At 37.3% G+C, this 72089-nt stretch overlaps 2 protein-coding genes and 2 pseudogenes across 8 annotated transcripts in view; 2 read left to right on the plus strand and 2 right to left on the minus strand.

The window, feature by feature from the left end:
• Window positions 1-995: 995 nt before the first annotated feature.
• Window positions 996-37424, minus strand: CDKL2 (cyclin dependent kinase like 2). 4 transcript variants are annotated; one of them, XM_036336613.1, is made up of 15 exons: window positions 33751-37424; window positions 31252-31452; window positions 27522-27716; window positions 24654-24832; window positions 23433-23545; window positions 22104-22243; window positions 19204-19292; window positions 17238-17373; window positions 15956-16254; window positions 15278-15371; window positions 11451-11574; window positions 11041-11147; window positions 6984-7115; window positions 3282-3370; window positions 996-3127 (listed from the first exon to the last, which is right to left on the minus strand). In XM_036336613.1, exons 2-14 carry the CDS (start codon window positions 31417-31419, stop codon window positions 3305-3307), a joined length of 1842 nt encoding a protein of 613 aa, XP_036192506.1. In that variant the 5' UTR covers window positions 31420-31452; window positions 33751-37424; the 3' UTR covers window positions 996-3127; window positions 3282-3304. The 4 variants fall into 4 exon arrangements, with proteins under 4 accessions (XP_036192506.1, XP_036192518.1, XP_036192526.1 ...); XM_036336625.1 differs by lacking the exon at window positions 6984-7115 and having other exon boundaries at window positions 33751-37422; XM_036336633.1 differs by lacking the exons at window positions 6984-7115; window positions 11041-11147; window positions 11451-11574 and having other exon boundaries at window positions 33751-37422.
• Window positions 21674-21791, plus strand: LOC118660989 (annotated as a pseudogene).
• A 1091-nt stretch (window positions 37425-38515) lies between the features above and the next one.
• Window positions 38516-41504, plus strand: LOC118669975 (annotated as a pseudogene).
• A 6257-nt stretch (window positions 41505-47761) lies between these two features.
• G3BP2 (G3BP stress granule assembly factor 2) overlaps window positions 47762-72089 on the minus strand; it is a 35930-nt gene continuing 11602 nt past the window's right edge. The window contains exons 2-12 of one of the 4 annotated variants that reach the window (XM_036336667.1): window positions 67934-68052; window positions 65637-65718; window positions 64643-64816; window positions 64036-64126; window positions 62809-62911; window positions 59127-59307; window positions 58055-58153; window positions 53842-53944; window positions 52405-52533; window positions 51153-51271; window positions 47762-50667 (exon numbers count right to left, since the gene is read on the minus strand). In XM_036336667.1, coding sequence (XP_036192560.1) covers window positions 50395-50667; window positions 51153-51271; window positions 52405-52533; window positions 53842-53944; window positions 58055-58153; window positions 59127-59307; window positions 62809-62911; window positions 64036-64126; window positions 64643-64816; window positions 65637-65718; window positions 67934-68028 — 1449 coding nt within the window. In that variant the 5' untranslated portion in view covers window positions 68029-68052 and the 3' untranslated portion in view covers window positions 47762-50394. The remainder of the gene's footprint in view (window positions 50668-51152; window positions 51272-52404; window positions 52534-53841; window positions 53945-58054; window positions 58154-59126; window positions 59308-62808; window positions 62912-64035; window positions 64127-64642; window positions 64817-65636; window positions 65719-67933; window positions 68053-72089) is intronic. The other 3 variants (XM_036336673.1, XM_036336679.1, XM_036336688.1) reach the window with 3 other exon arrangements.

Raw genomic sequence — 72089 nt, forward strand, 5'->3', positions numbered from 1 at the left:
CATACAAGTGATAACGAGTGATGTCAAGATTTGGGCCAAGTACTTAGCAGAAGGACATGTTAAAAAACAGTCCAGCTGGTGTGGCTCAATGGTTGAGTGTCGACCTATGAACCAGGAGGTCACAGTTCCATTCCCAGTCAGGGCACATGCCCAGGTTGCAGGCTCAATTCCAGTGGGAGGCCTGCAGGAGGCAGCCAATCAATGATACTCTCTCATCATTGATGTTTCTATCTCTTTCACCTTATCCCTTCCTCTCTGAAATCAATAAAAATATTTTTTAAAGAAACAGATAAACTGTAGGTTCATTACGTTTTTAAATTAGTTCATGTCTAAAGCTATCAAAAGAAAAAATAAAACCATTTAAAAAGCAATGTGAGAACATAATTTTTCACTCACATAGTGTTAGGGGCCCATTTCTAATGTAGAAACACAATACAAAGCAATAGAGAAAAACCCACTTGGCCCAATACACTAGGACCGGCCTTAAAGCTCTAGGAGCAGTGACCCCGAAATTTCGGCTCCTCTGCCAGTGGCTCGGTTACATGGAGGAGGGCTCAGGAAATAAGTCAGTCACATTTTTCAATCTAATCTGATTTACAGTTGCCTATAGATCCAGCCTTTTATTTTAGCACAATTCAGATAAAGAAACCAATAATGAGAGAGTCACACAAGACAACATATCTTCTAGGCTTCCATTTCAATAGGAAGTTAGCTAATCTAACCCAGCAAGGGATTTTCAATCAGGAGAATCGGGTTCTAAGCCTGGGTCTGTCACCACCTTTACCAGGTAGTCTTTACAAGACATGTTACTTTATGACCCGATGGCTTGTATCACTGGCTGTACAAGAAAATTAACTTGTCATCCTTATATCCTAACTTTTCCCAAAAAGAATTAACTGATTATTTCCAACATATTTGTTAAATACCATACAGTGTCCTATACATTGTTTATAGTTTATTAATTAAATAATGCAAATAAAAACTATGGAGCTCAATAACATATAATATTTATTAATTGTAAAATATACATACACACAGCAAGCCCATTTTCCCACTAGTACATATACATATTTCCTATTAGTATGTGACTTAATCATATCCTTTGTAAGGAAAGAAAAAGTAACCTTAAATTGAAAAAAAAAAGGGGGGGATTATTTTAGTTCAGGGTCTATAGCCCCAGTTTGCAAAATCTTTTTCAAGTAGTACTTCCAAGATTCTAACCAGATATGAGCTTCAAGTCTCAACTTAGACTTATAGTAATAGTTTTTAGTTCTTTAGTTCTAAAGTGCACAAAATGTTTTAATCGATAAAAGATACCAAGAGCAAATATAGAATGAAAAAGGTCTAATCCTAGACCTTCAGACATAGAGGTGATATTTTCATACCAATCTTTTAATAAAATTAACATTGAAATAAACTGGACAGCTACTTGGCTTTTAAGTAGTGTCTGCTTTTTATGCTGTGGTGGCTGTTGACAACATAATTCAAAGTAAAAATAATAATATTTTAATTTGAGGCCTATTAATGCCTATACACTAACTTTGTTCAGCATGTTAGCCATACCTCATCTAGTCAAACACCTGGTCAGAGATTAGACATAGAGCTTCAAAATCAAGATCAAAGTTTAATTGAGCCACCTACATAGACTTTTACATTGCAGCCCCTTATTTTGCCTCCTGAATATACTACTCTTTTGAGGCTCAAGTAACTATGATTAGAATTTTAATATTAAGCTCCACAGGGTAGGTAATAGAGAAAAGTGCTAGTAAAATTCCTGGGCTAAGTTCTAGTCAATGTCTTTTGGAAAAAACAACAACATACTATTAATTGGTTAAGGCAAAAAAACCCCACACAAATTCTGGTCCCCTTAACAATCATTCTCTAAAACAGTAAATGCAGAGCATGACTAGAAACCCAGAAACGAAAAAACGAGAGCCAAATTGGTTTAACTCTCCCACCTAAACGTTGAGGACCAGTGCATTTGGAAAGATGTGTGTCCTGTGGGTTAACAATTTTGCACCTTGGTTAAAAGCTTTTGGGAAGGCCTAGGTATTTGAGGAAATAAGAAGACAGGAATATCTCTGGGATTTTAGAAAGATATTCTATTTAATATCACCTTCAAACTATCAGCGGATAGGAGTAAAGTCCAGAACAAAGTTCGTCCCCTGCCCAAAGCCTCTTCGGCTGGGGAGTTCAGCAGGATTCAGCCCAGAGAAGAGTGACCATAGTCAATTGGTAACCCTGCTTCCCATTTCCTGGTTTTGTAGATATCCCTCTTTTGTCAATGAGAAGTATTCAACTCCAAGGTAGACCTACAGAATTCTCCTTTCTCACTCGTGTCCCGATCACATTCCTGCTCACAGGAACGTTAGCCCCAGAATCATACAGTGCAAAGAACTATCCAAATCGTTAGAAATAAAAAGGTTTCTTTGTGAAACTTGCATTTAGGGTGGTTCTTAGAAGATGAACAGAGAGGCAGATTCCCATGATACACTGATCAAACATCAACTATACGCACAGGAACCAAAGAAATACATCTACCCATAAAGAGCAGTCACATATCTTGTTAAAGCCTAGAAAGAAGCAAGATTCTTAAATGTGTTTTCATAGTTAGGTTAGGGTAAAGGAAACATTTTTTTTTTTTTACTGATCCTAGTTTTTTCATTTTCTTCAACTGATCCTAGTTTTTAGCTCCCACATTCACAAAGACATTCCTAAATAAATGTACACATCAATGCAGGTAACACACAAAGCTTGATGCATAAGTAACATAAACTTTTATAATCTTTCTCCCCTTTTTTACTTACTGTTAATCTTGGGTACCTTTAAATACACAACCCACTAATAGTAAATATACACTCATGTAACGAGAACCATATCACTATTCTTTCATTGGATTATCTTGAAGTAGCATCAGTGGACTTCAAAGATGATGGCTGACAGTTGGGGAGGACACTTGCCCAATCTTCCTTTGAAACACCTGGAAGTCATTGTCTTTCCTTCTGCAAAACATTTCTCAGAAAATGCAGGCAGTTCAGAAGTAAATGATCAAAACCATGTCTATCTCCTCCTAGGATATCAGCACTTTTGTTCCAGGAGGATGTCATCTCAAGCGCTAGAGCAGCATCTAAAAGCACAGGAGGAATACATGCCACCAAATATTTTACATAAAATCTTTCTAGATGTCTATCCCACTTGTTTTCTCACATCGTATTTAAAACTATACAAAAATATTTCCCAGAAAAGGTTACACAGCTTTAAATATGGGAAAGCAGACCTACCCCATTCAGAACCAAACTGACATTCAGTGCTGGTGTTCCATCCAAGGTAAGTCAGCCTCCGAGTCCTCTGGCAGGGGAGATCCTGGTACCTGTAAATTCATAATCCTGCATTACAGATTCCCAGTCATTGTAAGTCCTACTCCATGAAAACCCCAATTTTTGTTGTTCAATTGCCAGATGTTTAAAATTAACTATTCATGCCGTAACCAGTTTGGCTCAATGGATAGAGCATCAGCCTGAGGATTCAAGGGTCCCAGGTTCGATTCCGGTCAAGGGCATGTACCTTGGTTGCGGGCACATCCCTAGGAGAGAGTGTGCAGGAGGCAGTTGATCGATGTTTCTCTCTCATCGATGTTTCTAACTCTCTATCCCTCTCCCTTCCTCTCTGTAAAAAATCAATAAAATATATTTAAAAAAAATAAAATTAAATTAACTATTCATAGCTCAAATTACTTGCACCGAAGATGAAGTAAGGGGATGTTATTTTTTTGACCTCTTTGTTGACACATATATTAAAGTATATTTTGGATGTGCCAAGGCAGTGCAAACCCACTACAAACCCCCTCTCCTACTTATTATAAAACAATCAGAACGAACAAAGAACATTTGGGGAAAATACAAAAAACAAAACAAAACCAAAAAGAAACACTAAGGATTAAGGAGAGCAGTCAAAATTTGAAGATGTGGCCTTTCATATGGGGGTAGATTTCCAATTTTGTTTTTTCCTCCTGTGGCTTTGCCTAGTCTCAGAGTAGTAAGGAAATGCAGTATGCTCAATGTCTAGAAGAAACTCCATCTTTATAGAGAAACCAGGAAAAGGAATCCCTGCAGGCCAAAAAGGATGGGGGTAATTCTGAAGGGACGAGAACTAGAAAAAGGGATCCTCTAATTCTGTATATAAGCCACAGAAGTCTCAGTGCAACTCCTGAGATACGCACATGGGAGAGCTTTAGACCAGCACAGCAAAGGCTGAGAGAACTACACTGAGATTTGAATCACCTGCACAAGTCTCCGGAACTACACAAGTACAGGTCAGGTGCAAACCAGGATCAGAAAGACCTAGAGAACTGATATTTGAACCACCCCTCACAGAAGCTAAGGCAGAATTTACAATGTGAACCACACTTGGGTGACTTCCTGCTAAAACAAAAAATTCAACATTTTCCAGAGTATTATAACAGAACCATGAGACTACACAACATAATAACTACTATGTCCTAGATATAATCCAAAAATACTGGGGGGGGGGGGGGGGGAATCCAGGAAAGTGTGATCAAGTCAATCAACAAATATCAATCCTGAGGTGGTCCAGGTGTTGGAATATGAATATATAAATATATATATATATATATATATATATATATATATATATATAGTGTGTGTGTGTGTGTGTGTGTGTGCGTGTGTGTGTGCATAGTTATTTTTAAGTAGCCATTATAACTATGGTATATGAGATGAAAAAAAAATAATGAAATTAAGGAACAGGAATTCTTGGTAGAAGAGTAGAACTCTCAAACAGAACTAAATAGATATTTAGAATTAAAAAACAGTACTGAAATTTTTAAACTTCACTGGATGGGCTTAATAGCAGAATGCAAATGACAAAGTAGAGAGTTAAAAAACTTTATGACAGATCAATAGAAATGACCTAGTCCTAAGAATAAAGAGAGAAAAGATTGATGAGCATGAACAGATTCTCAGGAACCTGTGAGAAAATACCAAAAGGTCTAACATATATGTCACTGGAATCTCAGAAGGAGAAAAGAGATTGTGGCGGGAAAATTTTTTTTGAAAAAATAAGGACTAAAAACTTCCCCAATTAGGTATAAGTTTACAGATTTAAGACGCTCAGAAAACCCCAAACAGGATACATTAAAACAAACAAACAAACAAAAAAAACTATGCCTACACATATTATACTCAACCTAATGAACACAAAAGATTAAATCTTGAAAGCAGCCAGAGAAAAATGAAACATTACATACAGAAGAATAATTATTCAAGTACCTGAGAGTTTTCCCCAAGAAATCACAGAAGTCAGAAAAGAGGAATAACATCCTTATTGTCTTGAGAGAGAAAAAAAAATTTAAAACAACCTACCAACTCAAATTTTATATCCAATAAAAATATACTTTAGGAACAAAAGCAAAATAAAGTCATTCTCAAATGAAGGAAAACTAAGAGTTTATCAACATCTGACCTACTCTGCAAGAATTGCAAGAAGGAAGATTTTCGCTGAAAGGAAAATACCAGAAAATGAAACTGTAATCTTTAAGAAAAAAGAAAAAACAGAAATGATAAGTAGCTAGGAAAATATAGAAGACTACTTTTTTCTCATAAATTGTTTAAAATATTTATGACTGCTTAAAGCAAAATGTATGACAGTGTAGTGGAGTTTTCAATGTATGTAAATAAAATATATGTGATTAACTCTAACATAAATTTCAAGTTGGTGGACCAGCCATAGTGGCTCAGTTGATTGAGTGTCGTCCTGTGCACCAAAAGGTTACTGGTTCAATTCCCGGTCAAGGCACTTACCTACCTAGATTGTGGGTTTAGTTCCCGGTTGGAGCGCGCATGGAAGGCAACCAAGTGATGTTTCTCTCTCTCTCCCTTCCTCCCTCCAAGTACGTCCTTGGGTAAGAATAAATAAATAAAATTCTTTCAAAAAAAGTTCAGGTTGGTGGGAAGGGAAATATATTTGCAAGGTTTTTACATTTATAAGTGGCTTAATATTTGCTATAAGTAGACTGTGAAAAATTATATATATATGTATGTGTGTGTGTATATATATATATACACAGTATTTACACATACACATACATATATGTGTGTGTGCGTGTATATATATGTGTGGTTGACAGAATTAGACCAACGGCTAAAAAAATTATACAAAGAGATGTCCCCCAAAAGTCAACACTAACAATACTCAAATATGAAAGAAGACTGGAAAAGGAAAACAGAGGAACAAATAAGAAACAAATAATAAAAGAATAAAACAGAGCTAGACCCAAACGTATCAATAATCACATTAAACGTTAATAGCCTAAATATTCAGTGCTAGTCACAATTCTAAAGATATCCCCCTAAGATGCCTATCCCTGGTTAGTCAATCAAACTAATTTAAGTTCTGTGTGAAGGGACTTTGCACATGAAATCGATGTTACTAATCAGCTGACCCTAAGGTAGAGAGATTACCCTGGTGGGCCCAATGTAATCACATCATCCTTAAAAGCAAAAGAGTCACGCCCTGACCGGTTTGGATCAGTGGCTAGAGCGTCGGCCTGCGGACTGAAGGGTCCCGGGTTCGATTCCGGTCAAGGGGCATGTACCTTGTTTGCGGGCACATCCTCAGTGGGGGGGTGTGCAGGAGGCAGCTGATCGATGTTTCTAACTCTCTATCCCTCTCCCTTCCTCGCTGTAAAAAAATCAATAAAATAAATATTTTTTTAAAAAAGCAGAAGAGTCAGAGAGATGAGGCAGAAGAGGAGGTAAGAGAGATTCAAAGAATAATAATAATTATTATTATTAATAATAATAATAATTTAAAAATCCAGCTAATGTTGCTGTCTTTGAAGATGGTTCCCAGGAATGTGGGTAGGCTCTAGACGAGAACCATCCCCAGGGATCAGCCAGCAAAAAAGCAGGGACAACAAGGAAACTTAGGTCCCACACGACATGGAACTGGATTCTGCCGACAACCTGAACAAGCCTGGAAACGGATTCTCCCCTAGAGCCTCCAGAGAGAAACGCGGCCCTGATGACACCTTGATTTCGGCCTGTGAGACTCTGAAGGAGAGAAGCAGCTTGGCCCGGGCTCCTGGCCCATGGGAACTGTGGAATAATAAACGGATATTGTTTTAAGTTGAAGTAATTGTTATCGGCAACAGAAAACTAACACACATTCCAATTAAAAGAATTGGAATTGACAGAATGGATACAAAGGAAAGATCCTATTTATATGCTCTTGGCAAAAGGAACACTTTATAAAAACCAGGTAGGTTGAAAGTAAATGAAAAGAAAAAAGATATACCATGGAAACATAAGTATAAGTAGGCTGGAGTGACTATTTTGATCTCAGACAAAATAGACTTCAAGGCCCTGAGTACTATGAGAGTTAGAGAGAGACATCTCATAATAATAAAAGGGACATGTATCAGGAAGACAATACAATTTAAGTGTGCATGTAACTAAAAAGAGATTAAAATACATGAAGCAAAAATAAACAGATATGAGAAAAATAGACAATTCCACAATCATCGTAAAAGATTTTGAGAGCACTCTTTCAGTAACTGATAGAAGTGAACAACAACAAAATCATAAGGACACAGGAGATCTGAACAACACTATCAACCACCTTAGTTTAATTCCACATTTATAGAACATTATATCCAACAACTAAGAAATACACACATTTTCAAGGGGACAAGTTTAATTTACCAATATAGACCATATGCTGGGCTATAAAACACATCTCAATGACTCTAAAAGGATCAAATTCATACAAAGTATATTCTCTAACCACATGGAATTAAATTAGAAATTGATAATAACAAAATATCTAGGGAAAACCCAAATATCTAACCATTAAACAATCATTTCTAAGTAATTCATGGGTTAAAAAAGAAATTACGTGGGAAATAAAAAAAATGTTTGGCCGAAACCGGTTTGGCTCAGTGGATAGAGCGTCAGCCTGCGGACTGAAGGGTCCCAGGTTCGATTCCGGTCAAGGGCATGTACCTGGGTTGCGGGCACATCCCCCATGGGGGGCGTGCAGGAGGCAGCTGATCGATGTTTCTCTCTCATCGATGTTTCTAACTCTCTATCTCTCTCCCTTCCTCTCTATAAAAAATCAATAAAATATATTTTTTTTAAAAAATGTTTGGACTGAATGATAATGTAACTACAACATACCAAAATTTGTGGGATAAAGCTAAAACCATGCTTACAGGGGAAAAAAAACATGTAGTTGTGTGCATAAGTACATAATATGTATAAGTGTGTGTGTGGGCAGGGAAGGGGGGATTATGCAACACTTTACTTACAAAAATCTATCTTACAGATTTTTCCAAAAAGTACAAATAGACTTTTATAAAGGTGAAAATGTTGTGTTATGTACAAAAATGAAACATAGTTCAATGTAGTCTTAATAATAAAGTAAGTGCAGGGCAAGTCACAGCGCCTACCAGAAAGTCTTGCTTTCAGTCTTCTGGTGTTTCTCTTTCCTTCAGATTTCTTTTTTTAATATATTTTATTGATTTTTTACAGAGAGGAAGGGAGAGGGATAGAGAGTTAGAAACATCGATGAGAGAGAAACATCAATCAGCTGCCTCCTGCACACCTCCTACTGGGGATGTGCCCGCAACCAAGGTACATGCCCTTGACGGGAATCAAACCTGGGACCTTTCCGTCCGCAGGCCGACACTCTATCCACTGAGCCAAACCGGTTAGGGCCCTTCAGATTTCTATACATAAGCTCATGTTATTTTGTTGTTAACTTGTGATTTTTGTTACACCTACTTTCCCCTTTATTGTAGTTTAAATACAACTGGAAACTAAGCAAGTAAATTGAGACTAAAAATGCAGAACCAATTTAAATGTATAAAACAATTAGTTCAGCCCGGCCAGCATGGCTCAGTGGATGAGCATCAACCCCTGAACCAAGAGATAAACAGTGCAATTTCTAGTCAAGGCACATGCCCTGGTTGAAGGCTCCAAACCAAGTAGGGGGCGTGCAGGAAGCAACCGATAGGTGTTTCTCTCTCCCATCAATGTTTTTATCTCTCTACCCCTCTCCCTTCCTCTCTCTCTCTAAAATCAGTAAAAACATATTAAAAAAAAAAAAAGATTAGTTCAAAACAAAAATAAAAACCTTTCTTACATTGGCTGAAACTAGATTTGGTTATGTCAACCCTGAAAAGTGCTTTTGAACCATAGTGCACTCTCGGAGAGCAAATGAAAAATTCTGCACCTTTAAAATGCACATTAAATTTAACTTTAGAAGTATAAAAGGAATTTATTGAGACTCTATAGTTACCAGATGTTAAATCTGTGACAGTGATTCATCTTCATACAACAGGAATTTGTTTAGTTTTAATAATGTTGCTACAGAAATTGTCAGCAAGAGATAAGGCAAAGCAACAGCAATCAATAAACCTTTTTCTCAGTATCACTGGGTAACTGCCTCTGTAATTTATCCTCAACAATATTATTCCCCTTGTTTAGAGAGCTCTACAAAATTATTTAAGGAGTAACATAGTTAAGGAGAAAAGAGTATTCACATTGATAAAGAAGCAACATACAGTTTCTCTATTAAATTAAATGGAAATGCTTAAACAATGAGGCTGGAGAATTTCATTCTAAAACAAAAGTTTCCAAGCATCAAGTAAAGGTGAGAAATCTGAAAAAGTAAAAGTGAAGTACAATAATACATATCCAAAGTTTGTAGCGAGTTATGGTTGGCTCAGGATTTAAAAATTTGACGGTTTTCTCAATGTGAAAATGAGCGATGTGACTCATATGTTTTCATATAAAAGTAGCAGAAACATAGTCTTAAGCGCTAAGAGAAATTACAGGAAAAGATGACTGTCGTAATAACAAATCTTTAACAAGGCTAAAGTGGATCATCTTGGGGAAAAGTGTCAGACAATACATTTTAAAAGAATAAAAACAGTTTCAGAGTTTTACACTTTGGAAGATAGATTATAATTTTGGTGCTAATGCAGTGAAATACTATAAGCTACAACAAAACTTGTAGTTATATAAAAACCATAACTAGGCTACACACACACACACACACACACACACGTTTAATCATAAAACATTGATTACTGTAAGCTGCGAAATGTTAATATAAACATACTAGAGGCCTGGTGCATGAAATTAGTGTGGGGGCAGGGGGCAGGGGGCGGGCCTGTGCTCTCTCACAATCTGACACCCCTCGGGGGTTGCCAGGCTTACACCAGCAGTCGGACATTCCTCTCACAATCTGGGACGCTGCATGCACCAGTGACCATACTTTTCATACAGGTGAAAAGCATCTTGCTGTTATTTGGATGGCTACATTTTTTGCCCTGATTATAAAAAGTAGTACATAACATGATCCTTCTGAGGCAGTAGTACCATTTTCCCCATCTTATGGGTGGAAAAACTGAAGCAGAGAGAAGTTAAGTCATTGGCTTTGTCACACAGTTTTAAGTGTCAGAATCAGGGCTGACCACAAAATGTGCCAGCCAGAGTCCATGCATGTCATCGCTGCATCATCCTGTTTTTTCATTGTTAGAGTAGCCTTGCCAGGTTTTAATTTTTAAATCTAAGAGACTGTTCCCAACATATAGGGTAGGGTCCCTAGGCCTGACCGGTGATCAGGGCCATCTGTGGGGCAACTGGCAAGCAGGGGGATCGGGGGGTGGGGGTGGGGGGGTGGAGAGGCCCCCACTGGCACCCTCCGGCCGGCCCCGCCCCCCGATCACCACTGCCAGTCACTTCCTTCTGCAGTGGGGGGGGGGGGGGGGCAGTGTGCATCATAGCCACTGGTGTTCCGCTGTTCTGTTGATTTGCATATTAGGGTTTTATTATATAGGATATGTCATAGAAGTACTAAGTTCAATGAACCAAAATATACAATTTAACAAGCAAAATTTTATAGATCTCACCAATAAACCTTCCCAATCCTTAAGAGCAAACTCTCCCTAAGAAACTTGAACAGGAAATATGAGAGAAACCGGAGCTCCACACAACCTACAGAGTATTTCTGTACCTGATGCAGTGTAACACTGGAGGCATGCAAGTCAATAGCGGCCAGAGAAGGAATTTGAGATTCTGAAAGGTTTTTGTTCTCTTTCCTCATTAGCCTGGAATTTCGAGCTGCACAAAAATAACCACAAGCACAGTGAAAAAAATAGACATCTTTATTAGTTTTTCACATTCTGTATCTGTCCCTTTGTATGTATTACTTATTGTACATAAGTCTGAACATATTTTCATATATAAAAATGTAAAATTACTATGAGTTTTTTTATATTCTGTTCATTTAACATACATTTACGAGTTTTTGATATTCTGTTCATTTAACATACATGTATGAGTTTTTGATATTGTGTTCGCCTAACATACATTTTAAACAATGCAAACAAAAGGGCTGACAAGGTAAAAGCATTGTAAACATACCTACGCCTTCCAAGGCTCTCAGTTCAGGGAGATGATTATAGTTTAATTCAGGCAAATGCACATCTGTCTTTGCGTATTCTCTTCTTTTCTTATTTGCCTGAAGGAGGCTCTTTTCACTAGTGATCTAATATCATCAGAATGATTAACACAAATGAATTAGCTTCCAGGTAAACTGGGCTTGCCCCTTGTCTAACTACTATAGTCATAGCCTAAAATGTATGGATTTGAAGATCTGGAATAATACAATATTTGAAAAACATAAGTAACACACAAAAAACCATTTCACCTAGTTATCTCAAACCTCTACCTCAGTAAATGTATTAAAATTGCTAACAGGTGGATTACTGGTTGATATGAGTTTCTCCTTCTCCCTCTCTCAGCCTTCAGGTAAGTCCTGGCAATCAGTAAAAGGTTAGCAGATGGGCATCAGGCCAGCAAGGTCAGGCCTTAGGACACTTGCTGAGCTTTTCAGCATATAGTTGCTTAATTCTGAGCAGTTTATCTGGCCAGGTATATCACATGTCCTAGGTTGTTTTTTGCTTTCCCAACATAATCTTGGTGCTCATTTTAAAAACATTTGTCCTTGTCCTGCTCCTCAGAGTTAGCATATGATACTATCTGCTAGTTACACAGTTTATTAAGTAAAGAATTACAACTTCAATTATTTTCCAAATCTTAGTATTATTACTTCATAGTTGATAAAGTCTGAGAAAATAATAAAGTGAAGAATAGTAGGAGCACTTCAACTCTGTACCTTTATGGATTTGACATTTTTCCGTTTCATTTGAGAATGACAGAAAGTCTGTATTCTTTTTTACATTTTCAGAACAGGTAATATATAGAGTGTGTGATTTTCTTTAAAAAAAACCCACACCTATATATAATGAAATCATACATGTGTTTTTACATATGTTTGTATGTATAATGAAATATATACACAAACACATATAATGACAGTGTCAAGCTGTCATTGAGGTTCCTTGATGTCTCAAATTTAATATTCTCTGAATTATGCCACTCTGCCTCCCACAAAGTCTTCTCAAGTCCTGGAGTGAGACTTTGAGTTTCTTTCTTTTGGATGTTTCTGTTTGTTCTTTTAATAGAATAAGTGCTAAGGCTCTTGGCTCAAGTCAGCTACAAAATAAAATAATTAGTTCAAAAAAATTATCTGCAAATGCAAACATAAATAAACAAATCCAAACTACCAGATTTACATATTCAAACAGTGGCAAGTAAAATACGTAAGAGATATTTATAATAATATATTTATTATTGATCTTCAACCTAGAAGTTGAAGAAAGTTTAGGTTTAGCTCTGCTTCCATTAATTTGCCAGTGGATCTGCCCCCAACTAATCTTGACCTCCTTTTTTAATTGCCTGTCCCAAAGAAATATAAACAGAAATAAGATCTAAAATTACTAGCCAGTGATGGTTATGCAATGCCTGAAAGAAGGCTGATATCAATTCCAGAAAAATGGTATTGAGCCAGCTATTTGGAAAAGCCTAGCTGAGCAAAAGAATCTTCAAAGCAGACTTGGAATGTAAAACACAAAATATCCACAGAGAAATCAAAAGGTAGGCTATGTCAAAAGGAAAGCACGATGGGTACAGATATTGCAGTCTAAGAAAAACTTAAAAACAAGCAAATATAATGTCTAGATCATGAGAGATGAACAAGAAAGGCTATAATTTTCAGCACTGAGGATAATGAAAGAAAATAGAGAAGGAAAATTTGCGAGAAAAATACTTTTTTGGGAATATGTCCATACCTCCCTTTCCCTGGCAGAATTCATTTGCATTTCTTAAGCAGTTTCAATTTGCTAGACACTGTTCTAGGTGTGAGTGAGAGCAGGGAGGAAACAAAGCACAAATCCCTGCCTTGGAAGCTTACATCTTACTGAGGGAGACAGACGATATATAAAAGAATGGAGAGGACGTCAAATATATATAATGGAAAAAAACTAAGCAAGGTGAGAGGATAGAAAGTAATGGGAGGCAAAATGAGTTATCATATTAGGGAAGACCTCATAATAAGGCAGTGATGGCGAACCTATGACACGCGTGTCAGAGGTGACAGGCGAACTCATTTTTTTGTTGAGTTTTCTTTGTTAAATGGTATTTAAATATATAAAATAAATATCAAAAATATAAATCTTTGTTTTACTATGGTTGCAAATATCAAAAAATTTCTATATGTGACACGGCACCAGAGTTAAGTTAGGGTTTTTCAAAATGCTGACACGCCGAGCTCAAAAGGTTCGCCATCACTGTAATAAGGTTTCATTTAAGCCAAGGAAGAGAAAAAGCAAGTTTTTTGGATTATCTGGAGACTGTTCCAAAGTAGAGGAAGAAGCAAGTGCAAAAGCCTAAGTGTTGCAGCATGTCTGACTATGTTGCAGGAATAACAAGGAAATCAGTGTGGTTGGAATAGACTGATCAAGAATGAGAGGAGCTGTGAATGGGACAGAGGGATGGGGACTTAAAGACTCAGCAAGGACTCGGGTCTTTACTCAGAAATGAAAAGCCAAGGGAGGGTTTTGAGTGTAAGAGTGATGATGATTTAACTTTAAAAAGAAGCTATCTTGAGCATTAAAATGTTCCTCTGAAGCTTCAGAAGACATGTGAACCTTCTACATGCTTCTATTACAATCTATGCTTTAACTTGCTGATCCTCTACTAAACCAAGGGTTCCTTGAAGAGAAAGATTGACTCATTCATCTCTAGTGTTTTATACATAACTAGAAGCCTAGTGCATGAATTAGTGCACAGGTGGGGTCCCGCTGGCACGGCCCCAATTGGGGTGGATCGGGGCCGGGCCTGTTGGGAGGAGGAGATGGCAGGAGGTTGGCTGGATGGCCTGCCCCGATTGGGGCCTGATCAGGGCTAAGCCAGCTTGGGGGAGGGGCTGTGGGCGATTGGCCAGTGGCCCCACCTCTGATTGGGGGGGGGCCTACTGGGGGCAAGGCCAGCCATGGGAAGAGGCTGTGGGTGGTAGCCTGGCTGACCCGCCCCCAAATGCAGTGGGGGGCTGATCAGGGGTCAGCGGTCAGCGGCCAGGGGAGGGGTTGTGAGAGATTGGTCAGCCAGCCCCACCCCTGATTGGGGGGGCGATTGGGAGGCAGATCTGGCTGGGGAGAGGGGCTACAGGTGGTTGGCCAGCTGGCCCTGCCCCTGATCGGGGTGGAGGGGGCTGATCTGGGGTGGGGCCACACTGGGGGAGGGGCTGCAGGAGGTTGGCAGCCGGCCCCACCCTCTAATGGGGTAGGGGGGGTGATCATGGATGGAGCCGGCTGGGGGGAAGGGGCTGCAGGAGGTTGGCCAGCCAGCCCCACTGCCCCCATCAGGCCGGATCACTGGCCGCAGTGGGCATCATAGTTCCAGTTGTTACGGCATTCCGGTCACTGGCTTTTTATATATAGAGACAGGTAATCAATAAATATTGGTTAAATGAAGAAACAGAATACTTTTCCCAAAAACCTAGTGTGGGTGAGATAAGACCATTTATCTTCTCTACTCTAAAAAAAAACTGATCACCAAGCATTAGGTTAAGAAAATTTACTGTTGCCTAAAGAATTAAAACAGATGTCATTTTAATAAAATCTTACATTTTAAGTTCCAGATTGATATTACTTTCTAAAACTTACTTAAACTTTAAGTCTTTCACATTTATGATTATGACAGGCTGGGAAGATATATGCATAATTAAGCTTCCATTTTATGATTTGTCCCCAAATAAAAATCTCAGTTCTTCACCATTATATTTAATATTAACAAAAGTCTAGAAATTACTTAGCTTGTTCTTCTACCACTGAGAACAGATCACTTACTGGTTTGGTCATGTTAATATTATAAATGCCTGGTGGAGTCTGTTGGTTTGGTTTAACAAATGGAATACAATACTTCTTGGTCTTCTCATCCACTCTGTAACAACAAGGACAAAAATATTAAGTTAGAACCAACAGTAATTATTTTTCAAGCACAAAACCAAATTGCATAGCACCAAGTGACATGCAGTTTAATCAGCATTTAATGCCTATTCTTAAAAACACTATGTGCACAGATCCGGTAAAATATTCTGTCCTACACTCATGCCTCCTACCCAGTCCCCAACTCCAACCAAATTACCTTCCTTTAAACAAAATTCCCAAAAGGAGCTTCTTTGTATCACTAAATGCCTGTAGCCATACAATGCAGAAACAGACCTTGAAAATCAATTATCTCTTTTGTTATGACAACCTCCTTTCATGTTATTAGAATAAATAGCTGTAGATTCTCTTCACCTTAAACAGTGCAACCCTACTTTCTTAGGACTCAGGTTAATTTTTTGACCAAATGCTAATAATCTTCATTATATAGACCAAAAAGTCTTTTAAAACAGCAACCTGACAAGAATGAACAATATCCAAAAGCCTGAGAGTAAAACAATGGGGCTGAATTGACAATGACTTACAAATTTGCAAATATATCCTTAAACAACCTTTTGTTCTTATTTTCTTAATTCATACCTGTAACTCTGAACTCCTGGGATAGTCCCCATTCCAGAATTAATACCAGGAGCTAGTGCAGAAAGATTGTGTGTAAGTGGAGGAATAGCCATGCCTGGATTCCTTGTGTGGTCCACACTGCCATTGCTGCAATCTCTGAGGCTTGTTGAAGGCACTGCTTTGATGTGGCTAGACCCGTTGTCATGGAGACAGCTGACATTTGAAGCGCGACTGGTTTTTTCAACTTTTTCTCCATCAATTTTTGACCCTTTTATCTTTAATATTCTAGAATCCTTAATTTTGGGATCAGCATTGGAATCCTGAGGAATAATAAAAATGTTAATAACATTAATGATATGAGGATAATGAAAAATCACCTCTACCTATAAAGTACTTGTCAACTAAACCAGAATTCCACAGACATCACCTTTTTGTGGCCCTGTATTTTTTTATCTACCTATGGAATTAAAATTAAACCCAAGATTCTTGGTCAGACATTTATTTTGAATAGAAATGCAATTTACACTAGCTCTGATGTATACAGGGTGGGGCAAAAGTAGGTTTATAGTTGTTCATATGGAAAATAATACAGTAATTAATAAATAATCATACAAGAATAAACTGATTAGCATACTCACACCTGTAAACCTATGTTTGCCATGCCCTGCACACCTCAGATTTACATGAGACATATATCTAATTTATAAATATTTCAGTGGGAAGAAATGTGGAAGAGAAATCAAGCATGCCCACCTTTGTTCTTATATATGTAGAGTCAGGAAACACAAAATTGAAAGTCTTTTCTTTTGATTCATGTGAGAAAACAGGAGTGGTTGGTGGTGGATTTGAATTACCTTACCAAGAACCAATTCTAGATAACATACCAGGAAAAGTAAACTTCAAATAAATTGAATACCTAGATTTCAATTTTAAAATGCTCTACTTTATATAAAATTCTAACAATGATATTTTCTCTTCTATCATTTAAGGGGAAAAAATGGTGTGCATGTGTGTTTGTGTCCATGTATTGGTATGTGGATATTCACCTGTGTCTATATGTTCTTGAATGAGAATGATTTCCTGCACAGTCTGGTACACAGTAGGCACTCACTATATGATATGTTAAGATTTTTTAAACAGATAATATCTATAGAAAAGATACATTTTTATAAAGAAGCTAAAAGTTAACTTATTCCCCATCAGAAAATAATTTAACCTTCTTTTTTTACCCTCCAACATAATAAATTTAATATTAAATTTATTATACATTAAATTTAATAAACATCAAAACATGGACACTTACCTGTACCACAAGTGTGCTTCTCTCCTCACCTAAAACGTCATCTTTTTCCTTCTCCTTCCTTCTGTTTTGGGATTTTTTAGATAAAGAAATATTTCTGGCATCTTTCTGTATTTTTAACTGTAGTTCCTGAGAGAACCTACATAAAAATACATTTGTCAACAAAATAAAATTGTGTGAGACAGATATCAAGGGGAAAAAATGGTTTTCAAGATATCTATTTTTAAAAATTGAGTATTAAACTAGATTGTGTTATTGAAAATGAGAAAAATTATGGCCTACATTAGCAGTTCTCAAAAGGTAGTTTGTATACCCCTGGGAATCACTAAGAACCTTTCAGGAGGTTCAAAAGGCCAAAGCTATTCTTAAGACAAAGATGACTTCCTTTTCATCCTGTTAACATTTGCGCTGATGAAAGCAACAGTGGCGCCGAACTGCACTAACAGTCACTGTATTCTTCATAGCCAACATTCTCAGTTAAACGAGAGAGAGAGAGAGAGAGAGAGAGAGAGAGAGAGAGAGAGAGAGAGAGAGAGAGAGAGAGAGAGAGAGTTGTATTTAAGGGTGTCCCTGATAAAACAATAAAAAAGTATTAATTTTATTAAATCTAAATCCTTGAACATATGCCTTTTTCATATTCTGTGTGACAATATGGGAATATGCAAAAAGCACTTCTGCTACAAACTGAAGCACAATGGTTATCTTAAGGAGAGCACTGAGTGATTGTTTGCGATACAAACTAAACTAGCCACCTGTTTCTTGGAACAGTTTTACTTGAAAGAAAGACTGACAGAAGAGCTGTTGTTATTCATACATTCTCTTTTAAAAAGTGAATGAAGGAGCTTGTCACTTCAAGGAAAACAACTGGTATTTGTGTCAATAAAATTCAAAATTTTATGCAAAATTAGAATTCTGTTAAATTTATATCCACTACTGTGAGCTGAGCAAATTCCCAATATTTAAAGACTTTTCTGATGAGACAGAATGTGGCTTTTTGAATGTGGCATAATGAAATAGGTCAACATTTTAAAGATCTGTATAACAGCAAAACAATATTTTCCAAATGGCTAACGTATGTTATTACAAAAGTATACATGGGTAAAGGACCTATTCAAAGTGTGAAATTTTAATGTAACCGGGTAAAAAAAAGCTCATTGATGTGGTTTCAGATTCCACAACCAATATATAAGAACTACCACTGTCAGTGTTAATATAGCATCAAAGTTTTTGGTATGGGATCAAAGAAGAATGTGCACAATTATTTTAAAAAGCTAGTAAAATATTCTTCCATTTCCCAACAACATATTTGTATGAGGTCAGGGTTTCTTCATATATTTCAAACAACACAACATATCAAAATTACTGAAATTAGAAGCAAATATGAGAACCCAGGTATCTTTTAGTAAACTAGATATTAACTAGACTTGTAAAAATATAAAGCAATGTCATTACCACTCATCTCACTATATTTTTGCTTTCTCAGCTATACTAATTCCAGTAGCTCAAACAGCACAAGAGGACATGCCAACAGCTCTGGCACCCACACATTTGGCACACCAAAGTCTCCATCACATCAGCAGTGTCAGCAGGGTCACAGGACTGGGTGTGGTATGAGTTTGGCAACAACAGGAAATGGCACCTTTGCAAATGCATCAGCACCCAAGACGATGGCATCATACAACTGGTAGCAACATAGAAACCAGTGACCTGAGCGGTGCATGTTACCACAGGAAGACAGGAATAAAAGCAGGAAGTGACTGCTTTGTGAAAACCAAGAGCCCTAAGTTAGTGAGTACAGGGGACCACTCCTACAAATTCCTTGGCTGCTAAGGATGAAGGGAGGTAGGGCGGTAAATATATGCAATCCTATCAAAGTAGCTGGCTAGAGAAATACTGTCTGTTACTATTATGAAGACCTTATTTCAACTCTAGGCTGGGGTGACCTGGAAAACATGAGCCAGTACCATACCATTCAGCAAATCCATCCATACGAAAGAAATCGTGGTGCAGGAGCTCAGCACAGAAGGGCCTTTTGTCTGGATCAATATGTAAGCATTTCTGGGGGGGAAAAAACAACCCATGTAGCTCATATATTTTTTTAATCTAACCACATTGAAATGTCTAAACATAGAAAATACATCTTTATAGTCATGAATTTAAATATCTATGATAAATGATAAAGAATAAATCACAAATCTAGACAATGACCAACGGTTGCTAATATCACAAAAAGAAAGACCACCAGACATTCTGATCAAGCTCTAGCTCTATGAATTTATAAAAAATACAAGACACAGAGGAACATATTAAACTATTCTATATGGGAAATTCTAAGGGACAAACAACCTAGCTTCTTCAACAAATAATTAGCAAGGTTTAAGCAGACAAAACAAAAAGAGATGAAGATGAGTTTGTAAATTAAGAATCTTAAAAAAAAAAAAAAAAAAAAAAAAAGATAACTAGCCCAGTAATGTGGCTCGGTGGTTGAGCATTGAACCAGGAGGTCACGGTTCCCTTCCGGGTTATAGCACATGCTCACGTTTCGAGCTCAATACCCAGTAGAGGGCATGCAGGAGGCAGTCAATTGATGATTCTCTCTCATTACTGAGGTTTCTATTTCTCTCTCCATCTCCCTTCCTCTCTGAAATTCATAAAACATTTTTCAAAAAAAATAAGTTAACTGATTGATATGTAGACTCTATGTGAATCCTAATTTAAACTATAAAAAGAAATTATGAGCTGCCGAAACCGGTTTGGCTCAGTGGATAGAGCGTCGGCCTGCGGACTGAAAGGTCCCAGGTTCGATTCCGGTCAAGAGCATGTACCTGGGTTGCGGGCACATCTCCAGGAGATGTGCAGGAGGCGGCTGATCGATGTTTCTCTCTCATCGATGTTTCTAACTATCTCTCTCCATTCCTCTCTGTAAAAAATCAATAAAAATATATATATATATAAAAAAAAAGAGATTATGAGAAAGTCAATGAAAGTTTGAGCATTGATTCAATGTTTTATGATATTAAGGAATTACGGTGAAATTTTAAAAGTTAAAGCCCTTGCAGAATGGGAGGGAAAGGACCTGCTCTGTGCTTATTATTGTGCTAGATACTTTACACAGAAGATTCTATTGTAATGCAGAGCTTGTTCTGATTAATTGAAACCATTCGATGTTAGTAAAAATACAAGGGACTCAATAAGTAGCTTTAAATGAACAAGAAAAGTTCTACATATAATTAAGGTATTTTAAGTGAAAAAATATATCTTCAATTTGTTTCAAAATGCTCCAAAAAAAGGTGCTGAGGGTGTAGATAGATGATAAAGATTGTCTAGAGGTTGTTAATTGTTGAAGCTAGATGACAAGTATGCAAGGTTACATTCTATTGCTATTCTTTCTTTTCTGTTGAAAATTTCTGTAATAAAATGTTTTAAAAGTTATATGATTCTACTATAAGGGCCATAAGTTAGACAATAATTTTATTTTTATTCCCTTTAAATCTCTTTATAGATTGATCATAAAGCAGGTTTCAATGAAAAATATTTGCATGTGTTAGAAGATTATATAGAAAACTAGAGGTCCAGTCCATGAAACTCGTGCATTGGGGGAGGAGGGGCCTTAGCCCAGCCTGCACCCTCTCACAGTTCGGTAGACCTTGGGGGATGTCCGCCTGCCAGCTTAGGCCCGCTCCCACCACCGCTGCTGCACTAGCCAGCCATGAGCCCAGTTTCTGGCTGAGCAGCACTCCCTCTGTGGGAGTGCACTGACCACCAGGAGTGTCTGCCCCCTGGTGGTCAGTGCACGTCATAGCAACCAGTCGTTCCACTGTTCAGTCAATTTGCATATTAATCTTTTATTATATAGGATTAGAAACGTGTTATTCTAAGAACTTATTATAATTAGTTATAAACTCACTAAACTTTTAAAAATATATTTTTATTGATTTCAGAGAGGAAAGGAGAGGGAGAGAGAGATAGAAACATCAGTGATGAGAGAGAATCATTGATCAGCTGCCTCCTGCACACTCCCTACTGGGGATCGAGCCCACAATCAGGGCATGTGCCCTTGACCGGAATGGAACCTGGGACCCTTCAGTCTGCAGGCCAACACTCCATCCACTGAGCCAAGCTGGCCAGGGCTCACTAAACGTTTTTAATGAGTTATATAGAAACCTAAAAAAAATAAAAATAAATAACTTAGATAAATGTTATGTGATCCTGATGTTTTAGAGGTACTTATTTAATCAATACTTTAGGACAATCCTAACTAAAAAGAATTGTTTTGAGCTAATAATTCCAAAATGTCCATGTTTAAAGACAATTTGATACATTGAGACTCTCCCTAATATCTACCTCAATCAAACACAAGGCAAAGGTGATGATGATTTGCAAATTAGCCTCAGCAAATCCAGTGGCTAAGCGAAAGCCCCTTTAACAATAAACAACAGATCACCTCTCGGCCTTTTGGCTCGGATCAAGTGCAGTATCTATTCTTATTGGTTTAACAATACGCCGCAAATCATGATCCTATGCCCTATAATTTAATTAATTTTCCTGCTACTCTGCCTTTCTTTTTATTTTCTTATCCTATTTTTCTTTTCCACTTAAACAAGGTTTACACTTTAAATGTTAAACATTAAAAACATCTCTATGAGGATGTTTTCACACTTAAAACAAGCTAGATAACACTAAATGATTTCTTAGGTGAAATTTTCAGGTCTTTATCTCTGAAGTCTTCCCCCCAAAACCCCCACACACACTCCATATACACAAAATTGTTGACCTAAATGATCAACTAAACAAGAAAAAACATAAGAGAAAGCCAAGTCTCTGAAATATAAATTCCCTGTCAGAAAGTGAAAGAAAAAGTATGGTTACCTTTGCTAAATCGATCACAACTTCAGGGAGTTTGGGATAGCGTCTTTCAAGAGGTTCCATTTCCTTGATTTCAGGCAACCTTACTCCGGCAAATGCAGGGTTTTTATAAAACAGCTCCTGGTGCCTTGGAATGAGGTTACCTGGAGGTGAGGACAGCACACATCTCTGTCATTATACATCATGAGAGTAATAGCAGAGACAGGTGATGTGGAGTAGAGAAAAGAGTGGGACATGCTTATGGAGTTGGGGCTCTCGCTGCAAAATCAACCGAAAACAGTGCTCTTAATGAAAGTTCATATGCCAGTAAACATAGAACTGAAGACATGAAGGAGCATAGGAAAAGGAGGGGCAAAGCATTTTATAATTTTTTAAAATATATTTTTATTGATTTCGAAGAGGAAGGGAGAGGGAGAGAGAGACTGAAACATCAAATATGAGAATCATTGATCTGCTCCCTCCTGCACGCTCCACACTGGTAGGGAGCCCACAACCCGGGCATGTGCCCTGACCAGGGATCGAACCATGACCTCCTGGTTCATAGGCTGATGTTCAACCACTGAATCACTCCGGCTGGGCTATAATGTTTAAATATAACTACCAGCACTTCATTTGTCACACCAAAAATCATAAAAGTGACAACTAAAATAATGAAAATATGGTCAGAATCTAATCTAGATAAATCAGTCTTACCATTTAAGAATTTAACTTTTGGTCAACTGATTTTATAATTATGTTCAGGTCTGATTTTAATACTTTTATCTTTTTTATCAACTTCAGTACCTATCTGAGCATGAAATATATATGAAACCATTATATTGTTTGTTGAATTTCTAACCTAAAAAACTTAAAATCCAATAGTTAAATAGCCCCCAAGTATTTTACCATTTGACTTTCCAAGCTCTGTCTCCCAACAATGAAGTTAATATTTCAATAAATGTAAGAATACTGTGATGATCTAGCGTTGACATTCCATCCAAAGCACTAACAACAAAAGTCACATCTGCAACAAGATTAAACTACCTTGGAAGTCTCTGTATCTCTCAATTTGAAGGTGGGGATGAGGGTATAGTTATATTACACCAAATGCTTGTTGATCCATAGGTAATAAGCAATCATTTGCATCCTTTCTATGTGTGACTGAATGCAAAAGTGCAGAGAAATATATATAATATTATATATATATATATATATATATATACACACACATACACACAAACACACATTTATATATGAACATTTCCTATTTGCTTCCTACCTTGTACAATCAATGCAAACAAACAAGCATAGGAGGAAGCCTCTAGAATTGAAAATGCAGATGTGTAATCTTACCTAAACACGTCATAATATGATATAGCTGATCAATATCAGAATCTCCAGGAAAAAGGGGCTCCCCCATGAGCATTTCGGTTACCAGACAACCAATGGCCCATATGTCAACAGCTCTGAAAGAAAAGCAGTGTGGTGTAAAATTGGGCCTCCTTACATGTTTACTGTGACTGCATATTACTCCTTACATGTTTACTGTGACTGCATATTACTGCTCTGCATATTACTACTAAATATTCTAGGCATTGAGAATAGTAGTGGCAAGCTTTAAATCACCTATAAACTTGAAGTACTAATTCCCAATTTTATGTAAGTCAGATTTCCAAAAGCTTTGATCATGTGACATAGAGGGAAAGGGCTTCTAAAAAGTAATAGTTATGTGTCCTTTATTCTGAAGATAAGCCTTCTGGGTTTTCATTTAGAACCTATTCATTCTTTGTTTGCACATAATTCTAGCAAGTTAATTAGTCTATCCCACCATACACTGAAAACTACCAGAAGGAGGTGGTCGTTAGGGACACATACAGTAACAAGAAGGAGAAGTGAAAGCTAATAGAGAAAAAAAAATAGAAAAACTGTCTTTAAAATCAGTTGTAAGAACTTAAAGAATATTCTGGCATTATTAGCATAAGAACAACTAACTTGAAATTTCTCAAGGTCATAGCTATATTATAAAATTACATAAAGGTTACAGTATGACAGTAAAAGGAGAACTTAACATAATCAAGAAAATATTAAATGATATATACTCTGAAAACAGAAATTGTAGAAAATATTTTTTAAAGATTTCTATAAAAACAGTAAAAGTTACAATCCCATCTTCTTTGAAGAATTCATTTATGGAAATAATTATATTTTTAAAACATTTCACCAAATTATTTCTACTCTCAGCCTTGTCCACTCACCTCCTTCCAATAGTTTCAATCTTATCCAATCCGTGTTACCTCTCTTTACAAGTGAAATATAGTATACCTATTTCTGAACCACAATAAAAAAAAAAAAAAAAAAACAGACTACTTGCTCACCTTCATTTCCCTATCTTTAAAATATTAGTATAGTAACCCCAAATTGTTTCACAAGAATACTTAAAGGGGAAGCACCAAAAATTACAAATCACTTTGTAAAGTCCCCTAAATTCAAAACTTCCTTCCAGTGTTAGAGGAACTTTTTTTATATTAGAAACACATTAGTGCCCCCCCACACCACCACCACATGACGTCTTACTTGCCATACTTCACATCACCAACCAATAGTTCTGGAGCTCTGTACCATCGGGTTGCCACATAATCAGTGTAAACCTCCCCAGGAGCTGCCAATGTCCGCGCAAATCCAAAATCACATAACTTGACAACGCCAGACTGGGAGACTAATATATTCTCTGGCTTGATATCTCTGTGTATGATCTAAGACAAAAAAAAAACAACAACAACACACACACAACAGAGAATGACATATATTGGCACATCAAGGTAAACAAATTAATTATGTTTTTAGTGCCTGCCATGTGCAGGGCACTGTTTTTGTCCCTATAATGAATAGAAATAAAAAGCATACGAAATTCTTCCTGGCTTTAAAGAACCTGAAATCTAGTTGGGAAAAAAATAACATTTATGCTAAAAATTTTATATAAATAATCAAAGATACTAGATTATATATATATATATATATATATATATATATATATATATATATAATCAATTGTTCTATTAGTCACTGCTCTCAAGATTAAGAGAATAAAGCTGTAATTGAAGATTGGGTAATCAAGGAAAAATGTTATGAAAGGGGTGGGCTCTAAGGTAGGAATTTAATGTAAGTATGACCTGGATAAATGTAAGGGCAATCCAAGTGAAGGTAACAAAGAGAACAAAAGAATGAAGAGAAATCGATCAGGAGACTAGAGAAATGATACTTCTATAGTACAGGTTATATACTAGGGAGGAAGGATGTCTCAACTGCCAGTCTGAGGTCTGAGCTTCTGTCAAGGCCATGGGAACCCATGGAAGTGGTATGACCAATATGATGTTTAAAGATGTTGGCCATAGCCCTAACCGGTTTGGCTCAGTGGATAGAGTGTCAGCCTGCGGACTCAAGGGTCCCAGGTTTGATTCCGGTCAAGGGCATGTACCTTGGTTGTGGGCATATCCCCAGTAGGGAGTGTGCTGGAGGCAGCTAATCGATGTTTCTCTCTCATCGATGTTTCTAACTCTATCCCTCTCCCTTCCTCTCTGTAAAAAAATCAATAAAATATATTTTATTTTAAAAAAAGATGTTGGCCATAAATAAGCTAAATCAGAGAGGGACTAGGGACAGGGAAAAGAGCAGTGGGACAACTATGAGGCAATAAGGGCCTAAACTAGACTGGTGCTTGGAGGAATGGAAAGGAGGAGACATAGTTTATAAATATTTTAAATCAAGCATCAATAGAGCTTAGGAAATAGTCTCAGATATTTTATTTAAACCTGGGAATCTAAAAGAATTAAAAAGCTTAGAAAAAGTTAGTTTTGATGGAATAATTGGTAGTTCACTTTTAGCCATAGGGGCCTTTATGAGGATTGCTGAGCACCCAAGTGGAGGCATTCTTCAGGCAATTAGAAATGTAAAGAGGGTCACCAGGACAGTGTGGCTCAGTAGCTGAGCATCAACTCAGGAGGTCAGGGTTCGATTCCTAGTCAGGGCACATGCCCAGGTTGTGAGCTTGATCCCCAATAGGGAGCATGCAGAAGGCAGCCGATCAATGATTCTCTCTCATCATTGATGTTTCTCTCTCTCCCTCTCCCTTTCTCTCTCTGAAATAAATAAAAATATGTTTTAAAAAAAGAAATATAAAGAGGGTCAACAAGGTCAGTGGTTAAGATTTGTAAAGGAGAAAATATGAACACTGGGAGACAATACTAAAAATTCTACAGCTAGGCAAAACAAAATATTAGACCTAATTCTCTAATACAGTATTTTGAAAAAATGCCATATATATATATATATATATATATATATATATATATATATATATATACTCTTTCAGGGGACCAGCATCTTAAATGGCAATATGCCATTACTGAGCATTTTGCAGAGGCTACCAACTGCTATTACATCCATGCAAGCTCACAGGGTCAACCCCACATCTACCGTTAGCATCTATTACTTTTATAATCACACAAAAAATGTCATTTAAAATATTTTGTAAAACTGGAAGAATAATGTGTTGAGTTATTCATTTGGTACTTTGTGCCATTTTACCTAGAGGTGCTCTTATTGATACTCAAAGGATATAAAATTACTGTGATAGACTACAGGCTAAGAGCAGGGATCTTTTTTAAAAAAAAAAATCTTTATTGTTGAAAATGTTACATATGTCCCCTTTTTTCCCCATTGACATCTTCTAGCCCACCCTTACCCCTTGCCCCAGGCCTTCACCACACTAATATGTGTTTGCATGGGTTATGCATATATGCATACAAGTTCTTTGGTTGATCTCTTCCCACCCACCCACTCAACCCGCCTTCTCTCTGAGATTCGACAATCTGTTCCATGAAGAGCAGGGATTTTTTTACTTCACAACTCGGCAACAGAATCTGAACTAACATATACATGGATCCTTGGGTGAATGCATTTGTCAAAACTCATCAGTTAGAATTTGTGCATTTCAATCAGTAAGTGTCACCTCAAACAAAAGCAAAAAAATATTAGACTTTAGTTAATATACATAGCCAAAATATTTAGAGTTGAAGTGTACTGATATCTGTAATTTACTTACAAATACATAAATAAGACATTAATAAATAGATAAGTATATTAATAAAGAAAATATAGACAAATATTAACAAGTCTAGAATCTAGGTGGTAGATTATATGGGTATTCATGGCACACTCTTTTTATTTTTCAGTATGGTATGGCCTAAACTTTTCATAATAAGATGGTGGGGGAAAGAATACATGTATTATGACACATGAAAATTGGCAATATCAAAGTAACAGTTCATTTCTATGATTTTAACTGGTCTAAACTTTAAACAAGTATCTCATTAAATTACGGTAAATGACTGGTGCCTGGAGAGTCAATAATTGGCAAAATAATTATTTAAACTAAATACTTACATTGTGACTATGACAAAATCCAATTCCATTAATAATCTGAAACAAATACTTTTGAACAAGCTGGTAGTCTAGTCCATTTGGAAAGAGTTCCAAGTCATCAAGAATGGTATGGTCAACAAACTCAAAGACTAGGTACCATCGTTTTTTTTTCTTGCACACCTCCAACAGATTCACCAGATTTTCATGCCTCAGTTGCTGTTATAAAAAAATGCGAAATAGTTTTTACAACATCAAATGATTAGCAATTAGTGACCATCCAAAATAGATCTTAGCATAAAAAAGACATATAAATAAAATGCATGAACAGTATAAATTGTAAATGTATATTCTGGTTTTTAAATTCTAGTTAAAAGACCACATTGCTCTGTTGTCCTCTCAGGGAACACAATAAAACCAATAAGGAAAAGAAATGTAACTTTATCTCTGATGGATCTAAGTAGGATCTATGACCCCTTCCCACCACAAATGAGGTAAAACTGCCAAATGTAATCAAGGTCAAACAGGAGTGTAGGAAGATACCAAAAGATTATCTGTGGCCACAAAGCTGGCACAGCAGAGTTCTCCTAAGTCGGTGACATACCCTGAAAAGGGAAAACAACAACTACAACAACAACAACAACAAAAACCAACCCAAACCTTCTTAAATATAATGGAAACAAGGTTGCAGAAAACAAAACTAACTTATGCTGATTGTAATCAAGACAGTTGTGACCTGAGTGGAAAAGGAAGACATGGTGACTGGAGAAGGTATAAGGGCGGGGGGGGGGGGGGGGGGGGAGTCGGGGGTTTCTTCTGGGGTTATTTTCGTGTTCTCTTACTTGATTTAGATGGTGGTTACATAGGTTGTTCAGTTATTTAAATCCATAGAGATATATTTTTATGATATGTATACTTTCCTATATGTATATGTCAATAAAAAGTTGAAAGAAAAAAAAGATCCAGACATAAAAGAACAAACTTAAAAAAGAGCAGCAATTGGACTGACAGCTGACTTATCAAGAGCCATAATTGAAGCTAGAGGACAAAACAATGTTATTTTCATTTTGTTGAAAGAAAATAATCACCAACCTAAAATTCTATACATAGCAAAAATATCCTTCATGAATAATAACAAAATAAAGACATTTTCATGCAAACTAAAATTGAAATGTTTTATCTACAATATTTCCTCACAAAAGGAAATCCTAAACAAGAAGAAGGGAAGAGATCACAGATAAATAATAAATGCAGAAAGGAAGGAAGAACAAAGAAAGTGGTAAAAATAAATCTAAATAAACATTTAAAAATAATTACATCCTATGATGTTTAAATAGCATAAAAGATAAAAGGGAATAACTAGAGATGATTATTGCAAGCTTTGGAAGAAGGATAAAATTATTGGATACTGTTAGACTTTAACAAATGTCTAGGATAACCACAAAATGAAACAATATATAATTTTCTAATTATTTGAGGAAAATAAAGGAATGATAAATGTAATCAATCCAAAGACAGAAAGAAAAAAGAAATACAGAACCAGTGAGACAAATAGCATATATTAAGGTGGTATATTTATACCTAAATATATCAGAAACTGTATTACATGTAGATGGACTAATTGTTCCAATTAAAATACAAAGATTGTCAAACAGGATGAAAGAAAAATGTAACTACATGTTCACAAGAGACACATCTAAACAAGTACTGAGATGGGGAGCCAGGCAGAAGAGGGTAAAGGAAGGAGAAATGGGAGACTTCTGTAATACTCTCAACAATAAAACAAAAATGGAAAAAGATATACTATGCAAACATTAACCTAAATTAAACTAGTGTAGCCTTATTAGTTTCAGCCAAAACAGACTTTAAGAAAAAACATTACTATAATAAAAAGTTATTTCAGCCCTTGCCGGCGTGACTCAGTGATTAGAGTGTTGGCCTATGCACAGCCTGCACATGGGAGGGTCTTGGGTTCTATTCCCCGTCAAGGGCATGTGCCTGGGTTACAGATTCTATCTCCCTCAGGGCACATGTGGGAGGCAATAAATCTATGTGTCTCTCTCACTTCAATGTTTCTCTCTCACATTGATGTTTCTCTCCTTTCTCTCCCTCCCTTCCACTCTCTCTAAAAAAAAAAAAAAAAAAAAAAAAAAAAATCAATGGAAAAAATATCCTCATTCCTTAGGTGAGGATTTTAAAAAAGTTATTTCATGATGATAAGAGATTTGATTCAGCATGCAGATATAATAATTCTAAATATAAAATATTAATAATATGGCTTTTCTACTTGTAAAGTTAAACTTTAACTGAACTAAAATAAAAAAGGACAAATCAATAATCACAGATTTTAACATATTTCTTCTCAGTACTGGATAGAACAAGCACACACACAAACAGAATTACTGAGAATTCAGAAGATTTAATCAATGCAAGTAACAAAAGCTAATTTAATGGAATACTTTTCAAGTACATGAGAAATTTTTTGTTGTTGGTTAGTATATTCTGAATCAAAAAGCATGTATCAAGAAATTTCAAAGGAATAACATCTTACATAGTATATACTCATATCACAGGGCAATTAGATCAAAAGTAAAAAACCAGGGAAGGAAAATCTAAAAAATTTCCAAATATTTGGAAATCAAGGGAAATAAGAAAATAGTTTGAACTGCTAATCAAAATTTCTGCAGTACATACCAAACTGTTCTGAGAGGGAAATTTATAACTTTAAATGCGTAAAGGAGGCAGGGGGAGAGGCTGGAAATAAAAGACATAAGTATGCATTCAACAGGTTAGAAAAAAAGAACTACAAAGTAAACCCTCCCAAAATAAGTAGAAGGAATGAAATACTAAAAAACTAAAATGAAATAGAAGAGAAATAAATAATATAGAAGATGAACAAAGCTAAAAGTTGGTTCTTTCTAAAGAAAAATAAAATTAATAAACTTCTCGTGAGAATGATTAAAGAAAGAGGGACATAACACAGCAGGCCTGAGAGTGCTATCCTTAGATAGGTATGCTGCACCTTGGCTGGTACCTGGAAATCCCTGGCTGGTACCTGGGAACTTGGATTTCAGGAGGGTTCCCTTCATTTCCAGAATTGATAAAAATGGCAAGCTGCGCAAACAATATTGTTTATGCTGAATACCTGCATTCCTTCTGGGAGTCTGAAATTTTGGAACAAGCCAGGCAGATATGCCTACATGACAAGTCACCAATAAAAACCTTGCACACTGAGAATCTAATGAATTTCCTTGGTAGACAATATTTCACATGTGTTATCACAACTAATTGCTGGAGGATATAAGAGTGTCCAGCTGAGTGACTCCACTGGAAGGGGTTTCTTAGAAGCCTGTAACAGGTTTCCCTTTGCTGATTTTGCTACCTATCCTTTCAGTGTAATAAATCATGGCCATGAATACAATTGCAGAGTGCTGAGTCCTCTAGTGAATCACTGAACATTGGGGTGGTCTTTGGGACCCTCAATACAAATGATAGCTGGCTAGCTCTATCTAGCTAGGTAGGTAGACAGATAGGTGTGTGTGTGTGAAAGAAGCGACAAGTACTTTTAAAATCATTTTATGTGCATGATATAAATGAATATACATATGTAATCATTTTATTTGTTTATTGCCAAAAACATATACTTTAAACCTTGTAATATATGAAACAAATACAAAAACAGTAATTTCCCCCAAAATCTAATCTTGATCAAGAAATAACTTATTTTTTTAACAAAATACATATATTTACTCACCTTTAGTAACTTGATTTCTCGCATAGCAATTTTTTTAACCATTTTGTCATCATCACTTTCTAAGAACTTCTTAATGGCTACAATTCTTCCAGTATCTTTATTCCTACACTTCATCACCATTCCATAGCTCCCTTCTCCAACCAATCCTAGGTTCTCATATTTTTCCATTTTAATTCAAAACCAGAAGTATTTTTTTTCTTGCTGTAAAAACCAAAATATAGTTAATAATGTTGAGTATATTAATTTTCTCCACCCTCCCAGCAAAGTAATTCTTCCCAACTTTTTTGCCATGTTAGAGCAGTCACTGTGTTGATGGTTCTCCCTTGCTGACTCACAATTTCTTATTGTTTCCAATTTTGTTATGTTTTCAAAATATTCATATTCATTTCATAATAGACAACACAAATATAACTGAAGCCATTAACTTTAAATTTAAGTTACTAAATGTCATGTTGATGAAATTCAACATATTTTTAATTCAGATAAAGTAACACTAGAACCACCATACAAAACAATTACAGCTCACTTTAGAAAAACATGATTCCTTTTCACACAAAGGTGAAAAAATCGCAAGTGAGTTTAGTTTTAGTGAAGATCATGTTTATTTTTTACATCAGGATTAAAAGGTGAAAATTTTTATACACTCTCAACTCATTGAGGAAGAATATTTGGTCACAAAATGGTCACTTACCAAATGAATACTAAGAATCTTTGTTAAACTATTTTTCTTTATTTTTCTTACTATAGTAATTAAATTCCTATATTGAACATACAAAATAACAGCAATAACATCACAGTATATAGGCAGATTTTAGAAATTAAATATTAGTAGCACCAAATAGAGTATTTCAAAAATCCTTTTAATGATTATTCACTATGAGAATAATCATTTTAATTTTGTGCTTGTAATTCTTTTCTTTTTAAATATATTTTTTATTGATTTTAGAGAGGGCGAGGGAGAGAGAGAGAGAGAAACATCAATGATGAAAGAGAATCATTGATTGGCTGCCTCCTGTACACCCCCCACTGGGGATGGAGCCTGCAACCCAGGCATTTGTCCTGACCGGGAATCAAACTGTGACCTCCTAGTTCATTGGTCAATGCTCAATCACTGAGCCACACCAGCCAGGCTGTGTTTATAATTCTTTTCTACTCCCAATTACATGTCATTTTCTGGATAAAGGCAACCCTAATAAAATCTTTCTTACTTTACTAATGATTGATGAAGGTCCAGCAATCAGTCCACTACATATTTTGGTACAGAAAAAACAAACAAAAACTTTTCAGTTCAAATACAGATAGATTTTAATTCATAAGTTTTATTGCAGATTTCCAACTTTATTTTTAAATCTGGTGTTGAAATTAAATTCTAGAACAACAACAAAAAATCATCTTAATCCCATTATGCTTCTAAAAGTTTAAGGAGGAAAAAATACCTTTAAGTAAGTTTATATTCAAATGATAACTCATGGTTAAATTTTTTAACCTGACAATATAAAAATACTCGATAAAAGTTAGGGGGAAATATTATCACCTATTACATTGTGTATTTATGGCAATCTAAAGCTAATTTACTCGATTGTGAGTTGTGGTGCTTTTCCTTGCTTCCTTATTGGTACATTGATAATAAAGACACTACAAATATCCTCTGTTCTAACAAACTATGATAATCCAATGAGTACATCTTTAGCATTTTACATATGGTAATTTATATAGTTTCTATTATATAGATATACATGGAACACCAGAAGATTGACCTGGGGATGAAGGGTGAATGAAAATAAATCCAAGTCAACTGCAACTCAAATTATTTCATTATTTTACAACCAGCTTTGATAATACTATAAACTGTTTACACAGCAGTGTCCCAACACTAACTTTCCATACATTTGACATTTTTAGCTTCCATTTAATGTCTATCAACTACTTTCAAATAAAAAAGTCTGTGTTTGAAAAAAAATCTCAACGTTATTTTCTCTCTCGTTTTTAAATAATTTTTCCTTCCACTAAGACAGCATGTTTTTATCAAGGACTAGACTGTAGGTTTATCATGTCAAGGACAAAAATAGATGGAATCTATACCTTGCATCACTTAAAAATATGTCATCTAGTAAGCTAACATTGTGTAAGTTGACTACTCCGAGTTTATTCTTGCAGCCAACTGCACGTTTGGTCACAGCACATAGAACACACCCATTTCTCAAGTGGCACTGCCTGCAAATACCTTAAAGGTCTCACAGCTTATTAAGCCTCTTGTTTCCTGAAACAGTTACTCATAAACGATAACTTTTCATGCCTTCTACCCCCAAACGTAAGGGTAATACAAACGAAGCCCGCCCGGCTGGCAATGTGGTATTTCTGGACATGTGCCATGTAAGAGCATAGTTCTAATACGGACAAGTTAGATAAAAATAATGCTAATTTATCTTCTTCAAGAGATTGAAATCTATTGTACATGAAGAGTGAGATCATAGAAGCCTTTAAAAGTATTATACTTACTGCTTCTTTAATATCCTTTCACGTGGAAAGACCCAAAGGTTTTCAACTCGGAAACAAATTTGAGGTGAAATTCATCTCTCCCGCGGGTCTAAAAAATGCTGACTAGCAAACTAGCAGTTTCAGTGCGGTTACGATTCCTTGTGAGGACACAGTCACGGGCGCCAGGTGAAGCAGAGAGAGGCAGATTGGCCTCGGCCCGCCCCAAGCTCACGCTCAGGAGGACCACTGCCTGCATGCTGCCGTCGTCAAGGCAACGACCTCACTCTGTCCCCAACCATAGGCACAAAGTCTCCAGGGAGAGATACGGCTCAGGTCAGAATGCGTCCACGGCCGGACCGACACCTGCTAAGGCCGAGGCCGGCAGAGAAATCAGCTGGGGTGGGAGGGCGCGGTCTCCCAGCTCGGAAGGTGCCCAGTCCCTGGACTCGGAAACCAGCTCAGCTCCAGCCAGCCCTGGCGAAGGCGTTGGCCACCCAGCTGCAAGGGGGCGGGCCCTTACCCTGCGCCAAGCACCCCGTGTTCTGATTGGCTGATCCCTGTTGTCATGAGCCGTGATTGGCTTAGCGCCAACCACCCTTCCCCTTCACCTGGGGCTCCGCCCGGGTTCCGCTCCCTGACGGCGCGGGTGCCAGCATCTGGACACACCTACATTAAGTAAGGGGACACCTTTCTGCCTTCGCTGGAGACCTCTCCCCGCAGACGCGGGCAGGAGACGATCCCGGTGTTCATGGGGAGGGTAAATGTGGTGGTGGTTTGTAGGACTGGGAGAAAATGGGAGAGGGAGGTCATGCAAAGAGCTGGAGAAAGTGTTCCCCCCGCAGCTTCCTCGCTGGACGGGGAGCGGCCCACGGCGCCCTCACCCGGGAAGGTTCGGTGTGAGAGGTGGAGCCAGTCTGGGCCAGATGGGGGATGAGGGTGTTGGTCGGAGGTGATGACTAATAGGTGAGGCAAGGTAAAAGTAGGTAGGTGACGACAGAACTTACGTTAGGAGGGACCTTGAGGGTAGCCTGGGCACTGGAAGTGAGGGGAATGGAGATACACGAATGAAATAAAAGGACAAAAGTGAGGAAGGTTGGGGAACGCAGTATTGGCGTATGGCAGCCAAATTGGGTGCATTTGGGGGGTGGGATCTTTAAGGCACAGACCAACTCAATTCATACATAACCAGGCAACACTGGTAGATCAGAATCTTGCACACGCTTAAGTCACACAAGAAACAGGGTTTAGGGTGCACTGTAGGCCATACCTCTGCAGTAAGGACGCCTTCAGCACTCAGTTATTTTCACGTTAAGTCATGAAAACGAAACGTTTTATAATCATATTTGATCTCTATCTTGATTCAGTTAAGTGTGTTCTGGATAGCAGATATTTATACCCAGTCAATATTACAATATTAATTCCTTTTTGTATGCTAAGAAATAAACATTCCGGTTTATAAATAATCCTTTGAGAGTTTGGTTAGCATGAATTAATTTTTCAGTGCTTGATCACCTTGGTCAAAAGGCTTAAAAACTAGTTCCTGAACCTGTAATATTAAGGACAAGACCTGGGACCTAGGTATGAAAATAATATAAGTATTTGGTCAATCCAGGATATAAATTTTAATATAGCAATTAGTTCCTTCCTTTGCTGTGACCAAGTTGAAGGGAGCCATGCCCAATGTTGTTACCTCAGGCTATAACAGAATCTGATGAACTTCTTTTATATGAGGGGCAGATCACCTTTTATAAAATGGCAAATCCAGGTTTGGGAGGCCTGAAGCTTGACAAGAAGGCAAAAATATTTTGCTTTTGCAACTTTACAAAAATATTCAACAACAAACATTTTAAAGGCTCCTCTAAGCAAGAGACCCTGAAGCTTAAATCCCACAGGCAATCAAAAGGGTAAACTAAAAATATTGATTTGGCCCTAACTGGTTTGGCTCACTGGATAGAGTGTCGGCCTGCGGACTCAAGGGTCCCAGGCTTGATTCCAGTCGGGGGCATGTACCTTGGTTGCCAGCACATCCCCAGTAGGGGGTGTGCAGGAGGCAGCTGGTTGATATTTCTCTGTCGATGTTTCTAATTCTCTATCCCTCTCCCTTCCTCTCTGTAAAAAAATCAATAAAATATACTTTTAAAAAAATATTGGATTTGGTGAATAGGTAACACTTGAGAAAACAATTTAAAACAGAATTGAGTTTAAAGCCAACTGTAAAGGAGACAGGGCATTCAAGAATTACACATCCTAGGTAAAGTCATTTACATGTTTGCGAAAGAGGAGATAGCATTATATAGATGCAAGATTAATTTAAAAAACACAGGGAAATCTTTGTAGTGAAGACGAATGGAGAGAGAGGCGTTAAAGAGTGAAGAAAAGGAATAATTGATTAAAAAAAAAAACTAAGGCCAGGTAGTGAAGAGAAAGTAATTAAGTATGAAAAGGGCTTAGCCTTGAAGAGGTTTAGAAAAAAAGGAGTTTAAAGAAAAACTGAGAAAAGTATTGGACGGACACATTAGCTGGCCTAAATCTTCTCAGGTAAAGAACTTCAGTTTTGCAAAACAGATAATCGTGAGATTAAGTCTTAAGGACTTGAGAGCAGAAATTCCTTGAAATAGGTAGTTATGAGAAAACTCATTTTGATATGAAAGGAATTCAAAATAGTAATATGTGCCCACTTGAAACCTACTGACTCTGTTTCAAGGGACTTGGCATTCCCAAGGACAAGAATGGAGAAAGTAGATGGTAAATTTCCTCTTAGAGAATTTGCAGCACAGATTAAACAAAGAAGAAATCGAGGATGATGGAGAAAAGCACCACTGAAATGGCTTGCCCATAGGTTTCAGCTAGATAGGAAATTGGTTAATAAACTGAAAATATAGAGGCTTTGAGGAAGTGGAAGTCAGTCATCATAGGCATGAAGGATAAGTTTAATAGGAGAGAAAGCTATTGTCAAAGAAAACTTGTCAATTTAAGATCTTAGAAATGGCACTATCTTCATCATCTGGGATTCAGTGCTGTATCTCTGAGGATTACTCAATAAAAGTTGGAACTAACATCAGGAGCAATATTGGAACCTCCCTTTCGGATTTTGAAAAACAGTAGAAATGTAAAAATATGTAATTCTGTGGTTAAGACATATAATCTCTATGAAGCTGCTGGTCAGGTTTTCTTACCAGGTTTTTAAAGTATAAGAAACTCCTACCTTAGAATGGCAGCAGAGTTCTCAGCGATTGAGGTTATTATTAACCTTGCCCACCAAAAGCTGTGTCAAATCCTCCTGGTGGGTGGCTGCCAGGGTTTGGCATGAAAGCTCTAAATGACTAAACAAGCAAATAACAACATGATTCTCTCCCACTCCCCCCCTGCTGTAGTTTCCCAATTATCATTTTTGTGTGTTTGCTTGATAAAGTTGTAGCTGGGGGGGAGAGGGGGAAAACCTTAGATAAGTGAAAATGTTATAAAAATCTAAAGAAAACAGTATGGGAGTGCACGAGGTTAGCAACTAGAGAGGAGAGCTTGAGAGATGTGTTAAAGAATTAAAGGTTAGAAGAGACTAAGGATCATATGGCCCATTAATTCCACTCCTAGATATATATACTGAAGAAAAATGAAAACTTGTTCATATAAAAACTTGTACATGAATGTTCATAGCAGCATTAATATTCATAATAGACAAAAAAAGTGAAACTCAAATGTCCATCAACTGATGAATGGATAAATTGTTTTATCCATACAATGGAATACTATTTAGCCATAAAAAGGAATGAAGTACTGATACATGCTACATGGATGAGTCTTAAACATTAAGCTAAGTGAAAGAAGCCAGACATAGAAAGCCACATATTATACCATTACATTTTTATGGAATGTGTGCAGCACAGGCAAATCCTGTGCTGCACACATTCCATATAAAGAAACAGAAAGTAGATTACTGGTTACCAGGGACTGAGAGGGAGATGGGAATGAGGAGTGACTACTAATGGGTAAGGAGTTTCTTTTTAGGGTGATGAAATGTTCCGGAATTAGTGTTACACAACTTTTTAAAGTAAATATACTGAAAGTCACTGAATTTTACACTTTAAAGGGGTGAATTTTATGTGTGTGAACTATATCTCAATTTAAAAAAATAGACTACAGGAGGATAAGAAATTTTCAGCCTTCCCAGAAGTCTGCCTTTTAAAATAAATGTATGTATTTTGGCTTAGTCCAATTCTTTTACATTAGCAACCATCTCTGTTAAGTGACTTTTGGCAGCAGTCATTTTCTACATATTTTGACATCACCAATAACGGGCTTGGGTGTTTTGTGCAAAAACAAACACAGGAAAAAACACCTCTCACTTAGGTCCCATGAGATACTGATTAGTCATGGGGGTTTTTGGCATCCCTTCGAGTCACCAAGTGAATGGAAAGGGCATAAAATCTTCAGACTGCAAAAAGTAAGATTGTTTTCAGTATAGTATATGAAGCATGCAGCTATGAATACATTCTACCATTCTGCTAAGAAAATGGACTGATTCACTTTGAAGTTCTGGTTCTTTGATGGACACTTGCCATAGAAATAGAATTCTGTTCTCAACCTAGTAGTTGATGCAATGACATCATTACTACATTTTAAAGTAATTAAGACAATTGGAATTTGGAAACCTAAAATACAATATACCACTTATTTTGCCAAATTCAACATACACCAACACATCTATAGCAGCGGTTGCCAACCTTTCGGACCTCACGGACCACTGGTTGGTGATGGCTGATTTATACTATAAGTGTAAACCTTGGAATTCATTTCTTACATGTTAACAATAGTATACATTCTGTTTGCACTAGTAACATGCCTCTTTTGAAAAACCTTAACATTCCATCTCTTTCTAGCCTCTATCAGATTCCTCTGTTCATCTTCATAGCAAAACTACAGAAAAAAAAGGTGTGTTCATTTCTTACCTCCAGTTCTCTTGGGCTTTCATCCTTATCACTCCGCTGAAATAGTTTTTCCCAAGTCAGTATGACCTACATCCTGCCAAAGCCATCTGTAGCAGAGATTGCTAGTTACAATAAGCTAGTTCCTTCTTCCTGTGTGGCTTGTTTCTTTTGTGCGATCTCCATTGCAGTTAGGAGTGACCAGGGGACTGAATTCAAGTCACATGGGCACCATTTCCAGTCCTGGTCCATAAAAATCTCCATTCAACATTCTCTATGTTCCTTTTCCCTTTCAGCTAGCTACAGTGGAGATGACTATAGTCTGGGGGAGGAGGGCCAGACCACTGGCCTCTTCATTATCACTTTTCTATTTTTTTATATTAGGGGTAAAAAGAAAAAAAAACTATTGTGTCTGAGCCATTAGACATCTTGGGTTCTATTTATTATAGCAATTAGACACCCTAATTAATCCACTACCTCATATGACCGCTCAACAGCATTACTCAACTGCTTATTTCCTTTTGAGATAAACTCTTGAAACTTAGCTTTCCATGACATCAATGTTGTCCTATTTTGTCTTCTTCGATTTTCTTTGCATGCTTCCCCTGTACTAGAACCCTAAATATTGGGAGTATCTGGGGGCTCAGTCCTGAGCTTCTTCTCTTACACTCTCTTCTTAGGAAATCTCATCTAATCCCATAGCTGCAGCAAAGACCTATATGGATAACTCATAGCACTGAGCTGTCTTCAGAATTCCAAAATCATACCATATGACATTCATTCTTGGATCTATAATTGGCATATGAAACTTAACACATTGCGGACCAGTAGTTTTATTACTAGCTTTATCCAGTGGCCAGATAAGTTTCTATTGAACGAGTACAAAAAACATTTTACATAAATGTTAAAGGCACGCTTTAAAATTAAATACCCATTGCATTTTGAAGTTATTTATTACATGTTCTACAAGCTGAATATCTTTTTAAAATATGATACTTTGTAAAACACTGTGTAATATGAAGCGACAATTCTCGTGATCCATTCGCAATGTGTTAAATGGCTAAAAGAAAACTGTTGTTTTTCTTGCCACAATCCACTCCTACTTTAAATTCCCAGGAATCCCTTGAATATTATCTTTTCCTCACATTCAAGATCCAGTCCATAAAAGTCTTATAGGTTCTATCTACAAAATAAATCTTATTAGCTAACCATTTATCATCATCTCTTCTACAGCTCTAATCCAAGCCACCATCGCCATTAGCTGACATTTTGACAGGCCTCTCACTAACTCAGATCACATCACTTCCCTGTTCAGATCCCAACAATCCCCGTAAAATCCAAGAGTAAATACAAGAGTAAAATACAAACTACAAGGCCACCCTCAAATTAGCTCTTATCTACCTCTTGATATCATCTGCTTACTGTTATGGCCACACTGGCCTTACTGCCCTTGAATACAACAAACTTTCTAAACAAAGGGGCTCTCCATATGTCCTTTCTTATTTTTGGAACATTCTTCCTCCAGGTCTCAGGACTGCCTTCTCTTCCCTTCAGACCTTCAGTGTACCTCGTCATAGAGCTCACTCATTACCCCCTCGATAATGACTAAGGAACATCTCCCGTCACTATTACGTTCTCTACCTTCACTAATTCTACTCATTAGCCATGTGATCTTGGAAAAGTAGCTAACCCCATTGTGCTTGAGTTAACCCTTCTGTAAAGCAAGTAATAATCCTCAAAGGATTGCTGTTAGGACTAAATGAGTTGTGTTGTGCCCAGGACTAATCAGAACTAAAAGTAAATACTTAAGGAAAGAAGTACTAAAAAAAAAATACCCATTTCCTGAGAGTAGGCTATACCTGCTGTATTGCCAGCATCATCTAGGAAGGTTTCTGGCTCATATTAGATGCTAATAGTCACTGCATGCTATACAAGCCTTTGTCACCTAGCACATATTTGTTATATAAGTGCCTGCTTTGAAACATCGCTCTGAGTCATTTCTGATGTCATCATTCATTGAAATATCTCTCACATGTTTTCTATGCCGAAGTCACTATCCTCATCACCATATGCCAGGCAGTTATGGTTTTTATGTCTTCAAGCTTTACTTTAGTTCACTTCTATAAAAAATATAAAAAACTTAGGGTTATCAGATTAGAGGATATAACAGATGTAAACTGACAGGCCCTCAACATTTTTTTTTTCTTTCAGCTTTCAGCTTGGAAACTTAGGTGCAACTTTCTTCGGTCGTACCAAATCCGGGTTCTTCTGACACCAGCTACTTCCATGATGCAGCCAAAGTTCTGCCCCAAAGAGATCAAAGTCCTATACCCGTGGTGCACCGGTGGGGAAGTCTGTGCTGTGTCTGCCCTGACCCCCAAGATTGGTCCCCTGGGCCTGTCTCCAAAAAAGGTTGGCTTTGACATCAACAAAGCAACTGGTGCTTGGAAGGATCTGGGGATTACAGTAACTCTGAACATTCAGAACGACAGACCCAGATTGAGGTAGTGCCTCTGCCTCTGCCCTGATCATGAAAGCCCTCAAAGTATTGCCGAGACAGAAACAAAAATTCATTAAACACAGTGGAAATAATCACTTTTGATGAGATTATTAATATTGCCTGACAGATGCAGCACCGATTTTTAGCTAGAAAACTCTCTGAAACCATTAAAAAGATCCTGGGGGTTGCAATGTTGATGGCTGCCACCCTCATGACATCATATAGATAACATTAGCAGTGGTGCAGTGGGATGCTGGGCTAGTTAAGAACCACAAAGGAAAATGTTTCACTAATGAGGTATATTTAGTGACATTATTCCATTAAAGATTGATGGTGAAAATTAAAATATTTATGTGTTCAAAAAAATGTTTCAATTAAAGATCATTTGACAACCAAAGAAAACACACATCTATATATATAAAACCCTAATATGCAAGTAGACCAAACAGTGGAACAATTGAACAACCAGTTGCTATGACATGTGCTCACCAGCAGGGGGCGCATACGCACAAAACATGGCAGGCGAGGGCAGCAGGAGACAGAACGCAGAACATGGTGGATATTGGCCACAGCAGGATGGTGGAGTAGGTGAGCAGGGGCGCCAGACCAAGGGGGGGCACTGGTCACTGTCATCGGGGCAAGCCTCTGGTGGTTACTGAAAATTCTTTGCTCCGGCGCACTGCAGCCCCATGGGTGCTCACACCTGCTGCCGGCATCAAAGCCACTGCTCACACCTGCTGCCCGCGCTGGGCCTGTTGGTGCGAGCAGCAGCTGCCGGCCCAATCACCCCCTGAGGGCTTCTCCACCTCCCCATGCTCCTGAGGGGTGATTGGGGCAGCAGCTGCCTCTTGCACCCACTGACAGCGCCAGCCCCAATCGCTCTGTGCCATCAGCACATGGGAGCAGTGGCAGTGGGAATGGGGCTGCCAGCAGAAAGGTGACCGGGGGCCGTAGCAGGAGGAGCCAGGCGGGGGCACGGAGGGTGGGCTGAGACCCTGCCACTGTGCCCACCGCAGCCTCACAGTCCACAGTTCCTTTCAAGGTGCACGAATTTGTGCACTGGGCCCCTAATACATATATTTCCCCCTAAATTCAGAGACTCACAGTATTTAACAGCTATTTGATTTCTGTTCCAAGTCTCTACTCTGTCTCATTCCTTAACATTGTGCTTCCTGAATATTATACCTGATTAAGGGATCCTTAATTTTAGTCCTGCTAATGCAGGAGGCTATAATTTTATAATTTTCTAAAATAAAGTCATGATAAAAATGCATTGCACTTAAAGTTTAAATTTCTGAACTTTAAATAACTCATCCTTGAAAGCAGATTGACACTTTTTGCTAATCCAGTATTCCAAATAATTTCATACTAGTGTGACTTATCCTTTCTGAGCCTATCTTTTTGGCGGTAACCTAGGTAACTATACTTACCTTGCCTAAATGTTAAATCAGATGTAAAGCTACCAGCAGTGATTCATAGTATATCCTCAAATATTGTAGAAAATTCATTTTAGAGATAAAAACAAGTAACTATTTTATTGGTTACACTATTTTCAAGTAGAAGTGTCTGCTTTTCATTGATTTCTGACTTTATGCTATCCAGAAATTGAATCATTCTCAATTCCTTTTAAGATATCTTACATTCAACTGCCAAAAAATAAGCTAAACCTATTTCTCTCCAAGTTTTAAACTACTGCAACAGTCTTATCAATTATCCTGCTTCTATATTTATCCTATCTTCTATAAGAATATCACTGCCATGCTTAATTCTCTTTAATGGTTTCCTATTGCAATTAGAAGAAAATCAAAATTAACTCCTTATCGTGGCAGATTACATGATGTAGTTCCTATCTCTCCTACCCCACCTCTTATCATTTTGCCACCCTTTGAGCCAACTCCATCTACCCCAGCTTCTTACCATTCCCTTACAAGGTTTTCTTATTTTACAGGTTGTTTTACATTAGCTGGTTCTTCTGACTACAGTGCTCCTAAGTTCCATTTCAACTCTAGAATGGGTGACTGAGGAACAGCTTATCACTTCACTGAAATAGTTCCCAAAAGTCATTATGACCTAATTCCGCCACTCAATTGCTTTTCATTATCTTAACTAAGGCCCGGTGGATGGACTTGTGCACCTTGAAATTCATTAGAAGGTGGTGGGCGGTGCGGGACTGGGCAAGGAGGGCTGGACACACCTTGGAGCCAACCTCCCGCAGTCCCTCCTAGGCCAGTGGCACTTGGGGCAGTGCCAGGGCTCGAAAGGCATCTGCAGAGTGAGTGGAGTCCCTCCAGCAGGTGGGGGTCCCTCGGCCTGGCCTGCAGGGATCGGGCAGAAAACAGTGGTCTGACATCCCCAAGGGTTTTGGAGAGGGCACTCTGCAAAGTTGCTGTCGCTTAGCAGCTCCTGCGTTGTCTACCCCCTGGTGGTCAGTGTGCATCATACCTCCCGGCTGGTTGGCCGGTCGCTTAGCCTTTTTATATACTAAACCAGCAGTCAGACATCCCTTCCCAATCCGGGACCGCTGGCTCCTAACCGCTCACCTGCCTGCCTGCCTGATCACCCCTAACCACTCTGCCTGCCGGCCTGCTCGCCCACAACTGCCCCCCTCCACTCCCCCCCACCGACCTGATTGCCCACAACTGTCCTCCCCTCCTGGCCTGATCACCCCCACCCCGACTCTGCCTCAGCCCTGCCACCATGTCTTTGTCTGGAAAGTTTCCTGGTCTAATTAGCATATTCTCCTTTTATTAGTATAGATTCTCTTTAGCATTTACAACTACTTATCTTCATTATCAAATAAGCTCAGGGAGACCAATGGACTTATTCACTCATGTATGCTCAACATCAACAATGCCTGGCACACAGAGGCACTCAATTAACAATAAAAAGTTAAATGGTTTAGCCCAGCATCACGTGTCTCACTCATTCACTTTAAGATTTGACATATGAGTAATCTGAGTTACGAGCTCCATCACGGAATGAATTAAACTCGTAAGTCGAGGCCCCACTGTAGTAGCAACTTGCCCAGCCGATGTGGCTGGTGATGGTCAATGGTTGAGTATCAACACATGAACCAGTAGGTCACAAATTCCCAGTCAGGGCACATGCCCAGGATACAAGCTCAATTCCCAGTTAGGGGGCGTGCAGGAGGCAGCTGATCCATGATTCTCTCATCATTGATGTTTCTACCTCTCTCCCCCTCTCCTTTCCAATCTCTGAAATCAATAAAAACATATTTTTAAAAGTTAAACTTAAAAAAATAAAAAATAAATAGTAACAACTTACACTTGCTAAAGGCCCACCACTGCATTATTTTAGGTGCTTTATATATTAATGCACTAAATCCTCACAACCACCTACCTCATTTTACAAATGAGGAAACAGAAACAAAGAAAAAGGCTAACCATTGAATGGTGGACTTGTCATTCAAGCCCCGGCTATCTTCTAAGCCAGCGGTCACCAACTGATGGTACACAGACCACTGGTGATCCGTGAGGTCCGCAAGGTTGGCAACTGCTGCCTAAGCCCTCCTCTTAAACCATTATATTGTTTGAAATCTACTGAATAGACAACATATTGAAGGTAAGATAGTACCTGGCCAAAATGAAACCACCCAGAGAAAGTTCATGGGGAAAGAGATTGAGCACCGAAGGGATCGGGGAGCAGAAATTATTATGGGATAAGAAAACAGAAGCAGTTAAAATACTAATTTCACAAAAGTGAAAGCATTCCAAGTAGGCAGCCAGCTATGTCAAAACTTTAAGAGACCAAAGAGAACAGTTAATTTGGTAATTAATACTAAGGTAGTAGTCTTTGTGATTTCTTAATTCTAAACCTGCATTTATGGTATTTTTGCCCAGTATTTATTTGGTAGTGCTAAAAATTGACTATTTCTGCCCAGCCTCAGTGGCTCAGTGGTTGAGTGTCGACCTATGAACCAGATCACAGTTTAATTCTGGTCAGGGCACATACCATGCTTACGGGCTCAATCCCCAGTGGGGCACTTGTAAAAGATAGCCCATCAATGATTCTCTCTCATCACTGATGTTTCTCTCTCTGTCCCCCCTCTACCTTCCTTCTCCCTTCCTCTCTGAAATCAATTAAAAAATAATTTTAAAAATTGACTATTTCTCATTAATTCTGAAACATGTTAAACATAAGCTACATGCTAAAAAAGCAGATTTAAGTCTCTATTTGTTCAAAATACCCCAAAATTATATTACTTAGGAATTAACTCAATGGTACAAATGATTTTAAACAATTACTCTTTGTGCAACCAACAGAAATCTATCACAAAGGGAAATTTCTTTCATGATGTTAATAGATTGTTCACTTATTCAGTAATTTTAAATTTAGAATTCTGGCATCAAATTGATCAAAATAGTCTACTACTAAATAATTAGAAAACTAATACTTATGAACACAGAATGAAAAGAAAGAAAAGTCAATGGTCTTTATTCATCTGTAGTTAAAATATAAATTATGGTGAGCAACTTTTCCTAATTTAAAGGAACAGCACTAACATCTAGCCACTAAATTTTCGTTCACTTGCTACAAACACTATGTTATATAGCACAATTGAAATGAAACACCTTAAGTGGCTAAAATAGTCAAATATCCTGTTTCATATGAAGTTTCCTGGACCAAACGATAATTTGCTACTTCAAATTTGGTTGCTTTAACACCTTTTGTACCGCTCAGGAGTTTTCTCGTGTTTCGCGCGCCATCTATTAAGGACTGCTCACAAGTGTTCTCGTTTTTCACGCCCATGGAAAAAGGAGCGAATCTAGATACTTATGTAAATTTTGTTTGGTCCCTCTTCATAGAGGAAAATGTTTTACGCAGTACCATACGTTAAAAAAGTACTAGGAACTTTGTTTGTTTTTGTAAATAAAAATGTTATAATTATTGAAAAACGACACCTAAAGTGCATTATGATTTAAATAATGTGCAGTTTGCCCGAAAACGTGCAGTCCCTGGCGTATGTCTTAGAGATTTCTATGTGGTACGAAAGGTGTTAATAGTGGCATATGTATTTTATCCCTTCTAAAAAATGCTTTTTCCAGAGCCATGAAATTAGACACGTCATCTATCCTATATAATAAAAGGCTAATATGCAAATCAACCAAACGGTGGAACAACCAGTTGCTATGACACGCACTGACCACCAGGGGGCAGACGCTCAATGCAGGAACTGCCCCCTGGTGGTCAGTATGCTCCCGCAGGGGGAGCGCTGCTCAGTCAGAAGCCCTGAGCTGGGCTCATGGCTGGCAAGCGCAGTGGTGGTGGCAGGAACCTCTCCCACCTCTGTGGCAGTGCTAAGGACCCCTCAGGGGATGTCCAACTGCCGGCTTAGGCATGCTCCCCATCAGTTGGATATCCCCCATGGCTCCGACTGTGAGAGGGCACAGGCTGGGCTGAGAGACCCCCAAGTGCATGAATTTTGTGCACCGGGCCTCTAGTATATATATAAAAGCCTGAATGACCATTCAACCATTAGCTATGACATGCACTGACCACCAGGGGGCAGAGGCTCAACACACAGGCTGGAAACATGGAACAGACTGATAAATCTCAGAAGGGAGGAGGGAGGGTGGGAAGAGATTAACCAAAGATTTTATATGCATACTAGAGGCCCAGTGCACAGATCTGTGCACCAGTGGGGTCACTTGGCCTGGCCTGTGAAGATCAGGCTGAATCCATGCACTGGGCCTCCGACATCCCCCCAAGGGATCCTGGATTGTGAGAGGGCGCAGGCCAGGCCGAGGGGCCTCTAGTTACATTATAATTAACATGGAAAGTGAGTTTAATATATTTATAAAAATCTTGTCTGACTTCCTTAAGAGTATTTTAAATAATGGTTCTTTTGGTTTCTCTCCAGTACAAACTTGCGAAGTCTGATTAAGGAATCTTCATTGACTATATTAGGAATAATTCAATTATACCATCCCTTTTAATGAAGAAAAAGTCTCAAATTCCAAAATTATGTATGCTTTAGGACTCATAAATGATTATTCCTCCTTTAATATTCTTTTAGAGTTTGACACATTTGTTTCAATTTCTGAATTGGGTCCTGTCCATAACTTTAGTCAGGGGTCCTCAAACTACGGCCCACGGGCCACATGCAGCCCGCCGAAAACACTTATCTGGCCCACCGGGTGTTTTTTGCCGCCGCTGCCTGTCCTGCTTAGCAGCCGACTCATCCCGGGCCCGTAGTGCGCATGTGTGGAATGTCTGAGGGACAGTGAACTGGCCCCCTGTTTAAAAAGTTTGAGGACCTCTGCTTTAGATAGCCTCAATATTCCCATCCCTTTTCTCCTGTCCGAGAGGTGAGGTAGCAATCCTTTGGATAGCCCAAGATTAAAAAAAAAAGAAATTAGTAGTTTGATTTAGATAATTCTTCACCTTCCTTACTATTTATTATTCTAAAATCCTTTAACTTATAAATTGGCTGAACTGGGATAGATCTCTTAACAACTGTTAAGGAAAAATATAAAAATAGTAAGCAGTTGGTTTTAGAACAGCTCATTTTTACTTAATGTGTGTGAAATGCAATTGGGAGAAAACATTTTGGAACACAAACCTATAGATTAAATTAGGGACATAGATAAACGCTGCAGACATCAGTAGTTTATTGTTTGTTTAGTCCAAACACATTCAAAATGGAAACCAAAAGAATACTTTCCACCTGAAACAATTAAACTAGATTCTACTAGCATATAATGCTTAACACATTACAGCAATAAAGATGGTAATCCATTGTCTTCTATACCTACTAAAGCCGAGATGGTAAAGCCAATTTGGTTGCAATAGTGTCACAAGGATAGAATATTACCATCCAAAAAAAAAAAAAAATCAGCAAATAACAGTTATGGTAGATGAATATTTTTACTCTGGTTCACTGAAAAGGGGACAAAATGTTAAAAGTCCACAGTACTGCAGGTGAACAATCACCATGTAAACTTCTCCATGTGATGTTTTAATGATTTATTCATGGTACGTAAAGACTGAAGCTGAATGGCTCTTTGCTCTAATTTTCTATTACACTTAACATTTGCCATTACTTTTGGTGCCAGAACAGTTTTCATGAGTGGCAGGGCAATATCCTGGATTAGAAATTTCACATATATAAAATGGGAAGAAAGAAATGAGTAAAGGAAAAATATGCTATAGAAAAACACTGACAATAAACCACTCATTTAAAAGTAGTTTGAATAAAGGCTTCAAAACTCAAAATTCATTTTCTGGTAAGAACTTCAAGTACTATACATCAGAAAGTGTAAAAATTGTTTTAAGCAGAAAAAAGAAAAATCCTTAAGCCCCCCAAAATGGCAACTATTAAGATATCTGTGTCCCCAAAACGTATGCAATAGTGCAAGACTTTCCTCAAACATGGAAGACCTCATTCAAAGGAAAAAAAAGGGACAGATTTAATTTTACTTATATTACCCAGTACATGAAAAACAAAATATGTGCATCATTTGCTAATTTACTAAATAACAAAGTTTTCATAATTCAAAATCCGTTTGCTACTATGTCAAGTGCATTTCTGTTTTTACCAAGATAGAATGGAGAAGTCTTCCATGCTAACAAGCAGCTTTAAGTGGTCACACTTATTTACCCCACTCCTAGCTTGAAACATCAGAAACTGATATGTACCAAATGCTTCAAGCATAAAATTGATCATCCTTTGCCATACTTGCGGTTTACTGGAACTTGCTAAAGAGACAGACAATAATCCAGCAGCTACAAACTTTGCTCACAGAATTGTTTAGAGATTCATGTAAAAATAAAAGATGTCGTCCCAGACTTAAATTCAGAGCCACTTGGGTGCTGACATCAGTTCAAGAATTGTGCAAAATGAATGACAGTTCCCTGCCCCCCCAAATAGAAAATGCAAACACTTAAGAGCTGCTGTTCTTTTCTCTGAAAATTGCAGTATCCTCACTTCAGGTTTACTTGCCATTTATGGAATCTGACTGCTTTTAAAATGTCACTAAAAATGTACATCAAGTTGACTGACTTTTCCAAGCACCTCTCAAGTGATCTGCTTCATCATTCACATTCATGCTAAGAGAAAAGTCAACAAGAGACTTAAATAACCGACTTCCTCCTTCCCTCTCCCTCCCAAACACACAAGACTACCTCCCATAGAGAACACAAAGTTGTTAACTAAAGAACAAGGTAAATAATATGCTAGTCAATTTTACTAATTTTAAAGATACTGCAATTTTTATACACTTCAATGATTTTTCAACATTTTGCAGCTGTTTGGCTTTGCAGCACAGCAATTCATACACTATACTGTACAAAATTACCAGCAAGACTGGAATGATGTATTAATAGAAGGCACCATCATGCTTATTACATTACCAGAGAACAAAAATACAGTAAAGACAATTTTCACTGTACACAGCTTAAAGAAAGGACAAAGGGGAGGAGGAGTGTGTTGAGCAGCCAGCCATCCCTGTACTGAAGAGGGGCAGGTAGAAAAATCTTAGATATGGAGCTACTAAATCTGGTCTAGTATTCAAGACCATAGCATTTGAAGTTCTGATTTTTGTTATTTAGTTCAAACTAAATGATTTCCTTCTGGAATATACTTGTAGTCTTGTTAAGGTTTATGTGTACACACGCTGGTCACAGCAAGCAGATAAAATGCCCTCATCATTTCACAAACTATTTTCTACTGGAAAAAAGGATGAAAGATTTTTCTCCCCTGTTGCCTCCTGTTGCAGATGTCAATGTTAATGAGTTCAGAGTACCCATTAGTGCATTTTGATGAGTGCATAAAAAGTTTCTGTTGGTTTGTATTTTGGGGGAGCCAAGAAAAAAGGCAAGATTCTCCAATTGCACTATTTGTGTTTCCAAGATTAATAGGCAGAAACAGTAACACTTAAAACAAAATGTGCAGCAGAGGATTTTTTTTTTACTCAAAGGACCTGAATTCAGTTGGGCATGTCCTCTTAAAAAGTTCATTTTGTTGTAGATAGTTTAAGATATGGTCATTCCTCAGTCCTCAATTCTCCAAGTCTAGATTTATAAATTAACAATGTGAATCCTGTTGTGAAATTGGGGAAATAATGTCCACCTCAATTTAACTCATAACCAAAAGATGCTTTTCACATCAAAGAAATGATCAAAAAGGCTGTGTCACATTCCAAAGCCAAAAAAAAAAAATTAACAAGAATGCAAACACGATGAATAATGTACCACTGCCAAGACTTTGCCAACAGTGGGGCTTCAGCGACGCTGTCCTGTGAAGCGGCCTTCCATCTGCCCGGTTCCTCTTCCAGAGCCAAGTTTCTGTGCCATGCCACCTCTTGGAGGAGGTCCTCTTCCATCCCGGTCACGCATCATTCCACCACTCACTATTCCACGTGGACCACCAGGACCTCGATCATTGCGCCTAATATCCCTGCGATCATCACCACCACCTCTGGTTTCTCGCTCTCTTGCAGCTCTTGTTTTTTTCTCTTCCACATTTAAACGCACTTCCCCTCGAAACATAATTGGCTTTAAAAGGGAACAAAAAGATTTACATGGGCAGGTTAGATAGTAATAGTAAGTATTTCTTTGTATATGTAAATAAGAAAATCCTAAGAAACAAATTTAAAATGACCCACACCTCAGACTTTAAAACTAACAATTCTCTATTCTTTGCATAAACCAGCAGTTCTCAACCTGTGGGTCGCGACCATCGGAAAAACACATATAGCATTATCAGATATTTACATTACAATTCATAACAGTAGTAAAATTACAGTTATGACTTAGCAACGAAAATAATTTTATGGTTGGGGGTCACCACAACATGAGGAACTGTATTAAAGGGTCGCGGCATTAGGAAGGTTGAGAACCACTGGCATAAACCATTTCATAATGAACAATTTTTAGTTTTAACATTAAAAAAGATTCTCTATGGTTTAAAAATGCACCAGATTAATGTTATATACAGCAGGAATAATAAAGTCTTGAATTATGCCCTTTAGGTCACTTACTTTTGCAATTAAGATTCTCTGAACTGGTTCAGAGTCATCAAAAACCACAAAACCAAAATTTGGAAGCTTTCCGCCAACACCCTTGGTATTGATGCGAAGTTCCACAACATTCCCAAAACCTGTGAAAACAAACATACATTGCACCAAGGGTTAAACTTTTTTTTTTTTAATGGTAAGTTCACATTAATATTTTTATTTTTATTTTATTATTATTTTTAATCCTCACTCGAGGATATTTTTCCATTGATTTTTAGAGAGAGTGGAAGAGAGAGGGAAAGACAGAGAAAGATATTGATGTGAGAGAAACACATCAATTGGTTGCCTCCTGTACATGCCCTGACCAGGGCCTGGGCCTGGGCGGAGCCTGCAACCGAGGTACAGTGGGGCCTTGACTTATGAGTGTCCCGACTAACGAGTTTTTCAAAATATGAGCCGTCTCTCGGCCGATTTTTTGCTTTGAGTTGCGAGCTAAAATTTGGGTTACAAGCCAGCTTCAGATACCCCACCGCTAGTTGGCGCAGCGAACGTCACAGTGAACACCACAACATCAGCCCAGCATCACGTGTCTCACTCGTTCACTTTAAGATTTGACATACGAGTAATTTGAGTTACGAGCTCCGTCACGGACCGAATTAAACTCGTAAGTCAAGGCCCCACTGTACATGCCCTTGACCAGAATTGAACCTGGGACTCTTCGGTCCATGGGCCAATGCTCTATCCACTGAGCCAAACTAAACAGGGCACCAAGGGTTAAATATTTTAACAGAATACTTTGTGGCCTCAATTGTTCAAGATGAATAACCTTAATCTCCTTGATCCATCTCAAAATAAAAGTTGCAAGTGGCTATATCCAACAACAATTAAGGTACATATTCACTCATATAGGTCATTCATCTAAGACGCCAACAAGTAGCTGGACTATTTGTTTTGTAACCCTTCAGCATCTTTATTAGACATTTCAAAAGGAGAGTTATCTACATGATTTTAGAAAGATAATGCTATTTTCTATTTCTGATTTTTATTTGCTAAATTCATCCCACCTCCAAATTTAACACTGATTCATCCTGCTCCTTCGTCTTACCTACAGAGAACCAGGCCAGTCAACACTAAGTACCATCACTGAGAAACATCTGATATAGCCATCTACTCTCTTCTGATAAGTGGTTGGTACCTGGAGATATTCTAATTACTATGGAAAAAGCTCTGTTTTACTCCTGTTTAATTTTAAGATAAAACAAAATAAACCACTTACTCATGAAGAACTCTTTCAGTTCATTTTCATCAATATCATGTGGCAAGTTGCCAACAAAAAGTTGATGACTGTCTGGATAGCGAATTATTCTACGGTTGTCAGATTCATTCTGTTCTATATCTCCTCTGCCTGAGAAAAGAATAGAGCAGATATAAAGTTCACAACATCTTCTAAAAATTAGTTCAAAGCAATGAATATAAAAATCACTTAATATCAATATTCCTGGTTTAGTTTAATAAGATAGTGAGTTCCTTGAACAGAGATGAAAGTGCCTATTATTAGTAGGTTAATAAGGAAATGTGATAATGAAGTGTGAAGTGAGGGTACTGACTAGATTGCACAAGTCCCTTCTAGATCTACTCATCTGATTGATTATATGAAAGGTAAATGTTAGTAGTTCAAGTTTCCCTCCTTAAACTCTTGCCATTATTACCCAAGGAACCAAATAGATTTCATATAGTGAGATATATTTGTACTAAACATGTGTTTAGTATTTTGAAATACACAAATTACTTAATCTTTGGTAGTATGAAATTATAGCCAAATCAGTAAATTTAATAGTAATACTTCATGTATATATTATGTATGTTAGGGTGTTCACATACATTTATACACATATATATATAAATTGTATTTGATCCTCCCAGTAACACAAAAAACACAGGCATATAAGAAAGGCATTGCACAAGAAAAATTTGTATAACTGAATGGCATAAGATAATATCATAATTTAAGGGGGTATCACCTAAGATCATAAACTCAATCAGTGGCAAAGCTAGGATAAACCCTAGCTTCCATGACTTCTGGTTTAATAACACATCACTTATATTTTACTTTTGTGGAAAAAATTACACATTCTAAATTTGATGTATACCATCTCCCACCTCCTCCCAAAAGCAATCTAAACATACTTATATTATTCAAATAGAGGTGCTATATGTATTAGCTAAAAATGGAAACAAGTCAAAAATCATGGCAACTTACTTAAAACCTAAGACAATCAAAATAAGAAGAATCAGGGTGTGCTTATTTGTTTATCTGTGAAGAGATAAGAGTGCTAAGTAAGAAAGTAGGTTATTGGCAGCTCGGTTTTGAATTCTTAGAACCAGCGACAATAACCAAATACTTGGCTCAAAATTATTATTAATAACTATCTTCAAAATACATGTCTCTATGGCATGACAACTAATCCTCCCCTAGAAGTTAGTTGTTTTGTACCAGACTGAATTTTAGCAGGTTATTTAAACCTTTAAGCATTTTGAAAATGAAAGAAAAGAATTTGGGTATAAAACACTATCTGTATTGAAACAACATAGATCTTGTTTCTGTAAAAACAAAACAAAACACACACACACACAGTTTTCAAGTTCAGTATTTTCCAACTTTTCAAGTACTAAACACAAAATTCTAACAGTTACAGAGGAGGGACTGACTCACCTGGTCTTGGCCCTCTAGGAGGAAAACCAGGTCGTTCTCTAGGTCGTTGTTCACGCACACGAGGTGGCTGAGACTGAACTTCTGGTTTAGCTTCAACTCTCGGCTAAAATACAAGGGAAAAAAACACATTATAAAATGCAAGGGAAAACACACATTATAAAGAAAAGAAACACAGTCCATAGAAAAAACCAACAAAAGCAACTACCAAAAGTCACTAACAGGCATAACGGTAATTTTAAGTTTAGAATGTTTTTAACATAGTGTCTAATTATACATGAAAAATAATTTTATAAAAATATTCTGTACCAATCTAGGACTGTAGGGTAGGCTTTGTTTTCCCACTCAAGGCCATATAACTCACAATAAGCTATTTTTTACAATCATATTTTAAAAGTTACATCCATACTGAGAAAGCATAAAAATCACAAAAATGCAAGAAGAACCAGCCACTCCATGTAAACACACACACAAAAGAGTCATCTTTATTTCAGGAAGACAAGAATATCTGGCACATACTTTCTAATTATCTAGCTTGCTGCCCTTCAAATGTAAGTGCTCAGCAATATCCTCTAAACCTCACCCTATAAATAAACCTTGAAAATCAATATTTTGATAGATCAAAATATACAACTTAGCTTATTCTAGCACCTAAAAATACTACTTTTAAGTCAAAATGCACGTAAGAAAACAAGATAGAAACATGTATATAGTATCTCAAATAGTCAAAGAAGTCTTTTAACTTTCTATTGCTCTTCCTTATGAGAAAGGTGTGCATTTATTTAAGGACTGACCCCGACAATTTTCCTTAACTGTTTCTTGAGAGATAATTGGGGGAGGGAGGTAATGGGACATTTAAGATGCCTTCCAAAAGTTTCTGCTAACTGCTGAATTAAACACATACAATTCAACTATTTAAAAACAAAATAACATCCACATCTATCACATTTTCTTTTAATATAATGGCATGTTCAGTATTCCCAACTTCTTCAGGTTATCTACTGCCCAAATATTTGTAGTACAAGGAAGAGATAAAATATATGGACCTTCAAAGGATGCTGAAAACACTCAGCAGTATATGAAGAACATGTTGTCAAGTCGGGAAGCTAGTAATTTCAGTGCTGTCTTTATGGTTGATCATCTCTAAGGACCTCAGTCCCAGCAGTGGCTCAAACTTATCATTTATATATAACAAGTATTATAATTTGCAAGGACATTTTTTTACAAGGATATATTTTGATATAAAAAGTTATGCTTCCTTCACCAATGACAATTTATTTCTGTAAATGCCTTCACCCACTATAACCACTGTAATTCCTAACAGTTTTTAACAAATTCGTCTGACTCTTCCCAAATTCTATTTTCTTCCATGTAGGTTCTCATTTCCTCCAACAAGATTGTTTCCCATGATCTAGAATTTTGCTAGTTAAAAAATTTTTTAACTCCAGATTTTTTCAGTTATTTACATGTATTTATTCCTACAAGGACCATATCTTAATTTATTTCTACACCACCCAAAGAACCAAAACAATGGTGCTAGACATCGATGTTTAGTAACTATTAATTCACTTAAAATTAAATCACATTTAGTTAGTTCTCTAACCCAAATATGTAGAAGAATGTTCTATGCCTGACCCAAGTTATAGCCCTGAGACCATTACTATCTCTAGTTGGAACTGAACACTAGAAGATATTTTGACCCATAAAGTGATGCCTGAAAAAGGCAGTTACCTAGAAATTTCAACTTAAGGGGGCCTAAAGTGCAACTTAACTTGAATATTAGGTTGTAAAACAGAATTAAAGAATAGATGTACTCTAACAAAATTTTGATGAAGCTAGTGTGTTTTACAAATTCATAAAAATAGCAAATGAACATTTTAATTTAAAAATATCAGAAAAAGCTAAGACTCATTCAATTCAAATGTTATCAAAGAATTTGAGGCAACCTGACTGATTCAAATCGTTTTCAAAACAGATTACCAAAATAAAACCACAAGTAGCAAAACAGAAAAGTTCTTCCATTATCCTAAGGGCTTCAAAGTAACAATTATTTAAATAATTTTCAACATCTTACAAATAAATTAATTTAGCAACCTTTTAGTATATATCTCATAATACCAATGCAAGAAAAATCAGATTAAAAATCTAACAAAATTCTTTTCAATAATTGATTAATATTTTAACTAAGCCAGCTGTGTAGTTATACTTTAGGCTTAAGTTTATTATTAAAACTACTTATTCTAACTAGATAAAATGGCTAACATGCCACATACTATTTTATTTGAGGGCCTTAAAATTATTTCCATGTAACAAGAAAGTGTGCTCACATGACAAACCCCACAAATGAAAGTAAAACGAAATGAGATAAAATGAAACCATCAAATCAAGTCAATAACAGCAAATAAAAACCGCAACTAATAAATACATCCTTCAATTTAACATAAGCTATTTAGATAAAATAATCAATTTCCAGACAAGATCTTTTTACCAAGAAATTAATGCCTACTAATAATACCCTAGAACTACATTTAATTATTTTATTAATTACCTATGCTAAAACTGTTAAGGAAATAAATATTACACCAAAGTAACAAAATAAAATTGAAAGGTTTATTAAATCAAGGGGAAAATCATGAATTCATTCTAAATATAGCTTAAAGAGATCAGAAATTTGTTTTAAAGTTTAAATTATAAACATTTTGTTTTAATAATAAGGGTATAGGTTGGGAAATACAATCTAGTCTCCTACAATTCAAAAACTAACTTCAAAAACTTTAAGATATTGTTTTTCCTAGGCAAGAGGCTAGGATATAATGAAATGCAATTTAGACATGCCTTAAATATAGTTAGTACTCTTCTTAAATGTAAATAGAGATACATTCCCCTTCAAAGGTCTAAAGAAATCTAAATAAGTTTGCGTAAGTCACACATGGACTCTGGTGCTCATGGCATCCAACTGCATGAATTCAAAGTCCAGCCCTACTATTTATATACCTGTCTCAAGTACTACTCAATTTAATTAAGTGGGAAACAGGAATAATAATAGTAACCACCCTCACAAAGTGGTTATGAGGATTAGATGAGAATGAATATAAAATGTTTTGACAATGCCTGGTATAATGAGGATAAGTTATTTTAACTAGCAGTAATTAAAAAAAAAAAATGTAGCCAACTCTGTGAAATGAAGTAGCAATCCAAAGGATTCCAAATGCAAATCTGATAAATCAAGCATTTCAAAGCATATCCAAAAGTCACTTATCAGGTCTTCAGATGGGTTGAAAAGTACAATCAATACTTGGTAAATTAATTTTAAGGGAGAATCCTGATTTGTGATCTGAGGTAACTAACTACTCAACACTTCCTGAATATCTAACTGAGGGGAAAAAAAGGTTATCATGAGGCCATGCATTGTACCTGATTATGTGTACCAACACCAGAAAGACTGACTCATATTACTAGCTTTTTGAAACCACAAAGATTCACTATTTAGAGCATATTAAGAGGTGTACACAAACAATTGTATGTTCACTAACAACTTTAAATGTAAATTTTCTAGTGGAATGAAGTTTAAGTCAAAATGTAGGTAAAAGAATTAGACATTCTTTTAAACTGTGCTTATAAATTTAATTTAAATTTAGTTAATTCTAAAGTACACCTATTTTCAATGTTTTGAAAGCTCTGAAATGTGTATGATGACCACAAACAAAAAGCAGAATACTGGAATGATTGGTTAAGGTGAACACTACAGTCATAAGTTGGTACAGGCTTCGATTAAACGGTGTGAACCACTTACAGACGAAGAACTTAGGCAGTATAATTTTTAAAGTATTTTATTTTTTTAAAACAGTGATTCTTTATAATGCCATACTACTTTGTGCCTTTCCAAATTTCTTCCTTAAAATAGGTTTTAAATAAAATTTAAAACTTTTTAAAAAGGAATTATTTTGGTTATTTTATAGAAGCCTTTTAAATGACAATATAATTAATGTATATAAAACCAACTTAATCTGCATTTCACACACCCAAACCCCAAATACCACCTATGCAGATGATGAATGGAGATTTGGCATTTAAAGTGGGTGCACTGACATTTAATACAATTTTTTTGGTATATTTAATCCATAATTTCTGATTGACTCATTTTAAAAAGTATTAAAAAGATAAGCAATTGGCAATGTAACAAGGATACAATCCAATGTGTTCACAGATTGGTTACCTGTGAGACTGGTGCTTTAACATGGGGTGGAATTCCAGAGGAAGAAACAGTACCACTAGGAGGCAGGTTTTTACTGGTCACTGAAGCCCAGGAGAAAGCCTGCAGGAAATGCAACAAACCTAGACTACTAATCATGGAAAACCACCAACATTCCTATAGGGAAACTTCCAAATATATATTTTCTTTTCACTTCTAAACTACTGTTCTATATTGGAAGACTCCTAAAAGAAAGGCACACACACACATGCCAGTCTATGTGCCAGCTTTCATAATCTCATTATGCAAGATTATTTGATGTTTTTTCTGAACTACTAAATAAATCCACAAGCAAGTTCCTATATGCCCTAAGTAGATGAGGAAGTGGCACAAAACCACTAATACATGCTAGAAAAAAAAAAGAGCCTAATAGAATCAATTTCTTTCCCCTTTTAGAGAAAAATGGGGTGTGTGATGGTGTTAAGAGGGGAAGGATAGGAAAGAAGAAAGTATTAGCTGGAAACTTTAACAAACATTCACAAATTGAACAAGGAATCTCCTCTCACTACCCAAATATACTTTAACCTTCTACTTTTACAGAAAGATAAAAGATGTATAGGTAGGCTTAAATGATACATTACGGGTGTCACTCATATTTCCAAGACAGTTTAATTAGTGTAGTAAGGAAACTGTTCCCATTAAGCCAGAAATAAGAGGTATCTCTTCTTTTAATAGGCCAACTTATTTAAGTTGGGAAATTGTAAGACTGCTTGCATCTGGTGTGTAGAGGATTTATTAGTACAGAATGGAAGAGCAACTCTCAGTTTTATGCATGGACCCAAATAATTTTATGTAAGGTACTAAACATTGCAGAGACAAAGATTAATCTTCAACTTCACTCTGAGGGGTATTTTTTGAGGGGAAAAAAAAACAATGAGATTTTCTCAGGATTACCAAAAAACCCAGTTTCTTTCATATGCACAAAAAAGTATAGTTTACTATATGAAACAAATTAACATAATAGAACAAAGGTCATGCTTCATTAATGGTATCAAATATAAAAGTGTGATGTTATAAAGAGTTCCTTTGATCTAACCTTCGGTGGTTCTTGTGGCAGAGACACAGGTTCGGCAGGAGGAGGAGAAGTAGACTTCTCCTCTAATTCTTCCAACTTCTTCTCTTCCACTGACAACTTCAGCTCTTCAGTCTTTGTTTCAGATTCTGGCTCAGGTTCAGGTTCATGAGAGGATTCTTCCAAAGGCTCCTCTATGCCATTACTACAATAACATATTTTATTTCCTTTTCAGTATGAGTAAAATGATCAATTCAAATAAGATAAAATTCAGTATCTCTCTAATCTAATGGGCAAAAGTCCAGTAAGAACCAGAAGGCAGAAGGGAATAATGCTCTCAAGCAACATTTCTCAACTTCACTGATTTAAAACTGGATTACTAAAAATGTTTACTTTAGTATCAACTAGAAATAAACCCCCTATTTATAAAATTAAATGCTCATGCCCTAGCCAGTTTTGCTCAGTGGATAGAGCGTCAGCCTGCGGACTGAAGGGTCCCAGGTTCGATTCCGGTCAAGGGCATGTACCTTGGTTGTGGGCTCCAGGGCAAGTGTAGGAGGCAACCAATCGATGTTTCTCTCACATTGATATTTCTGTCTTTTCCTCTCTTCCACTCTCTCTAAAAATCAATAGAAAAATACCCTTAAGTGATAATCAAAAAAAAAAAAATGATGTTGAAAAACAAACAGATAAGGAATAAAATAAGAGAACCAAGATGGCAGCATAGGTAAACACTGGAAATTGCTGCCTCCCACAACCACTTCAAAAATACAACTAAATGGATGGAACTGGAGAGCATTATGCTAAGTGAAATAAGCCAGTCAATGAAAGAAAAATACCACATTATCTCAGTCATTTATGGATAATTAAGACCATTATAAACTGATGAAAAAAAATAGATACAGAGGCAGAGCAACATCGAACAGACTGTCAAACTACAGCGAGAAGGCTGGGGAGGGTTGGGGGGGTGGGTAAGAGATCAACCGAAGGACGTGTATGCATGCATACGAGCATGACCAATGGACACAAGACACTGGGGGCATGGGAGGCTAGGGGAGGGTCAAGGGGAGAAAAAAAAAGGAGACATATATAATACTCTCTGTAATACTTTAAGCAATAAAACAATAAAAAAAAAATTTAAAATTTTAAAAAAAATACAACTAAAAGACAAAACAGAAATCATCCAGAACCACAGGAAGGCTGGCTGAGTGGAAATTCTACAACTAGAAGGAAAGAGAAAAGCACAGAGACCCAAAGGAGGTTTGGAAGTAAAGTGCAGAGGTACGGAGGCACACGCATAAAGGGCTGGCAACTGAGGACGCGGTTTTCTTTTTTAATCGGGAGGGAGACACAAGCACCCTAATGCTCTGAACTACAGTTCCGGGCGAGTCTCTGGGGACCCAGACTCATACGGGGAGAAACTGGACTGTCTGGCAGCGGGCAGAACTCAAAGGCGGCTTTCTATCAGAGGTGCCTGCAGCGATTACAGAACAGTGAGAACTGGGGCCTCTTAGGGCACGGCTGAGGATCAGCCATAGTTGTTTGCTCCGCCCTGTTGATTCCCTGAGACCTCGCCCCGCCCCACCCAAGCTGTGCACAGAGGCTTTTGCATATGAATGACCTGGCCCTCTGCAATCTAAAATTACCTAACAAACTGCAGCTGAGTCAGGGAGACCCAGAACATCCAAAAGAAGGCCCAAGGCCCCACAGCATCTTGCACTGCTTCACAGCTGGGCCTCATCTGGGCACCTCCAAACCCCAAACAAAGAAGAGGAATCTGCAGATCTCTCCATAGCTCCTGCTGGGTAGCCTCAGGCAGAACACCTCCTTAGAGATCCAAGAGCCAGTGTACCCAGTGGTCAGAGTGGGACCATCCCGATTACAACTCTTCAGATCCAAAAGGGACACACTCAGGGGGCAGACTCAGTGAGCACCAAAGCCCCACTGAAGCAAGTCTTGCCCCAGAAGGGTGTCTCTAGCACAGAAGTTCTCCCACTGCAGACACAGCTGATTCTCACAGCCAATTAGCCTGGAGGTCAATTCCTCCCAGTGATACCTACAACAATCAAGGCTTAACTACAACAAGACTGTGCACAAAGCCCACAAAGGGGTGCACCAAGAGTGTCCACCTCAGGTAATTGGGGAGGCTGAGCCACTGGGCCCTATAGGACACCTAGCACAGAAAGCCACTCTATCAACACAGGGAAGCAGCCAAAATGAGGAGATAAAAAAACAGGTCACAAATGACAGAAATGGAGGAAAGCAAACTACTGGATATAGAGTTCAAAACCACGGTTATAAGGTTACTCAAGAATCTTCTAGAAACCGCTGATAAATTTAGGGAGACCCTCCATAAATCTAGTGAGACCCTCGAGGATAGGAAAAAGGACCAACTAGAAATTAAGCATACACTGGCTGAAATAAAGAATAATATATAGAGATCCAACAGCAGACTAGAGGATCCCAAGAATCAAGTCAAAGATTTGAAATATGAAGAAACAAAAAACAACCAACCGGAAAAACAAAAAGAAAAAAGAATCCAAAAATATGAAGATAGCGTAAGGAGCCTCTGGGACAGCTTCAAGCGTACCAACATCCGAATTATGGGGGTGCCAGAAGAAGAGAGAGAGCAAGATATTGAAAACCTATTTGAAGAAATAATGACAGAAAACTTGCCCTACCTGGTGAAAGAAATAGACTTACAAGTCCAGGAAGCGCAGAGAACCCCAAACAAAAGGAATCCAAAGAGGAACACACCAAGACACATCATAATTAAAATGCCAAAAGCAAAAGACAAAGAGAGACTCTTAAAAGCAGCAAGAGAAAGAAACTCAGTTACCTACAAGGGAGTACCCATATGACTGTCAGCTGATTTCTCAACAGAAACTATGCAGGCCAGAAGGGAGTGGCAAGAAATATTCAAAGTGATGAACAGCAAGAACCTACAACCAAGATTACTTTATCCAGCAAAGCTATCATTCAGAATTGAAGTTCAGATAAAAAGCTTCAGAGATAAGAAAAAGATAAGGAGTTCATCACTACTAAACCAGTATTATATGAAATGCTAAAAGGTATCCTTTAAGAAGAGGAAGAAGAAAAGGTAAAGATAAAAATTATGAACAACAAATACATATCTATCAACAAATGAATCTAAAAATCAAGTGAATAAATAATCTGATGAACAGAATAAACTGGTGAATATAACAGAATCAGGAGCTTAGAAAGGGAGTGGACAGACAATTCTCAGGGGGAAAGGGGTGTGGGGGGTGCGGGAAGAGACTGGACAAAAATCGTTCACCTATGGATGAGGACAGTGGGGGGTGGGGGGTAAGGACAGAGGGTGGGGTGGGAACCAGGTGGAGGGGAGCTATGGGGGGGAAAAAGAGGAACAACTGTAATAATCTGAACAATAAAGATTTCATTTAAAAAAAATAAAGAATAAAATAATCTAAAAAAAATAAAATAAATAAAATGCTCACTCTGTATTGTCCTAAGTGATCTGCATTATCAGTAAGTGATCATGGTTTTGGTCTAAACCATGTTCAATTTTTTAATTAATTAAAACAATTATTTCCAAATTTCTCGTAAAGTACTCAAATACTGTCCTAATAGGTACCTTTATCAAAAACTTCCAACAATTCTAGGAGCAAAAACCACCTGACATTATAATATAGAACAAATTTAACTTTGCAAGCACTATTCTTACGTCACAGGGTGAGCTTCATAGTATCCACTGTTAGCATTTTCTTGTACAGGTTCTGGAGTTGGTTGCCTTTCTTCTTGTTCCTCTTCTACTTCATCTTCCGATTCTGACAACACATAATATACCAAATCTTTTTTTTAAGAGGTTCAACACACAATGTGATATACATATTTTTAATGATTAAGGCAGTGATATGATAGTAAATAGCAAAAAATTGTCAGATTTCTTACAAAAGCACTAATTTGTGATATTCCCTAGTCTCTAAGAAAAATGAAGAGCAAGCACGATAAAGTTTGGTATTTAATTGTATTTTCCTTAAAAATCCTTTAGTGCCCTAACTGGTTTGGCTCAGTGGATAGAGTGTCGGCCTGCGGAGTAAAAGGTCCCAGCCTCGATTCCGGTCAAGGGCATGTACCTTGGTTGCCGGCACATACCCAGTAGAAGGTGTGCAGGAGGCAGCTTATTGATGTTTCTCTCTCATTGATGTTTCTAACTCTCTATCCCTCTCCCTTTTTCTCTGTAAAAAATCAATAAACTATATTTAAAAAAAGAGTCCATTAGTAAGGAAAAGAAAAGAAATAAATTATAAAGCCATAACTCAGTTTCCTCTGTTGCATCTATTCAATAGAGCAAATAATAATTTAAAAAATGATGTATATCAATGGAAGATCAACTAAATAATTATGGTATATCCAAAAAAATTACCAGTCAACAAAAATATTAAGTGAAAAATTAAAAGCAAGTATTATTTTAAAAATATTTGTATTGATTTCACTGAGGAAGGGAGATGGAGAGAGAGATAGAAACATCAATGATGAGAGAGAATCATTGATCAGCTGCCTCCTGCACACCCTGTACTGGGGATTGAGCCCGCAACCTGGGCATATGCTTGGACCGGGAATTGAACCGTGACCTCCTGGTTCATAGGTCAATGCTCAACAATGAACCACACTAGCCAGGCCTAAAAGCAAGCTTTAGGCCAAGTACAGGATTCAACAAAATTCTGTAATTTGCACCAAACTCTTAGTTATCTATAAAGGATGAGATTGAGAATTTTTTTCACTCTCTTTGACTTTTTTATAATTTCATATAATGAACACCTATACTGTTTACAACAAATACCAAAAAGTGAAAGGGGTTTTGAACTCAGTTATACAAAAGCTTCTGTAAGTTTCATACTTTTCCTTAAAGAGTGATGAAAGAACCTTTCTACCTTGAAAGTAACCTCACCTTCATCAAGTTCTGGTTCAGAATCACCAAATACCTCATCCTCATAACGAAACATATCATTGTGAACGTAAAATTTATTTGGAACAGATCCCTGTAAAAAAAAATCCAAATATGCCATAAGTACCCATAAAGGTGGCACAACACAAAAAGAACAAATTACACGGCACATTCAATTTTAATACTATAGAAATAACGTAGACTAAATATAATTTCCCAAAGTTGAACATGCTATATGATGTTAATAAAGTAAACTAAAGAAGATCAATCAAAGAATATTGGAACTCAAGAAATGTCTACTCAATGTAAGAGAATCTGAACAATTAACAAATGAAACTTTCCCATTCCGTTTAATATATAACCTATTAAACATAACATAATTTTTTTATTAGTTCTGTAATTTTAATCATCTATTTACCCATTAGTATCTTTTACCTCTAGTCAAAGAGTGCAAACACACAGCACAAAAAGTTCAAGTAAATTATATCAACATGTTCACTACAAATTTCTCAAAAAAGTTACATGTATATGTATGCAAACTGGTAAGAAGAAACTCTTTGGACACATCAAGCAATAAGAGCCAAGCAAAATCATGTAAATGAAAACTTACCTCAGGAGCCAGAACAAAGGTTTGCATAAACTTCCTCTCTGGTTGTCCACTGTTAGACAGCAAACCCATGACCTGGACAACTACTCCATCACTCAAGGTTGCATGAGCATCCACATGACGAATTTTAGTATGACATTCACTGAAGTTCAGAGATAATACTTTGTGGTGTATATCCTTTATTAGGAGAAGGGGAAAAATACAAACTTTTGTGATACTGCATTACCTATACAATACTACAACAAAACTTCACTGATTTCTTCCTTACAATTTGTAGATTATTTACTTAATCCTTCTGCCTCACTTGAATCCATTTCATCATACTATGTGTTACTGCCAGACTGGTCTTCCTAAGTCACCATTTTCAACATGTCAACTCTTGACACAAGAAATCACAATGGCGCCTCTTATTATGCAGAAATATGGGCTTTATAAAGCTTCCTGCCATATTCTGTATTGGGCATTTAGTTACTCACACAAAATGTGTTGACTACTCCTTGACCGCATAGCTAATTTTACTTTACTGCATGCTTGCTAAGGCCATTTCTTCTACTTTCAATTTCCTCGTTTGGCAAGGCCAAATCCTGTAATTCAGAGTCTAGCTGAAATCCCACATCCTATTCTCTACAAAATCATTAAGGAGCATACATACTTCTGTACATCCCTATTTAAAGTAACATTCAGCCCAGATTTGTATAAACTTAATACATTGTCTCAACTGTTTTATGTATAAATTACATCAAGGATAGAAAATATCCCATCTTCTCCTTTGTATCCACCCCAATGTAATAATGTGCTTCATTCAAAATGGATGTTTTTAAGAACTCAAAGCACAATCCACAATTATTGTAACATAAATTCTAGTTACAACTAATGATCACATTCAAGAAATTAATGGCAATGGGGGGGGGGGGGAGAATGGGCACACGAAGGCTATTTTTCAAATCTTTATCAACACACAAGAAAAATATAAAATGTATATGAAATTGATAGTTACATTTTGGCCATAAACAGCCTCCTGGGGCTTTCCACTGGCATCTACTCCACCATGAACATAGGAAGAATTTCTGCCATAAAACCTGTAAAACCATTCATTGATAATGATTAATATTCAATTATCAAGAGAAGTCTAAGAGGCAATAGAGTTCTGGTATCAAAGAGACCTAATTTCCAGGTCCAGCTCTCTCATTCATTAGTTGTGTAATTTTAAGTATATTTAGGGTTTTTAAGTTCACTTTCCGTGGTTATAAATCAGAACAATGACTACCCCATAGGGTTTTTGTAAGGATTAAATGAATAATGACATAAAATTATTAGCGCATCTAGCACACTAATATACCATGCACCCAGATCATTAGCTATTCTCATCTAATTCCTGTTACATCTATTTTTAGTTAAGTGGAAAAATGAAATATTCATAAAAACATTCTACATACTGATGCTGCAGTAGTTGACCCATTTCTTTTCCTTTAGATAAAAAAACTCAGTTATCTAGATTTGTTTGGGAATCAAATGCTGTTTAACATTCTACTTTTTGAGTTCCAAATGATTACTAACCCTTGAAAGGTTTAGATTAAATCAGTTTAGATTTAAAATAACAAATAATTCAGAGACTACATAAAAAAATCTACATTATTTCAACACCCAATTTTTTATTAATATTTTTATATTGCTCTTAAGTACACGATGCTTCTCTGGCATTACCTAAAGCAATTAGAATTAATATCTTTAAAAATTAGGGTTATCAAACGTGCAAGGTTGATTTTTTCATAAAGAGAATTCAAGTTTAATCATAAAACATGTTTAAGACTTCCTCTATGCCAAGTAATGTTCTCAGTGCATTACATATACTGATTCATTTAACCCTAACAACAAACTCATAAAATAAGTGCTATTATCTAAATGAGCAAACTGAGATTCAGAAGAAGTTAAACTAACTTACCTAAGATCACACGCCTTTCAAGTGGGGCAGCTAAGACATAAACTCAGTCTGTCTCATTCCAGCGTCCATACTTTTAACTGCTACCCATATTTTAAAGTTTATACTATTTCCTCCCATTTTGTAAAACTGGCAAGCACATCAACTGCTATTATTTCACTGGAGGACAACTTGGCTCTAAATGTGCCTAAGAAAAACCTTTTTAACATTTTGACTTCTAGGAACTTATTCTAAAGGCGCACAAAAATGTATGTGTGAGGATATTCGTTACAGTATTAACCAGTACAAAATTACAAACTAAATTTTCATTACTAGGGAAACTGGTTACATAAGTATAAAACAGTAGTGCTGCTATTTGAAATGATGGTGGAAAGTCTGTTTTACATTTTACTTTTTCATCATTATAAAAAAAGTTCCTTGCTTTTTAAAAAAAAGCTAAAAACATTAATACCTACATTGTAAAAAGATTAAATTTCAATTCATGAATGACCCTATTAATTCTATTCTCCTTCCACAAACACTGTCAACAAGAAAGCCTTTATTTTTATAATTAGGTAGATGTATAAGTATTCATTTTAGGTTGGGGGGGGGGGTTGCTATATAAAAATGTCTCCTGTAACAACACAGAATAATATACATGTTTAACAGTGCAGGGCACATTGCAAAAACTAACTTTAGAATAACCAGCATCCTTATAAGTGAACCTATAAATAATATATATATTTATCCTTAGCTCACTTGACTAGAGTATTCTACAACAAATACTTGCAAAGCCTAATACTTACAAAAGTCTCACTTATCTTCCATCCGCTAAAATATATCAGAAAGAACATAAATCAATTTCATTTCAATCTCTGGAAAAAAATAAGCTTACAAATTCCAACTCTTACCAAAATAGGAAACAAGGCTCCTGTTGCTGTTTTACCAAGAAATACTATTTTGCAGATTAATCAAGAAATGTTCACAAGTATAATCACTTAATGGATTCATTTCCTAATGTTGCTATAGAAAACTTTAAGGAGATGACTTAAGCCCATGATTTCAAATTGAAGACTGGAACTCATTAGTTGTTAAGCCAAAGATGGTTGTTTTTTTAAATGAAACATAGAGTACCAGAGTATGTAATTTTGTGCACATGCATAAGCATGTGATGTGTTATATTGTGTGAAATGGTTTTCTTACTGTGGATTTCATTTTTTTAAAAAATGGTTTTAGTCACCAGATGGTTAAAATATTAGATAAGGTTTACAAAAGATACTGTCAAGACAGGAGGTGACAGGAAGACAATATGTCAAGTCATATTCAAGAAAATAAAACTAAATAAAAAATACTAAAATATACCATTTAAAATTTACCTGTGTAAATATTCTGGAGCTTTATTCAGCAAAGTATAATACTGCCTCACAAATTCCCGCCCTACAAGCAGCGGACTGGGCTTCTCCATAACCATTTCTTTGCTGCACAATGTCAAAATCTAAGGGAGCAAACACAAGAAAATTAAGTATTGGAAAGTCATCTTTGTAAACTTCCATGAAATAAATTTTCTGAGCCATACAAGTGGTAATTAAGAAAATTAATACCACTTATTAAAAAGTAGTTTAAAATGGCAAAAGAATTCTGAAAAACCACTGGTAACCTCCAACATCTGCATCTCCTGCCCTTATCCCTTAAAAGGGAGAAGTAGCACAGTTATTTCCAAAACTGTAAAATCAAGTAACCAAGAACAAGACAGTCCAGTGCTGCCTCAGATTATAAGAAAAAGTAGTAAGAACAAGTAACCAAGATTTTCCATTCATATAGCACCTTTTTTCCTTTGGGGACCATTATCTCCTATGTTCATGAATTCATTTTTAAAAACTAGTTAGAGGGTACAGGGCAGGACTGGGAGATTACACTTATGGAAAAAGGACTAACTTGTCTCTTCTTCATATTTTCACAATAATGATTACCACTAAAAATCAACAATAATCTTGGTACTCAAAAGAAAAATTTTTTAATTAATTGGTGTAAGTTCTTCCCATCTTTCTTTCCATTAAGTATCTAACTAAGCCATGTACTGTACTGTTTACAGTAAATTAAATACACTGGGGAACAAGACAAGACTCTAGCCCTCAAGGAGTGTATAGTCTGTCAAGGAATATTAAACAAGCAAACAAAGAACAGAATGTGTTAGGTGCTATGCTAAAAATTACTTTTAAGCTGAAATCTCAAAGATAAGGTCAAGAAACACAAATACAGCCCTAGCCGGTTTGGCTCAGTGGATAGAGCATCGGCCTGTAGACCAAAGGGTCCTGGGTTCCATTCTGGTCAAGGGCACATACCCTGGTTCAGGCTCCTCACCGGCCCAGAGCCCCAGCCAGCGCCTGGGCCTGTGCACGAGGCAACCAATCTATGTGCTCTCTGTCTTTCCCTCATTCTTCTACTCTCCCTAAAATAAAAAATCAATGGAAAAATATCCTCGGATGAAGATTAACAAACAAAATACAAACAAAAAAAAAGTAAGAAAGAAAATCAGAAACATAACCTTTCATCATTTAAAGTAAATGTTTAATGTTTACATCGCAGAACAGTCAAAATTATAACAAGCCAGCCTGCATGGCTCAGCGGTCAAGTGTCGACCTGTGAACCGGGAGGTCATAGTTCAATTACCAGTCAAGGCACATGCCTGGGTTGTGGGCTTGATCGCCAATGCGATTGGTGTGGGGCATGCAGGAGGCAGCCAATGGATGATATTCCTGTCTCATTGATATTTCTCTCTCCCTCTCCCTTCCTCTCTTTCTAAAAATCAATAAAAAATATTTAAAAAAAACAGTTTTGTTCAAATGGTTAAAGACGAAATAATATTAAGGATTGTTTCTGGGTTGGGGAACTTCATTGTTCCCTTTCTCCTCTGTATTTCCAAATTTTCTACAGTGGCACTTCCTCATTTATCCCAAATATCTCATCACATTTATAAGGTACATATTCACTTATCATTTTTCTCACATACAACCAAAGTAAAAAAAAGGTACATATAGATAGACTACACCTATCAATATCAAAGGAAGGGTCAAAATACACTAAAAAGTTATTGTAACAAGGTTCAAGAGGAACTTCAAATTACCTACCACCTAGAAAGTCACTGAAATATCATGATCATGTTATCATCCATTTAGATCAGAGCTACGCAAAGGGAATAGGAAATGGAGGTAACTTTTATTTGATTACTAGAGGCCCGGTGCACAAAAATTTGTGCACTCAGGGGTAGGGGGTCCCTCAGCACGGCCTGTGCCCTCTCACAGTCTGGGACCCTCGGGGGTGACCACTTGCTGGCCTAGGCCTGTTCCCCGGGGGATTGGACCTAAGATGGCAATCAGAAATCCATCTGGCAGCCCGGCAGCCCTCGGGGGATGTCCATTTGCCAGCGGGGAGCAGACCTAAGCTGCAGTCAGACATCCTTAGCGCTGCTGAGGCAGGAGAGGCTCCCACCACCACTGCTGTACTGGCAGCCATCAGCCTGGCTTGTGGCTGAGCAGAGCTCCCCTTGTGAGAGCGCACTGACCACCAGAGGGCAGCTCCAGCATTGAGAGTCTGCCCCCTTGTGGTCAGTGTGTGTCACAGTGACCAGTCATTCCCAGTCTTTCTGCTGTTAAGGTCAGTTTGCATATTACCCTTTTACTATATAGGATAGAGGCCTGGTGCACGGGTGGGGGCCGGCCGGTTTGCCCTGAAGGGTGTCCCGGATCAGGGTGGGGGTCCCGCTTGGGTGCCTGGCCAGCCTGGACGAGGGGATGATGGCTGTTTGCAGCTGGTCACACTCCCTTCAGGGTGGGGGTCCCCACTGGGGTGGCCTGGCCAGTCTGGGTGAGGGGCTGAGGGCCATTTTCAGGCTGGCGGGCGACTGAAGCTCCCAGCCTCTTTTTTTCCCCTTTTTTTAAATTCTGGGATTTATTTACCTTCTATAGCTGTCACTGGAGCTGAGAGCCGGCTCCAGCTCTGAGGCCGTGGCTGGCTGAAAGCAAGTATCTGGGTTTGTTTAGCTTCTATAATTGACACTCTGTTGCCATCACTGGTGCTCTAAGCTCTGAGGCCGTGGTGGCTGAAAGCAGGTATCTGGGGTTTGTTTAACTTCTATAATTGAAACATTGTTGCTTCCGGAGCTCAGAGCTGGGCCGCGGCAGGTGGGGAACCTTGGCTTCCTCCATCACTGGAGCAAGCAAGCTTCCTGCTCGCTTCAGTTGTGTGGCTGCTGGCCGCCATCTTTGTTGGCAGTTAATTTGCATATCCTGCTGATTAGCCAACGGGAAGCGTAGCAGAGGTATGGTCAATTACTATGTTTGTCTATTATTAGATAGGATTATTCAATAAACTAGAGGCCTGTCCTCTCACAAACTGGGATGCTGAATGCAGCAGTGACCATACCAACTGGGGGCAGCTCCTGTGTCGAGTATCTGCCCCTGGTGGTCAGTGCGCATCATAGCTACCAGTCATTCCGCCATCTGGTCGATTTGCATATTAGGGTTTCATTATATAGGATTATTCAAAGGAGCTAATTTTAAATGGTAAATGAGAAAAGGCAATGCTAATCTGGTAAAAGCCTAACAAATGGCTATATAATATGTGGCTATGCAGAGCCTCTTTCTTAAGGTGCAGGAGGCTCCTCCACAGGGATGATAAAATGAAATAAAGTTGTCATTCAGAGGATGGGTTTTAAGTTAATTATACTAACAAATATAACTTAAAGGTCAGTTACTTTTTTACCATAAGTCTGATTTAAAGTGAATCAGAATTTAGAGGGTTAAAATATAATTGACTGACGGAAATCAAGCAGAAAATAAAGGTATTGGGGATGGCACAACCTTACTGATTAATCTATTTTTTAATGATAGACTAATTTATGTGTTCTACACAAGCAACTGCCATCTCTTCCATCTTCCCCCCTGCTTCCCCCAGAGTAGGAAAATTAACAGTTCAATAAATAAGGAATGCATCAAAGAAGCATTAGAGATAAATTATAGATGAACCACCAAACAAGGTAGTTTGGGACGTGGAAAAAGCTGACTAATATAAAATTTGTGTTTATTATTCATGCAAGGCAGTGCATATAAGAAAGCCAAGAGAAAGAAAGAACCAAATTACCTATTCAGAATAAAAAGTCATGGTTTTTTTTTTAATCTCAATTTCCTAATTTACAAATTGAGACATGATCTCTGGTCAAGCCTACAAGATTATGCAGGTCAATAAAGATAACCAAGACAGTACAAAAAAGATCTTCAGAAGTTTGTTAGCCTCTAGCACCCAAATACCAACATTATATCCAGCTTCCTTCATTATCTATTAAGCCTTAGCTATGTCCAAGACCATTCTACTGACCAACTCTGTCCCATCACACTTAAAATCCATGTGTACATTCATCAATAGCCTTTTATTCATTCCTATTTCTTAAAATGTCTCCTTCTCCATTTGCCTAGACTAATTCCTGAAGCACATACCCAGGGAAAATGCTCTCTATATCAACTGTTATCATTTTTT

The sequence above is a fragment of the Myotis myotis genome, unplaced genomic scaffold, assembly GCF_014108235.1.
Source record: "Myotis myotis isolate mMyoMyo1 unplaced genomic scaffold, mMyoMyo1.p scaffold_m19_p_1, whole genome shotgun sequence".
NCBI classification, from domain to species: Eukaryota; Metazoa; Chordata; class Mammalia; order Chiroptera; family Vespertilionidae; genus Myotis; species Myotis myotis.

Excerpts from the sequence above, each read along its gene's own strand:
- CDKL2 (XM_036336613.1), bottom strand. The coding sequence starts at position 31,419 with ATGGAAAAATATGAGAACCTAGGATTGGTTGGAGAAGGGAGCTATGGA. Across the intron at positions 27,717-31,251 it reads GAGAAATCAAGTTACTAAAG|CAACTGAGGCATGAAAATCT; the intron begins GTGAGTAAATAT and ends TTTTTATAACAG. Across the intron at positions 11,148-11,450 it reads GAGAGCCTTGGAAGGCGTAG|CTCGAAATTCCAGGCTAATG; the intron begins GTATGTTTACAA and ends ATTTTTGTGCAG.